Genomic DNA, 72,089 nt, shown 5'->3' with positions numbered 1-72,089 from the left:
GACAGCGCGATACGCAAGACAGTCAGCGGGCGCTTTTGAAGACCCGAAACCCCACACGCCCGGGAGGGACCCCGTCAGGGAGTGCGGCGGCTATGGGCTGCCCTAGGTTGATTCGCTCGCCCCTAGAGCCTCGTGGATCGCTGCCCTCCAACGCGAAGAACGAACGAATAACGAGAAAGAAAGATACAGGGGTAGGGGATAAAGATAGATGAACACAAAAGTGTAATAGATTGATTGGTTCGATTGGTGTTGTTCAATCGGCCATCACCCCCAACATATATAAGAGGAGGCTGGACTTCCCGTACAAGCAAAGGATTCACCTAGGCTTTCCTTACAAAAAAAATTACATCAATTCACGTCCTAGAGTCCTAGTTCTATTCCAACTCGGATTCAGTCTGAATCTGGCCCAACTTCTGTCTTCCTCCTTGCGCGGGCCGCCGAGCTTGCATATGACCTCCGATCAAGACGGCCCAAATATGAAACTTGTGTGCCTCGACGAGGCGAACAATCCTTATGTTGAACACTTTTCCAAATAAGACCATCTTGAATACTCTGTGAAGCCATCTTTAATATCCAGTCGGACTCGGTCATGTAACGGATTGGATTGTCCGAGTCTCGTAGTGAACTTACAGGCCGTATACTATCTCATATGATAATGACTCCAAAACCAAAGTTCACTGTTTTGACGATGCGCACAACTTCGGTGTTGATCACTTTTCCATCCGAGGTCATCTGGATTACCTTTCGGGCACATCTTCAGTTTCACTCGGATCCGAGCTCATCCACTCGGATATTAGAGTTTTTCGTCCGACTGGACCTTTTCACTCGGATGTTAGAGTCTTTCACTCAGAAGACAATCTTTCACTCAGATGACTATAATTTCACTCGAAAGACAATCTTTCACTCGGATGACTATAATTTCACTCGGAAGACAATCTTTCACTCGGATAACTATATTTCGCTCGGAAGGCAATATCTTATTCGAACGTCAAGTTTTCATTCCGATGGTAATCTTTTCACTCGGAATAACTTCATTCGGATGATAATTTCACTCGGATTGCTATATTTTCACTCAGAAGCCAATCTTTTACTCGATCAATAAGTTTTTCACTCGACCTTTTACTCGATCGGTAGGTTTTCACTCGGATGGTAAACTTTTCACTCGGATTTCCCGACTGAAAATACAGCCTGATCTTGATTTGCCTCTGCAGGTTGCATACGACCTCGGATTGAGACAAATTTTATATGAAAAACGATCGGCTCGACGAGGCAAAACTTTTTCGTGTTGAAGGTTTTTCGATTCAAGGCCATCTCGATGGCCGAATTACTCGCGCAACCTATCAGACAAGTTTCTGGCACCTCGCGCCATATTTCCGTTGAGGTCCGGTCTGCAGTGTATTGCCTCTAACTTTTGCATATGAATTCGGATTGAGATGATTTATATATCAAAATCGATTGCCTCGATGAGACGAAGACAATTCCTTAAGAGTGCTCCTTCATCCGAGGTCATCTTGAAGACGTGATTGGCCAAAAACCACTCGAAACATTGAATTATGACACTCGGAGTATAGTTTCGGTCCGTAAGATAAGGTCGAATGAATATAACCGAAACATCAAAGTTGTCCCACTCGGCGACGTGAATCTTTTCATGCTGAAAATCCGTTCACTCGAGACCATCTTCATTGCAATCTATATCTTGCCAAAATCAGGTGTCAACAGGGGCAAACCATAAGCTTTACGAGTATAGTGCCCGTGCCATGGCGGATCTGAAGGTGCAAACCGGACAAAGCTACTTCGCAACCAATGTTTGCTTTCAACTAGCCACTACGATTTGGTACGGACAAGAAAAGTACAGTAAACAAATTATGATCTATTTTCCGGGTGAGATCAATAACTTAAGCACATATGGAAGAGTACCACTTGCGACGCCGTGTAGGCCTATGCTGATACGTTGAGGGTGTTGCGGGTGCGATGGCTGTCGGCGGCGGGGAAGAAGACTTTAGACAACAGATGGCCGGGTCAGGGGATATATCTTGTTGTCGTGGACGAGGCGGTCGTAGGAGCGGCAACGACAAGGTGGACGACGGCGCCGATGAAGCGAGAGGAGGCGATGAAAGGATCCTGGTCCAGCACCGTGGATGAGAGACGTCCATCTCTTGCAGTGGACGACGGGGTAGGGGTAGAAGCTCCGCCAAGGTGGAGGATGGGGTGGCGGACGAAGGAGGCTGGTCGCAGTGCGGAGGTTGTCGTGTCGCCGATGGTGTACGAAAGGGGAAATGGAGGGGGGGATCTCAAACTTTGGGACGCGCTTCTCTGAAATGGGGGAAAGTTATGAATTATCCCCCGTTTAAAATTACGGACATCGCGTCGGTTGGGGATAGGACGGTAATCTCGCATCTCCCAAATATTTGCCGGTAACTATTTCAGGTGAGGAGAGGGTGTTTTGCCGCCCACGGTTGGCGCCCATGGTGTATGAACGGGACTGACATGTAGGGCGGTTGTGTCACGTCTGATGGAAGTTACACATCTGCCCCTATTTAAAATATAAGCCTACATCGATTTCGGACGAGGAGAGTTTGTTTTGCCGCCCGCCGTGTATGAATGGGGAAATGGAGGAAGAGACACATGTCTTTCGGACGAGCTTGAATCAAATGTGTTTTGCCGCCCACGTTTGGCGCCCACCGTGTTTGAATGGGCTCAGAGGCCGTCGTGTCATGTCTGATTGAAGTTACTAGTCTACCCCTATCGACAGTAGTGTAAATCCTGTCGATAAGGATGTCAAGTGTCAGGGGTAGATAGTAATTTCCATCTCGCAAACACTTGCTTCGGGCAGCCCACAAATTATAGTGGGTGTTTAGCCGCTTCGTTCAAAACTTGGGAGAATTAGCATTCACGTTTGCCCTGGGAGCTGGCAAACTAAATTCAAATCCAATTTGTATTCGATTACGAATATCCACAGATAATTATACATTTTGTTATTTATTTCTTGAAAACCACAACAAAGATTTATTCCACCTTTATATATGATTATGATTTAGAAATGCCGTGATCTTCGGATTCAGTAGGTTGGAAACACTCTGAGTCAAACAATTATTTCATCCAATACAATATGCTCACACGAAAAACAGTTCACCTTATGTCAATCATACAAGTACTGAGGACTACCTCGCCTAAAAAATTCGGATCATTACAACACATGGACAACATAGGGGGTCTTGCAACATAATCCATTCAGAGACATGACACAACATGCAAGTACAATAATCTAAGGAAAATTTCAACTGGTATCTAAAGAAGAATCGGGATTATCTTGGGCTTCAGATAGCAGAAACAGCAGGACCTCCTCCGTCTTCAAATGCAACATTCTTACTTCCTCCAATTCTTGGGTTGCTTGCATAATGCGTGCCGCTAATTCCGTAATTTCCAGCCTCAAGATAAAGATTACCTCATTCATGGCAGCCACACCATCTCTTTCTGCCTCTAGTAGAGCCTCAAGCACTATAATATCTGTGCTCAGACTGCTCTCCGACGGTGTTGCCTCTGAACTGCTACCATCTGGTAACATGGATGGCGCACTGCTTCCAGAAATAGATTCTGGGGTTGTACATTGTGTCCTAGTGTGAACGGCATCCTGAAAGGTTTCCGCTGGACATCAGTAAGAGATAGTTATCGTATGATCGAGGCAGTAAGCTTACATGGTAAACGACGGACGAATTACTGCCGAGCATGGCAAACTATATTTAAATGGTTCGAAGCAGCATCAGCCGAAAAGAAATTAAAATGGTAAGATGAAACTTGGGATGTAAGTGGCAAATAAACGAAATCCGCCAGTCCCATCTAGTTAGTTTTTTCTACCTCCCTAGTTCATTCTCCTCAAAAAACAAAAACTCTTTTGAACTATCATACCACTAGTGGACTTTAATCGGGATTAAAACAGACCCAGTTGACATCCCTAGTTGAAAGGGAGTGTACAGCCGCTATATTTAAGTTGCCAAGGCATCTAAGCAGTTGAAATAATTTGAGAAAGCACTTAACAGTGTGGCCTCATATAAACTACAAAGACAGTCTTGTGATGAAGTTGAGAGGAAAAGTTTAGGACTCAAATGAAATAGGCATGCATTTCTTTACGATAATACAACAAGCACTGCTGACATATTGGCCAACTCAGGTATAGCGTAACAACAAATAAGCATTCGAATCAAGCAATACAGCAAAGCAGACAACTGAACTATTTGTAATTCGGTAGGATTACACGTTGAGGGCACAAGCCAAGAAAGCAGCCCACTCGCATTACATTTCACATGTACTAAAACACACTGGCTTACCATATGTTGCTCGGAAGCCTAGCTGCTGTTGCAATGTTCTTTGAAGATATCGTCAGCATCCCGTGGTTGCAAATCTAGTTGTTGTAGTTTATTCTGCACCATCTATTTAGGTAAAATTAATTTTAATCGCATGCACTGGTCCGAATTGATCATCAATGGTTCATCTAAACTAATGAAAGAAGGGTGTGTGCATACACGACAATACTCCCTCCTATTATTTTTACTTTGCGTATAACTTTTTCTCAGTTTTCTCGTATTAGTCTGCGCGTTGCCGATTCCTAGCGCTGGTTTCCTTTTGTGCACCGACCCATCCGCCTTTGCCCTAATTAATTGGCAAATTAGTCCAGAAAATTAAACTAGTGCCCTCCTTGGTATGCGGGTCAAGAGTTATGCGCAGAGTAAATAGAATCGGAGGGAGTATATCTGCTTCCCTATATTTTTATGCTTGTTCGAGGTGCCAGCCCCAAAAGAACAAATATTTTGCTTGATGGGGTTGGCAGCTCCATAATTAATAGAAGCATCAAATTAGTCATGTAACTTGGGAAGATCAAGAACACACAAACAAGTAATGAATAGAGGCTCGGAGTAGTGATGTAATAGCTAGCATCAGAAAATGTAGGGTAAAACGAAGAAAAAGCAGCGGAACCACATGCTAGTTTGCTGATGTGTAATTAAGCATAGAGAACATTAAGCAGTCTGATGGAACCAACAGGTGGCATCAGAACAAAACTAAAGCATATTAACTATATGTGCACTGGTCTGTAATTTAGCACATGTAACATGTTCACTGCCAGAAGTATGGCCCTACAGGTGCAAGCAGAATAACGCGTCTCATGAAAAACTGAATGATGCCCTGAAGAAATTCAAAGGTGCGCTGCTTATGCTAGAAAAGTGAACGTAGGCGCCGGCCGTTGGATAATAGTACCTGATTCTCAGCAGCGTATGGGTATCGTTGTCATACTTGATAGCTAAGGATCGTCGATGGTGCTCGTGTTGCGGTTGAGTTTGGGCCGGCTGTCGCCGTCGCTGAAGCGGCTCTGGTGCTACGGTTGCGGCGCCTGTCGACATACAAGAAAGCTCATCTGTGGTAAATGAACAGTTGCATGATAAAGAGAAAAACCGAAAGGAGTACAAATCGAAATAACCTGATGAGGCTGCGGCGTCGGTAAAGCAGGGCCAGTGGAGTTGAATATGGCGTCCGTGGAGTGGGTTCGGTGCAATGGACGGAGGCTTCGGCGGGCGCGTTGTACAGTGGTTTCGGTGAGGCGGATCTGTTGCGGCGGACGAGGGCTTGTATGAAGGGCCAGCGAAGGGGCGGATGAGGGAGTCAGTGAAGGGCCTATGCTGTGGTGGACGAGGGCGCCGGTTAAGCAGATCTTGTGCGGTGGACCATGATGGCGGTCAAGGAGATCTGGAGCGGTGGACAAGCCAGTCGCTGAAGCGGCTCCAGTGAAGTGGTGAGTTGGCAGTTGGGGGTTCCAAGGTGCGGAAGGTAGATCGGACGGGGTGTGAGGTCCACCACTGGGGCGGAGGACTAGATTTCGGCGGCTTGCCGTGGTTGGGGGGGGGGGGGGGGGGGGGGGAAGGGGGGGGGCTCTGGGGAAGAATGTTGGGGGCGAAGAGGGGAAAACATTGGAGTTACCAAAGCAGCCCTTTTCCGTTCATGTGGCAGGGGTAAAACAGGAATGTCGTAGGGCTAAACTTTTGGGCGCGTGATATTTCAATGTGAGCGGGAAGTTTGAAAGCTTTTGGCGCCTAAAATTATGAGTATTCTGCTCTCGTACGGCCGACTATGATATCATGGCCGACAATTTGTTTGTTTTGCATGCAAAAAAATGTGCAAGTTTTGAAAATCAATGTCTCCAACTCGAAACTTAGATTGTCCATTCAATTCAAATATGGATCATTGAGCTACTACAAGCAAATACCATCATACGGTCCAATTCAAATGAAATTCCAAATGTGTTTATCCTAAATATGATGACAAAAGAAAAAATGTGTATGTGTATGAATAAAGTGGATGATTATAAAGTTTGAACATGCCTGTATGTGTATATCTCTAGGTTTGATATATGAATTTGAAATCACGAAATCCCGGCTTAAAAAATGTACCTCCGTTTAAATGAATTACAAAAGCTAATGATGGAGTCGAATTCCAAAATTCCAATCTTAGGTTTGTAATTCTGGTATGTCAAGGTATATCACGCATGTTCAAAAGTATCGTTATCTCATAGTACAAACTGTGAAACAAATTGACCAACCATGAGTGCACAATATCTCAATTACACTAAAGTCCCTCAAATATAGACACCTCACTCTTTATCTGAAGTCAACCCCCCCACTACACACACACACACACACAGAGAAGTCGTTCTCTCCCCCAAACACCAACACACGAGCACATTAACACCCCTCTCTCTTGTAAAGTCCGGACCCCAACATAGGTCTCTATCACTTTGTCTCTCGGGCATGCACACATCTCTTCCCTCACTCTCTAGGTCTCCCGCTATCTCTCTTACCCAAGCACACGCACTATGTAGAGTGTATATTTCCCATACACACAAAACATCACCCCCAAACGTCTATCTCCCTAGTTATGTGGTTCTCGCGCACTCACCTCACACACCACCCCCACTGCAAACAAGCACACTTTGTCTCCTTGTGCACCACTCTCCTCTTTCTATCTCTCCCACATGCGGACCCGCCCCAGCTCTTTCCGCGTATACATATATGTCGTGACTCTTTGCATAGCTCCCTAATGTATAATCGTTCTCGATTTCGCACATTGTTCTCTACACCATCTATTCTAGATCTCTCATGAAGTCCCTATCACACACACGACGACTTGCTTCCCTTGCGTCTCCGTTCATAGGCCAATTTCGGACAACATCAACATTGTCTCCCTATCTATACGCCATTTATGGACACAAACGACCCCTCTCGCCCCTCTCTCCCCCCCCTCTCTCTCTCTCTTCGTCGCTAGCTCTCTCTTTCTCTCGCTCTCACACCCCTCTCCCACACACACACTCGATGTCTCTTCCAAATAGTCTGCTCCCCCCGCCCACACCCGTGCTATCTCGCTACTACACATGTCACACCACCCCCCTTCCCTTATACTAGGTTTACATCATCAGTGGTCTCTCTACTCCACATACACTCTCTCCCTCTCACACAGAAACGCGTGCACAAACACACACAAACACACACAAACACCCATTTACCTGGATCCTCATCTCTCCTCATGTCCGCATGTGTATCTCACACACTCACTCTCTAATTATGTATATGTGTCTCCACGTTACACAACACAAATCCCCATGTACATGCCTCTCTCTATCCTCCACACACATGGACACAAAGAATCTGTTATCATTGCCTCAGTCTCTAACATATCACACACGCACTCTCTCTCTCTCTCTCTCTCTCTCTCTCGCAAACACGCTCAACAAGGGTTTCCCCGTGAATAACTTACCGTCTATTCATGAACAGTCGTGGCAGTACGACGAACACGAGACGTGAAAAATAATAAATCTACACGTGCTTAGACCACCTAGTATGACTACTAGGACTAGAGCAAGCCAAAAAGCGCGCCGCCGTCAGCCCCTCCTTGTCGGCGACGGGAAAATCTTTGTTTTACACAGTCGAGAAGTCATTGTGCTAAGGCCCCACATGTCGAGGCGTTGAATAGAATGTAGATGCTAGTTTACGGAAGCAAGTATTGATAAAACGTTTGTATCTCCATACTTATATTTCTTCTCTTCCAAAAAACCGAGTTGGTGATGATGGTATGTGTGCCATCTAGCAATATAGACCGTCCGATCTATATCTGACGGATGGAAATTAAACTAAAAGATACCCGCACCCCTCTCCACATTTGCAGACAAGGCCTTCCCTCGTTCATCCTTATCTCCAACAAACCTCATTGTTGAGCAATTAATAAAGGAAGCCTCTGGAACAAAATGGCTGGTGCCCACTACCGGCATCGTCAATCCCCATGCCTCCGCTCAGTCCGACCACCAACCACCACCACACCCCACTCCTCTTCACCTTATCTCATATTTCTCGAGATATCATTAGTTTTTACACATGGGATTACTCCCGCAAGGGTCAATCAGAACAAGTGTTTTATAAAAAAAATGCATCTTGATGTTCCGTGCAATGCACGGATCTTGCTAGTACTCCTACACAAGACTAAGTTGGTGATGCTGGTGTGTCTGCCATCCATCGTTTCTGACCATTAGATCTACATCTAACGATTGTGAGGTAAGTTGTTGCCTTTTCTCACCAACATCCCACTTGTCTACCAATTTGTAGAAAAATCCATAATTAGTATCTTAAAACCAACCACATCCCTCCCCGACCTCACCAAAACAGCCCAAGGAATATATTCTAATTGAAACATAATATATCTCTAGTGACATATGTATATCAAAATTAGAGTGTTTTGTACCAAGTTTGTGAATAAGTATTATTCTAATTGTGATTCGTTGCAACGGACATGAACATTGCTAGTATTTCCAACCATGCATTTCTTTTCCTAGTATTCCATAGTTTCGAGTTTTCCATCAAGATATTAGTCACTCATGGTTGATATTTACTTTCAATCATGTACACATATGCACTATGTAACTAGCCTTGCTTATTGGCTTCCAAAGCTTAACTTTCACTCCTACTTACAATATGTAGAGTATTTAACAAAAAACTACCACTTTCAACCAGCCCTAGGAGGAATCTATTGTACAAAAAATAGCAAAAACATACCCAAAATTTCTTAATCCATGCCAAAAACTACCTAGTACTCCTACCGATTAGGTACGTTTTAACCCATTTATGACAGGGTTGGCCCACATGTCCGTGCTGACGAGGCAGCTTAAACCAACACATTTTGTTTGATCGTTGACACGAGGGACCCACATCTGACCTTCTATCCTGTTATTCCCCCTCAAATCATTATTTTTCCTGAACATTACTTCAAACAGTACTGATGCGTGTTCGTCGGTGGCGCCGGTGATGAGCGAGTTGGCCGCCGCTCTGCCGGATGGGCCGGACGCTGTGCTGGCCTCCGCACGGGTTGGTAGGCTGGCCCGAGCATGACTCACGAGCGAGCAAGCCGCCACGCTGGCCTTCGCTCGAGCCAGATGGCTGGCCTTAGCGCGGCGCGCGCAAGCAAGCCGCCGAGCTGCTGTGCCAATCTAGCTAGCAAACCTTGCAGACAAGCAGCTGGACGGAGCTATCTTGGCTAGCTAGCGGCCGCGAGCGCCGGATGGAGCTGGCATCCGGGCTGCCGCAACATGGGCTCCGCACCGCCGATGGTTTTGACCTCGCCTTCTGCCGACGGCGGTAGATGCGTCCCATGGCCGAGGATGACTAGGTGGACGGGCCGGAGGTAGGAGGTCACTCAAGGATTTTTGTTGGTAAGAGGAGTACAATGGTTGATAAGGTAGTCTTATCTTAAGTCTGCCACGTATGCAAGTGGTAGTAGTTTCTTGGCATTTTAGTGGTTTCCTGCATTATTAGAGCAAGTACAATAGAGCTGAGTCAGCGGGCTATAAGAAATAAACTACTACTACATGTTGGCTATAAGATGGGCTGTAGATGACATGGCACTGGCTTATAGCCAGCAGCTGGCTATACTATTAACCATGCTCTTAGGGGTTTCTTGTAAGGAACAATGTACGTACTACTAGCGACAAAAGGCGATTCTAGGTTGCGTTGTACTCCGACGAGTACTACTAGTGGTCGCGGGACTGCATACCTCGTTTTGTGGGTTCGATCCCGGCCGAACGCACGACGGCCTTTTTTTAAATAGTATACTATCTAGATACATCACAGAAATGGATGTATCTAGAACTAAAATACATCTAGATACATCCATACCTGCGACAAGTAATTCAGAATGGAGGGAGTACTGCACTTCGCTGCGAGCCAATATTTTACACGGGTAGTTTGAGTTTTGAAGTCAAACGGACGTGCGGCCCCACAATCTGGGTGCACTAGAGTCTGGACAACCTAGCCACGTGAACGGGTTTTCCTTCCCAGCATCCCGTGGCTCAGGTGCTCGCCCTAGCCACACCTCGCTTGCAGCTTCCAGCTAGTAGCATATTTAAACTAGCGCCTCCCAATTAAGCCCGAGGAGCCGGAAAAGCCTGGCGGGGCATTGGGAACTGTGCAATATGGCTCTCTACGTAAAGTGCTCTACTACTACTCTGTAGCTTGTGGCGTTGCATGCATGGACTTCACTCCATTATCGGCTCTACTATAAAAGAAATTCCTCTTGACGTGTTTTTTTGAAACGGAGGCAAAAGCTTTGCTTCATCTCATTCATAAAGAAGGAACTACTAGCAAAGTTGGACGAGATTCATTACACCTCCACAAATGGAAGCGAAAAGCCTAGTCTCGCTGTATCAAATAACTCAAATGTTCTGCCCCCGCAGTAACCGTCGCTGATAAACAGGCTGCTAGTGTGTGCGTGAGAGGAGCGGCTGAGTAGGCCAGCTACGTGAGAGGAGCGGCTGAATAGAGCACCGAGAGTACCCACTAGGCCACTACGCAGGTGTACTTCCCCTCCATTGATAGTACATCGATGGTTCTAGAGAACAGTAGTACCCTCCACTTCCAACTGTAACTCCTTGGCCCTGAGATTCAAGAGTTCAAAACTGGTGCACTATACAAGACTAGACTAGAAGTACAATACTCCCTCCTTTCCGGTTTATAGGGCTCATCTCAAAATTTTAGCTTTTCCATTTTATAAGGCTCAGTTTGGTTGTTTCCCATCACATGTTCAGATTCCAAGGTGCATTAAATCATTGCATGCAAGTATTAAGAGAAAATTGACCAATGAATGTAATTTATGCATGCATGCATTGCAATTAATGCATTGGTAAACATACTTTTTTGAGGAAAACAAGAGCATTAATTGGGTGCTTTTTTGAGGAGTAGTTGAGAAAAGTAGTACTACCTCTCTCTCAGTTTACAGGGCGTGCGCGTACCCCTAGGTCGTCAATTTGACCAACCTAATACACGTCATATATTACAAAAAATATACCAATATAAACTTCAGATGTTCTATTTTCAAACAATATAATTTTTGTGTTATATAGTTTATATTAGGGTAATAAAATTGACAACCTAGGTATACGCGTAGGACTTATAAACTGAAACGGAGGTAGTACTAGTAATGCTACAATATGAGTACGTACTCCTCTGTCACATAATGTACGACGTTTTTTGACACTAGTTGGCATGTACAAAAAATGGCAAAAACATACCCAAAATTTCTCAATCCACGCCAAAAACTACTACCTAGTGCCAAAAATTTCTTACTAGTGCTATTATTTACAGTATAATGCAATCCCATAACGTCCCATAATGCTAGTACTAGTACTCCATGGTACCAAAAACAACTACCTAGTGCCAAAAATTTCTTACTAGTGCTATTATTTACTAGTTCTATTATTTAGAGTAGTAAATAATAGCCTCACCCCTTCGCCGAGGAACGATCTACAGTGGGAAGGGACGAGGCCCTGTTGTTACTACGCTCTTATCTCCTCCTCGCCAGTTCCCCTCCCCCCGAAGAGAAGGCAGTTCGTCGCTGCTCCCATGGATTCGCCAGGCGGTTGTCCTCCTCGTCGGGGCTGGGAGACCTTTGACGAGATTCTCTGGGAGAAATCGCACGCCGCTCCGACGTCCTCACCGCCGCAAGACTCGGTGCTTCCTGGACCAAATTTTTCAAGACGCTGCTTAAACAGGCTTGGGAAAAGGCCATGCTTGTTGGTCTTCCATGCGTCCTCGAGGAGAAGGTTCTTCTATGGGACAATTCTTCGAACAGTCCACCGCTCCCTGGCCATGGTTGCACGTTGACTCCGCTAGAGTTGACGACGTTGAGAGGTAGTCAGATTTTGTCCGATGAGCAGGTCAGTAATGGAGTTTGATCATGTAGTACTTAGTTATTCCATTTCCATCCCGTAATTTCTCCGCTGCCCACCGTCTTATATATACGTCCGGGTCGGTGCCAACGAAGATTGGCTTGCATACCTCCGGCCGGATACCACCATGATTTTGCACAAGATCCACAGCAGTGCGGCCGTTCCGGTAGACCCCTTCTCCACCATTGGGATCGGCCTTCCAGACCGGCTGGGCAAGAATACGTATGATGATGCCTACATGAGATTGAAGAAGATAGCAATTGCGGACCCGCCGACAAAGCGACGCGGCTACGACGATTACTATCTCATCGCGGTGTTCGACATAAGGATTGTCATCAATGCAGGAGGCAGTAACGGCAGAGGCTGGCGCATGTTGGCGGCGGCAGATTTGTACCCCTACACGTTCGAAGACACCGTGCGCCATCTAGGCCGCATCTTCGCGGTGACAAGCCAGGGGACTTGTTTCATCTGGTTGACATCCTACGGTACGAGAGATTACAAACGGAATGCACAAACCATCATTTGCATCCCTAATGTTACTCCATTATTTTGCAGGGACCAGTCATCCCCCGATCAAAATAAGATCGCCGATCCTGGATGTGCATTTGCATCCGCGATTTGGTCTAACCTGGAACCTTGTAGCTAACTTTGGCATATTGGGATCAACTATCTTAGCAGTCGTTACCCATGGTACCACTGATGTGCAACATGGTCACATAATCTACCACGATCGGACCGTCACCATCTACCCAGGTATTCCATTTTTTAACCCTCTCGCCTTCTCTTTCATTGTTGTACTAGTAGTATACTTTGTAGTACTAGTAGGAGTACTTTTTACCTTGGAGGACGCGTATAGTTAGCTAGGCCCTTGAAGACTTGAACCAACTAGCTGCCACCATTTTTGTTTTTCCATGTCTTACTATCTCATCCATGTAGCCAAGAGTGGCTATATATAATAAGCCGGTTATTTTACTTCCTCTATTCCGGAGTAGTACTATTTGCTGCACAGTATTACTGACCGCCACATTTGAGCACAACATTATTATGCATGGACCTTGACTATGTACGTCACCATGTGTCCCGATCTGGGATGCCGCGTGTACCAGATGAACGACGCTGAGGTCGACCCCCGTGATGCTACGTAGGTGCCAAGGAACACTCTTGGAGAGTACTCGCTTTTCATCGGGGACAACTACCCCATTGTGAAGCGGATGCCACCTTCCGTGCACGACACAGAAGGCCTGCCATTCATGAAGCATGGTTCTGTCTTCAGTGTGCACCGCCGGATGAACGACATGCTGGGACACGCTATCCCTGATTTATGCCGCTTCAGCTTGGATGAGTCTCCATCGTGTGGAACCGGACTAGAAAGCTGCGACAATGATTCCCGTTGCCCACCGCTATGGATCGTGCCATCCATGAAGAACACCTGGGACTGGAACCTGGAGGAGGACATGTAGCCCATCTATAACGTGTAAGTGGAGTACGGTAATTATGAACGGTAGCGCTGTGAATATATGTAGACTAGTCATGCACAAATTTATCACATGAGTTGGAGATGAACTTGTGTGGCATACTTGCATTTGTCCTTTAGAATTTATTACTAGTAAATGTGTTATGTCTACGTGCAACTTGTGTGGTTGTTGCACGGGCTCCAACACGCTCTTTGAGAAAAAAATGTGGCACAGCTTTGGATATACGTGACGTGGTGACATCATACAATAGCATCGTTTGCTATAGTTGTACTAGTACACTCCTACTAGGACGACAACTCCTATAAAACCTTGCGCTTGGCTCTTTGCCTCTTCGGGAGGTTCAACAGTTCGTACTCGTGTGAACCTTGCACTTGGCTCTTCGCCTCTTCGGAAGGTCCAACAATGATGATACTACAGTACAATATGCTTCTGGCAATCTGACACCGATTGAACTATTGCACGTCCACTGCGAGGGCGAGGGAGAGGGAGAGGGAGAGGGCGCTGTAGTCAAAACCCTCTCCTTGTCCTGCGAACCACCGCGCGCGTGGGCGAGGGAGAGGCGTAGTAAGCACGCTTCTCCTCGTTCGGCGAGTTGACGGGACACATCAAAGAAGTGCTAGTACTACTAGTAGTAGTCCATACTGCATCTTTTCTGATTAATATGGCTTAATTTGAAACGAGAAAAATACACTGGTGGTCAACGTATGTAACAGTACGCTCTTTACGGTCACTATATATAGTTTTGCGGTGATTATGCGATCACTAGCTCATCGTAGAGCACCGTATTGCACCCTACTGACCGGCCACATAGTTGATGTGGCACTTTGTTGACTGGTTAGATTGTCACCTGGTTTCTGGGTCCCACCTGTCAGTTGGCAGAGCAAAGAAATCAGTTAAACAAAACTTTATGCAGGCGCGACACGAGTCCAACCCTTGCGCGCGAATCGCCCTGGCTGTGTATGTGAGTGGATGCACGTGTCCTCCCTCGGTCTTCCAACAAAGAGTGTACTACATGATGTACATCTACACTTCCAATGCATTTAGCCTTTAATCTACTAAATCGATATTGCTTGACTAATGCACCAACTTGTGCTGTAGGTATAGGCTACATGTCTATCCTTAATTACAGCATGCAACGACCTTCATTTAATCTTCTTATCTCAATGGTCGAATGCACACATAAGTCTGCTACTTTTGGGCGTTAATTATGCCCTGGTCAATGTGTAAATCTCTGAATGTACAGTCTTTCACGGACGTAGGGAGTAGGTTGAGCACTTGAGCGTGAGCGTGTGTGTTGCGTCGTGTGCTGTGTGCCGCATGGGTGTGTGAGTGTTGCGTGCGTCCATGTGTACGTGTGAGTGTTGCATGTTGCATGCATGCATGCATCCATGGGGCTTACTCCCTCCCATTGACATGTTCATATTTCAAGCTTCCTCTGTTCCCTCCATATGGTGATACTCCCTCTGTTCCCAAATATAGTACAAAGTTGAGTCATCTATTTTGGAACGGAGGGAGTAGTACGGAGTAAAAGCCTCCCTCTGTTCTCAAATAGGGAGTATTTGTCTTTCTACAGATTTCAACAAGTGACTAGGTACGGAGCAAAATGAGTGAAGTGAGCGTAGAGGCATAGGGATACTGTAGAAAGGAAGTCCTCGTGATCCATTTATTCCCCATCTCGGTCAGAGAGAACTATTCAACTAGTGTTCTCAGTGAAGTGACAATACACGCTGCAATAGATGGGACACGTAATTAATAAGCTGAACCAGCGTGTTGGTGTTACTAAATCAGCCTTACCCAGTACTGCCATCATGTTTGCCAGTAGAGGACGCTTCCGCAAATACTCCTACGCACCTCTGTCCTCCATTAACTGACATATGGGCCCTGTTGTGGTAGACCCACATGTCATCGATGTAACTATTTACACTCCGAAGGACGGTATATCCTGGTAGTAGTACTAGTAGAATTAAGATTGAATGCACTTTCTTCCCCGTCTTCCACTCTTCTTCCTCCTCTCTTCTTCTTCCTCCTCTCTTCCACATCGTCGGCCGCACACCATTTACCCCCGCTCACTGCTCGCCCGCCCGCACCATCTTCCTTGGTAGCTCGCGCGTACCATATCCCCCTGCTCACTGCTTGGCCACACGAGGAGAAGCTTCTTCGCTCGCCCGCCCGAATCTACTTCCCCGATGGCTCGCAGGCACCGAAAACCCCAATGGCAGAACCGACTGACATGCAAAGCCGTGATTGGAATTCCCTCCCCGATATTCTCTTGGACCAGATCTGTAGTCATATGGACCTACTCGGCACCGTCCGTCTGGCTGCATGCTCGGTGTCTTTGTACCGTCTACTCGTCTGCAACCGGCCGGCTCTTTTCAAGACACCCTGCTTGCTGATTCCCGATCCTCGCAGGTGGCCCAGACACTGACTTGATGATCCTATGGAGGTTGCCGTGGTGCCCCTCGACATGCTACCACTACCCATCCACCTGCCGTTCATGCGCGGCCACTACTAGGCGGGCATGAAGGCCAACTGGGTCATCCTCATCCACCAATCTGGTAGTCCATGGCGTCTCGTGGATATCTACACCCAGCGAGAGATCACCCTTCCATCTTTGGATACCGCCGCCATCGAGCCTCGCGGCCCGCCGGACACTCCTGCCTACTATGCACGAGACGCGCCAAGATTTTGGCTCGACCTCTGTTTGCAGAAAGTTGTAATCTGTGAAGTGCCCACACCATCAGAAGACTACATGGATTACAAGCTCATTGCCTTGTTCAATAAGGGATTAGTCTATCTGGAATCCGGTCGCCATACATGGTTATGGCTCATCATCAATCCTGTTGAGGAAACATTTCTGTCTGATGCTATAGTGCACGATGGCATCGTTTATGCGGTCGACGCACAGATTGGCTACCTATACTGGTGGAATCTATCGTCGTGTAATTGTTCTATCTCATATCATCTTTACCTTATGGATACGACTGCCTGTTCATTTGTTACAAATTTAGAATGCATAGCATGTCTATAACCACATCATTGCTATACGTTTCTCTCATTTCCTAGATTTTTATGACCACACATGTTATTGTTAGAGTTGATATGAGAACAATTGGCATCTAATGATTGTCAGAATACATATTATGAGCATAACATCATGATTGCTATATGTTACTCTCGTTTACAAGATTTTTATAACAATTGTCAGAGTAATGGGCCACGGGTAGGCTAACCCGAGTCCCTGAACCTTTCAAGACATTGGGGCAGGCTGCGCCCCTCAAGAGCCCAGGACGAAGAGCCGCCTTCTGAGAAGTCGGTGGCAAGGCAACTGACTGCCCACTCACGACCGAGTCCCGGGGACGACTTCAGGATGAGCCGACTCCTGACTGACGACTTCCAGAGAAGCCGGCCTTGGGGAGTCGGCCCGTGACTCCAACAAACCCCATGCCCTCATCAAGAGGGACGGGATGGGGAGTGGCTACAGTAAAGCCCACTCCCCCCTTTCCAGAGGCAGGCATGGCCACAGTATGTCGTACCCGTGGAGATCTCCGTCCGGCGCGGCACTGTTGCCATGCCGGCCTTGACATCAGCACCAGTGGGCAGAATCCTGCACCCACGACGGCTTGTCTATACGACCCTGGGGCGGCGGGTCCCACTAGTCAGCGGTAGCCCAGAAGACGGCGAGAGCGTCAACAGTCGGACCCGTTGGGAGTCGGCCCCCGAGAGTCAGCCAGCCCCTCCCCCGGGGCCCGCGCGCCATTAACCAGATGTGATCGCCCGCCAGGCGGGAGTGGCAATAGTGATCGCCCGCCAGGCGGCGGGGCTGTTGCCACGACCCCATTACCAAGACCGCGTCATTAGAAGGACGGCTACAGTAATCTGCAGCCGACAAGACCCGCCAGCGGCGGACACGGCCTGTCGGCGCCGTACCGGACTAGTCGGCGGGGCCTGCCAGTTGGCGGGCCCTAGCAATCGGCGGAGAAGACGGAGGCCGGAGTAGCTGACGGCTGGGCCCGTGCCTAGCCGGATTACCATTGTACCCCTGGGGGCAGGCCTATATAAACCCCCCAGGGCGCCCATGCAAAGGGTTCGAATCCATTAGCACTAGATCAGATCATATAGGAAGGAGAAAGCTAGCCTAGCCTTCTCCTACCTCCCGGAAACAGCTCAAGGAGCAACCGTGTACACACTTTGCCATAGTGATCATGCGGAGACCCCGCATAGCAGTAGTAGGGGTATTATCTCCTCGGAGAGCCCCGAAGCTGGGTAAGATTTGCCGGCGTGCATGCCTTCGCCTTATCCTGTTTCTAGGCACCGGCGACGTTCTACTCGCCCCCACCATGATAAGCCATCCCTTGTCATATGTCACACCCAACCCCTGACATTTGGCGCCCATCGTGGGGCTCGGTGCACCGTCGTCCGGAGACCTGTTCTGGACGGGAACCCTTTTCCTCCCTGGCGAGCAGCCAGCCCGGCACGCCAGACAGAGTTTGCGCCGACGCGCTGCACGGTGCTGAGATCGCCTGCGCAGCCAGCTGCCTCGCCGATCTTGTCGGCGAGGTTCGCCTCTATGACGAGCCTGCATCCGACGCAGGCACGGGCGGCCCCGAGAGCGTCCTCACGGGCCTCCTTGACCAACTCCACATCACCAGCGAGCCTGCCGTGGACTTGGAGTCTGTAGGCTCCACCGACCCGATGCTGGTCGACTCTGACACCGCGTCGCTCGACGCGTTCCCCACCAACGTGGTGGTCTACGACAAGCCGCTCCCTCGCGCAGAGAGCGATGGAAGAACTGTCACAGAGGTGCTCATCATCAGTCATGATGAGCATCCCGGCGGAGGAGCGCATGACCCACTTGGCGCGGCATTGCAAGACCTGACTGCGCCCATTCCGGAAGACGCTGATGTGGAAACGTTGGAGGCGCGCTGCCTTCAGCTTGTCAAAGGCGCGAAGAAGCTGGCTAGCATGAGACGCTTGTCAGAAGCCTACCAGCATGAGATGGATCGCGTTGTGGGTGGCTCACCGGCCCCAGTTGGGCCCAGCCGCCTAGGTGCGGTCCAACAGCGCGGCGTGGCCATCGCCAACCTGTTCGGGGCAAATCGCCCTATGTACGCCACGCTTGCGAAGAATATTCGAGCCGCCCAGGCGGCGGAAGACGAGCTAGACAACTTCGAGGGTGAAGAGCGCCGCTTGATGACGGAGCGAGTCCAGCGGCTCCTCGACGCGGCTGCCGCGTAGAATGAGGCCGGCTGCCGCACAGAGGCGCCGCAGGGACAAAACGACGACCCGCCTCCACGCCGAGATCAAGGCGTGACGTCTCGGACACCGACTGGCGGCGCCCGAGGAAGGAAGGACAAGGAGCTGGCTGTCAGCCACAATCGGACTCGCATTACCATAGAGCGCGACCAAGATGGCCGCCCGAGAGCAGTGGAACGACGGGGCGACTGTCCGCCTCCTCCTCCTCGCAAGGAAAGGCGAGTCTCCCCGCTGCCTGTTGACCATCCGACTCTCGGCGACCGCCTTGGTCGCCGAGAGGGAGTCGGAGAAAATGACGCCCTCCACCGGATCGACCGACTACACCGATCCCTGGCGCTGGAAGAAGAAGATGAGTTGGGTCCGCCTAGTTTCGGGCCCCGCATTCGAGACGAGCCCTTTCCCAAAGGGTTCACGCTCCCAAGAGACACGCCCAAGTATACCGGCTCCATGAAGCCGGAGGACTGGCTGGTTGACTACTCCACGGCCGTCAGCATAGCGAACGGCAACAAGCGTGTTGTCGTAAAATACGTTCCGCTCATGCTCCAGGGCACGGCCCGGACATGGTTGAACAGCCTGAAGCCCAGCAGCATCAACAGCTGGGTCGACTTCACCGATGCGTTCGTCCGCAACTTCACAAGCACGTACAAGCGTCCTCCCAAACCTCGCCAGCTCTCCTTGTGCGTGCAAGGCCCCAACGAGTCGACTCGTGACTACCTCACGCGCTGGGCCGAGCTCCGGAACTCTTGTGAGGGCGTGCACGAGGTGCAGGCTATCGAGTACTTCACCGCCGGGTGCAGAGAAGGCACCCTCCTCAAGCACAAGCTCCTCTGCAACGAGCGAGAGACCCTCGACGAGCTGCTGATCATAGCAGACAAGTATGCCACGGCCGACTCCTCCATGAAGGCAGAGATTCAAGTTAGTGCGACTGTCAAAGTGGCCCCTCAAGCTCCTAGAACTCCGGCTGGAGACGCCGGTCGGCGACAACAGCATGACGACCACAAGCGCAAGGCCCCACAGCCGGCTTCCAGCAGCCGGCAGGTGGCGACAATCGAAGACCAGCAGCCGGATGGGCAGCCTCCACCCAAGCGACAGAAAGGCGGCAAGCCCAACTGGTTGCCGGCTTTCTCATACGAGCAGACTCTGGATGGTCCTTGCAAGTTCCATAGCGGCGCGAAGCCATCGAATCACACCACCCGGAAGTGCCACTGGCTCACCAGGATCGCCAAAGGAGACGGCCTCCTGCCTCCCCCGCCTGCTGGGCAGCAGCCTCCGCCTCCGCCCCAGCAGCCGGCTGTCAGGCCAGTTGGTGCAGTACAAGACGAGTACCCCGAAGAGCACGGAGCCTACATGATATTTACTAGCGTGGCTGATGATCGACGCAGCAGGCGGCAGCAGCAACAAGAGGTGAATGCAGTAGCATCAGAGACACCAGAATTCATGCACTGGTCCGAGAAGTCTATCAGCTGGAGCAGAGTTGATCACCCAGAGGTGATGCCAAGTCCGGGCTCCTATGCCTTGGTCCTGGATGCCACCTTTTCCACAGATAGACGAGCTGCTCGCTTCTCGCGAGTTCTGATAGACGGAGGCAGCAGCATCAACATCCTGTACAAGTACACCATGGAGAAGTTAGGAATCAAGCAAAGACAGCTTTAGAACAGCCGGACTATGTTCCACGGCATTGTTCCTGGCCTTTCCTGCTCACCAATTGGCAAGATCCCGATTGACGTCCTCTTTGGAGACAAAGATCACTTCCGCCGAGAGTCAGTTTGGTTTGAGGTGGTGGATCTCGAGAGCCCATACCAAGCACTACTTAGCCGACCCGCCCTGTCCAAGTTCATGGCGGTCCCCCACTACGCCTACCTCAAGATGAAGATGCCTAGTTCCAAGGGGATTCTGGCCGTAGCCGGCGACTACCGGAAGTCGTCTGCCTGTGCGGCTGAGAGTAGTCGGTTGGCCGAGTCCCTGGTGATCGCGGCCGAGAAGTGGCTCCTTGACCGGGTTGTGGCGATGGCCGGCAAGAAGCTAGAGGTGTCGCCTAACCCCAAGGAGTCGGAGGCTGAGGGTTCGTTCAAGCCGGCCAAAGAGACAAAGAAGATACCCTTGGATCCGGTGCACCCAGAGAGGTACGCTGTTGTAGGCGCAAACCTCGACAACAAATAGGAAGGCGAGCTCGTCAATTTCCTCTGTGAGAATCGGTACATCTTTGCATGGTCCCCCAAAGACATGCCAGGTGTACCAACGGAATTCGCCGAGCACAAGTTACATGTCCAATTTGATGCAAAGCCAGTCAGGCAGCCCTTGCGCCGCTTATCAGAAGAAAAGAGAAGAGTTGTCGGAGAAGAGATAGCCCGACTCCTAGCAGCCGGCTTCATTATGGAAGTGTTCTTTCCAGAGTGGCTAGCCAACCCGGTCCTGGTACTGAAGAAGAACAAGCAGTGGCGAATGTGTATTGACTACACAAGCCTCAACAAGGCGTGCCCCAAGGACCCGTTTGCTTTGCAAATAATTGATCAGGTGATAGACTCCACAGCCGGATGCGAGTTGTTGAGTTTCTTGGATGCATATTCGGGATATCACTAGATCAAGCTAAACCCGGCTGATAGACTGAAGACCGCCTTCATCACACCATTTGGAGCCTTCTGCTACCTAACCATGACGTTCGGCTTGAGAAATGCCGACGCCACATTTCAGCGTTGCATGCAGAAGTGCCTCCTCAAGCAACTCGACAGAAACGCCCACGTCTACGTGAAAGATGTGGTGGTGAAGACGAAGAAGCGTGGAACACTGCTGGAAGACCTCAAGGACACCTTTGAGAACCTGCGCCGATTCTAGATCAAGCTCAACCCTGAGAAGTGCGTCTTCGGAGTACCAGCCGGCCAACTCTTTGGTTTCCTGGTCTCTGAACGCGGCATAGAGTGCAACCCTGCAAAGATCAAGGCCATTGAGAGGATGGAGGTACCCAGCCGACCGCTGGACATGCAAAAGTTCACTGGCTGCTTGGCGTCCATCAGCCGATTCATCAGTCGGCTCGGCGAGAAAGCTCTCCCTTATACCAGCTCATGAAGAAGACCACTTTTTTCGAGTGGAACCACAAGGCGGACGAAGCTTTCCTTCAGTTGAAGAAGATGTTGACTACTCCACCCGTTTTGGCGGCTCCGACTCCTAAGGAGCCCATGCTCCTCTACATCGCCGCCACCAGCCGAGTAGTCAGCACAGTCATTGTAGTGGAACGCAAGGAGGAAGGCAAGGCACTACCTGTCCAGAGACCGGTATATTACCTGAGCAAAGTACTGTCGACCTCCAAGCAGAACTACCCCCACTACCAGAAGATGTGCTATGGCGTGCACTTTGCCGCCAATAAGTTGAAACCTTTCTTTCAAGAGCATCCAATCACTATGGTCTGTACGGCCCCACTTGCCGAGATCATCGGAAGCCGAGATGCTTCTGGCCGAGTGGCCAAATGGGCCATAAAGTTGGCTCCCTACACCATCTACTACCAGCCCTGCACCGCCATCAAGTCACAGGCACTGGATGACTTCCTCGTCGACTGGGCCGAGACCCAGTACCTACCACCAGCGCCCGACTCCATGCATTGGCGGATGCATTTCGACGGCTCCAAGATGCGCAACGGCTTGGGAGCCGGCGTTGTCCTCACTTCTCCTAAAGGCGACAAGCTCAAATACGCACTGCAAATCCACTTCGCCGCCTCCAACAACGTCACCGAAAATGAGGTGCTCATTCACGGGCTTCGGTTTGCCAAAGAACTTGGCATTCGCCGGATCCTGTGTTATGGTGACTCGGACTTAGTGGTCTAGCAGTCGTCCGGCGACTGGGACGCCAAAGATGCAAACATGGTGAGTTACCGTTTCCTCGTGCAGCAACTCAGTGGATATTTCGAGGGGTGCGAGTTCCTCCATGTTCCAAGAAACGACAACGACCAAGCAGACGCCCTGGCATGAATCGGCTCTACCCGCCAAGCAATACCATCCAGCGTCACCCTTCAGCGCCTCCTCAAGCCGTCTATCAAGCCTTCACCAGAATCAGACTCCATCTTTGTGCCAGCTCCCCCGAAGAAGTCGGATCCGACTCCAGAGCCCCAGCAGACGGTACGAGGATTTTGGCAGATGGCTCCAAAGCCGCCACAGTCGAAGCCGACCCAGGGACTGCAGAACCCGGCCCGGGGACTGTGGCTACCAGCCTGAAGACTCCAGATCTCGGCCCGAGGGCTGCACCAGTTGGCCCGGGGACTTCATTAATTCAACAAGCAATTGTTGGCTCCAGCCCGCCGCCTACCAGCCCAGCCGCCCTCGTCCAAGTCACAATTCTGGCAGTTGAAGAAATAGCAGCACCCTCATGGGCCCAGCCCATCCCCAAATTCTTGGTGAGCAAAGAGCTGCCGACTGATGAGACATCAGCTCGGCAAGTACAACGCTGAGCGGCCACCTACACCATAGTCAACAGAGAGCTGGTCAGGGCAGCGTCACTGGTGTCTACCAACGCTGCGTAGAGCCAGAGCAAGGCCAAGCAATTCTCAAAGACATCCATCAAGGCGAGTGCGGCCATCATGCGGCTTCAAGAACACTCGTCACCAAAGCTTTTCGACACGGTTTCTTCTGGCCGACTGCCTTAGAAGAGGCCAAAGAATTGGTCCAAAAATGCAAAGGGTGCCAGAAGTTCCGCTCCAAGCCACATCAGCCGGCTTCTGCACTCAAGACCATCCCCATTGCCTGGCCCTTCGCAGTTTGGGGCCTAGACATGGTGGGACCATTCAAGACGGCACGAGGTGGCTTAACTCACTTAGTTGTCGCGGTGGACAAGTTCACCAAGTGGATAGAAGTGAAGCCAATCAAGAAACTGAATAGTCCGACTGCCGTGACTTTCATCTCCGACATCACAATTCGGTACGGCGTACCACACAGCATCATCACCGACAACGACAATTTTTTTGCCAAAGGCGCCTTGGCCCGTTTCTGCGCGACAAAGGGCATCCGACTGGACTTAGCGTCTGTTGCCCATCCGTAGTCAAACGGCCAGGTGGAGCGAGCAAACGGCCTCATCCTGTCCGGCATCAAGCCCCGACTGGTCGAGCCTCTGGAGCGCTCGGCTGGCTGCTGGCTCGATGAGTTGCCAGCTGAGGGAGTCCTGGATTAGGGGGTGTTCGGGTAGCTGGACTATACCTTCAGCCGGACTCCTGGACTATGAAGATACAAGATCGAAGACTTCGTCCCGTGTCCGGAGGGGACTTTCCTTGGCGTGGAAGGCAAGCTTGGCGATGCGGATATTCAAGATCTCCTACCATTGTAACCGACTCTATGTAACCCTAACCCTATCCGGTGTCTATATAAACCGGAGAGTTGTAGTCCGTAGGCAATCAACTCCATATACAACAATCATACCATAGGCTAGCTTCTAGGGTTTAGCCTCCTTGATCTCGTGGTAGATCTACTCTTGTACTACCCATATCATCAATATTAATCAAGCAGGACGTAGGGTTTTACCTCCATCAAGAGGGCCCGAACCTGGGTAAAACATCGTGTTCCCTGCCTCCTGTTACCATGCGGCCTAGACGCACAGTTCGGACCCACTACCCGAGATCCGCCGGTTTTGACACCGACATTGGTGCTTTCATTGAGAGTTCCTCTGTGTCGTCGCCTTTAGGCCCGATGGCTCCTTTGATCATCAACAATGATACGGTCCAGGGTGAGACTTCTCTTCCCAGACAGATCTTCGTCTTCGGCGGCTTCGCTCTGCGGGCCAATTCGCTCGGCCACCGGGAGCAGATCGAAAGCTACGCCCCTGGCCATCAAGTCAGGTTTGGAAGCTTAAACTACACGGCCGACATCCGCGGAGACTTGATCTTCGACGAGTTCGAGCCACGGCCAAGCGCGCCACACTATCTCGAGGGGCATGATCTAGCTCTGCCTTCGGACAGTGTCCTGGAGGCCGCACACGCATCGGTTCCGACCCCTAACTCGGAGCCTATTGCGCCAATCGAGGATGAGCGGTTGGACGTCACCTCGGGGGCTTCGATCTCAAAGGCGATCGAGCCGAACGCTAGCCCTGCGCTGTGCATGATCCGTGACTCCGAGGATCCGGACTCCTTTCCGAACTCTGAACCCCCCGCGCCCCTGCCGATCGAATCCGATTGGGCGCCGATAATGGAGTTCACCACCGCAGACATCTTTCAGCACTCGCCTTTTGGCGATATCCTGAACTCTCTCAAGTATCTCTCTTTGTCAGGAGAGCCCTGGCCGAACTACGGTCAGCGAGGATGGGATACAGACGATGAAGAAATTCAAAGCCCACCCACCACCCACTTGGGTAGCCACTGTCGACAATTTAAATGACGTGCTCAACTTCGACTCCGGAGACATCGACAGCATGGATGACGATGCAGGAGATACCGACGAACCAACGCCCATAGGGCATTGGACAGCCACCTCATCTCACGATGTGTACATGGTGGACACCCCTAAAGGAAGCGACAACGAGGAAAAAGGGGATGGGACGGGAGATCGACTCCCCGAAAAGCAATCAAAGCGTCGGCGTAAACGCCGACCCAAGCCCCGCCTCCACAAAAACCCAGCCATAGAGCAGGACGAGCCGGTAGACGACGAGCAGGCCTTAGAGAAACCGTCCGAACAGGGCAACACGGATAGAGAAACCGAACATCCCTCCTCTGGCGAAAACGGCATTTCGGACGACCTCACGCCGGATAAACCTACAGAGCAGAAGAATCTCCACGAGAGGCTGGTTGCAACTGCACGCAGCCTAAAAAAGCAGAAGCGGAAGCTAAAAACAGTGGAAGATGCACTCCGGATTAGATGGAGCAAAGTAATCAATACCGCAGATAAATACGGCGACAGTCGCCGCACTAAAAGCTATCCGAAAAGAAAGCTACTGCCTAAATTCGACGAAGAGGCCCTAGAGCCCTCGCATGCAAAAAATGAGAAAGCCACACGGTCGGATAGACGACCCCATAAAGCGGCAAGCGGCGCCACACCTCAATCGGCATGTGACCCACTTGCCCAGTCAGGTCCATTTATGGGCCAAGAAAGCAAGCTCTCGTAAGCAACGCTATGAAGCCATCATCAGAATCCGGCACACCCAAATACATGGGCGCCGCACACCCCCTATGTTTCACCGATGAGGTCCTGGACTATGAATTCCTAGAGGGATTCAAACCCATAAACATAGAGGCATATGATGGAACAACAGACCCTGGAGTTTGGATCGAGGATTATATCCTCCACATACACATGGCTAGAGGAGATGATCTCCACGCCATAAAATATTTACCCCTTAAGCTTAAAGGGCTAGCCCGGCATTGGCTTAAAAGCCTTCCCGAAAACACAATTGGAAGCTGGGAAGAGCTCGAGGATGCTTTCCGAGCAAACTTTCAAGGGACCTATGTCCGCCCTCCGGATGCAGACGATCTTAGTCACATAACTCAACAACCCGGAGAATCAGCTCGGCAGTTCTGGAATAGATTCCTCACTAAAAAGAATCAGATAGTCGACTGTCCGGACGCTGAAGCCTTATCAGCTTTCAGGCATAACGTCCGAGATGAATGGCTCGCCAGACACCTCGGCCAAGAAAAGCCAAGAACAATGGCCGCACTAACAAGCCTCATGACCCGCTTTTGTGCAGGGGAGGACAGCTGGTTGGCAAGGTGCAGGCCCAGCGACCCAAGTACATCCGAAACTAGGGATGGAAACGGAAAACCGCGATGCAACAAGGACCGTCGCTGGACTAAGGACAAAAGTCTGAAGAGCACGGCAGTCAATGCCGGATTCAAAGGCTCACGACAAAATCAGGAAAAATCGCCCCCCCAGGGTAACAGGGACGATCCATCCAACTTAAATAAAATCCTGGACATGATATGTCAGATACACAGTACTCCCGGGAAGCCTGCTAACCATACCCATAGAGATTGTTGGGTTTTCAAACAATCCGACAGACTCAATGCCGAACACAAGGGGCTCGACACACCAAGCGAAGACGAGGACAAACCCCAAAAGCAGAGCACCAGGAAACAAAAGAACTTCCCACAAGAAGTAAAAACAGTGAACTCACTTCAAATAACAAAACGTGCGGCCCCCGTAAAGGTACGCACCACACGGCCCATCCCCAAAGGGTCCTGCCACTGGTTGTCAAAACCGATCATCTTCGATCAGCTAGATTATTCTAGAAATATCAAGAATGCAGGCTGGACTGCCTTGATACTCGATCCAATAATTGGCGGACTCCAGTTTTCAAATGTCCTTATGGATGGTGGCAGTGGACTAAACCTAATATATCAGGATACAATCCATCACATGGGGATAAACCCAGCAAGAATCCACCGCAGCAAAACCTCCTTTCAAGGGGTAACACCTGGTCCAGACACCCATTGTATGGGTTTCCTCCGGCTCGAAGTCATATTCGGCTCTGCCGATAACTTCCGCCGCGAAAAGCTGACCTTCCATATCGTCCCGTTCTCAAGTCGCTATCAGGCACTACTGGGATGCGAAGCTTTCGCTCGCTATAACGCAATACCGCATTATGCATTTCTTACGCTTAAGATGCCCGGTCCACGAGGCATCATCTCTTTGAAGGGGAAGCCCTAAAGTGCGCCTCCCCAAGCGGAGGACTGTGCGGCCGCTTTGACAGCCCCACAGCAAAGTGGCCTCACCGGCCAGAAAACTTCGAAATAGGTCATTCAAGACCACGAACACGGATAGACGAGTTCGGTGCAAAATCATCATTGATGCAGGCCTAGTGGCCATATACCCCCGCACTAGGGGCTCCACGCATATACAATACGAGACAATAAAGCTCAATCTTATATATTTTACTTTATACTTTGTTTATTTTAAACTTTTTCGGCATGACCCATTTTCAACTCAGTTCCTCTCTTTTATAGATGAACGTCGTGCGGCGCCCGTCCAGGATACGGCACAACGGAGACACAGGCGCAGACGTGCAGTAGGGACCCGTCCTAAAGGATTCTTTTTAGATTAAGACCCTGCGTAAACCTTTTTTACTGTCTCTTGTTGCTATACATCCCCTGGTTTTTTCTGATATAACCAAGGAGGAGGCTGGCGTCTTGGCATGTGGCCACATCAGAATTTTTGTACATACCTGGACACTAGGGGCTTTTTTAATAAAGAGTGTTGTTTCACCCTCACTCATAAAGACCGAACACCTTTGGGAGTGTTCGGCGTCGCGAGTTTTGGCATTATATGCATCGGCTCCGAATCATGTCTTTGGTCAAATGTTGGGTTGCCCGGCTCCTGAGTTTGGCTACCTTACGTTCCTCTCTATCGGCTAAGGTAGCACCAGGAGAACTACTGCGATTGTGCCCCGGTTCGGCCGGGCGAGCACCTCAGTAGAGAAAGCCGAAAAGTGACTGTCATGATGTAGCGTGACACTGGTCAGCCACTCGATGACCTATCGGAATCTATCGGATTCCTCCGCTTTAACGAAGGGCCGCTTCCCGGTCAGGCACATACGCGCCCCGAACTCGGGCGAGCGCAGTCGCCACCAAGGGGCTACCTAAATAGTCTCACTGTCAAGATCCTATGGCTAAGTGAAAGTGTTAAAGCATTATAGTCTGGTTGCCTGGCCCGCTGCGCTATCACCTCCTTTGTAGGACCAAGACGTTGGGTTAAGTGTGAAAATGTGTCTTCTGCGAGCACCCCCGCACTATGTGCATGGGGGCTGAAGCCAACGACTGCCATCTTTCAGATTTTGTATATATATCTTAAAACGACCGCACAGGAGGTGTTCCCAATACTTGAAGGCACAAGTATAAAAAGGCCACTACAGTTTATCAAAATATTACTTTATAATTACATATGCTATCATAACATAGCATCTTTCGAGCACTGCGTCTCTATTACACGAGCGCCTTCAAGGACTTCCTGAAAATAGTGCTCGGAGGTTACTCGGCTTTTGTCCGAATCTCGGGACGCAACAATGGTGGTCTCCATCTCTGCCCAGTATGTCTTGACACGGGAAGAGCCATCCTTGCGCCCTCTATGCATGCTGACCTCTTCATTGCATTAATACGCGGCACCGCGTCAAGGAAGTGCTGCACCAAGCTGAAATAACTCTTCGGCTCCGATCTCCCCGGCCACAGATGACCCATGACGTACTTCATGGTGAGTCCGGACAACCTATTCAGTTCGGCCCATTGAGCAAAACGATCATCCACTGCCAGCGGACACTCTGGATTGTGAAACTGCGACCAGAAAAGCTTTCCACTTCGCGATCTTTCTGATCTCGAAAGTGTTCGGTCACATCAGCAGCACTCGCTGCCAAATCCAGATAGGTATCCTCCACACTCCACATCCGGTCCAATGGAGCAAACTTTGGATCGCAAAATTTCCTTCGCAGCATAAAGGGCTTTCCAGCCGCAATCTGTTCGGCCTGACGCAGCTCCTCCTTCGCAGCTCTCTTCGCAGAGCGCGTGTCCTTGGCATTGGCAACGGCCTTCTCTAAGTCCGTCTGTTTCGCCTGGTCTTCTTTCTCAAGAAGTCTGCAATGGTCTGCATCACTCTTTAACTTTTCGGCCATCTCGGCCATCTCTTCCTTGCTTCGTCAATGAGCAGCCTGTTCGGCTCTCAGCTCTTTAAGGGCTTTCTTGGTAGCCGCATCACTTTCTCTGGCTTGTTCTCTAGCTTGGGCAAGTTCTGCCCTAAGACTCTCCACGGCGGCCACACCATCTGCGTCAAGCACACACATCGTAAGACACTGGCATAAAACTCTTCTTACCTGATGCCGCCCGAGGAATTACATACCTTGAGCCTCATCAAGCTGCTTGTTGACAAGCGCGATGTCGGCATCTGCCATGTCCAGTTGCCGCTTTAGTTCGGCAAAATCATTAGTTCGTCTCGATTCTGGACACCCTGCCGCCTACATTCAAAGGCGACATCTTAGACCTAGGATTATGATCCTCCGCGTGCCGTCATTTCCTTACGACGCGCAGAGTCTCAGGGGCTACTATCTACACAGGGCGCATCTTATTCATGCGCAACTGACAAAAGTGTACATTATCTAATGTACCTCAAAACCCGTCAGTAAACTTTTGATGGCCTCATACAATCCGCTCTCTGTGGATGAGATCCTTTCAATCACTGTGCCCATCAATGCACGGTGCTCCTCCGAGATAGAAGCTCGCCCCAGTAGAATCTTTAGCTCCTCCGGCCGAGAACCAGACGATGCCGGACTTGTCCCACGACCTCTTTCGAAGCCCGGACGCGGAGAACCTCGGGGGGCCACATAGCTATCTTCCGCCCCTGCCGGATTCGGAGAAACCCTCCGCGACGACACCTCAGGGTCGCCCGCCTTGCTAGGCGGCATCGCAGGGGGAGGCGTCCTGCTCTCCATCATCTCCGGAAGGATATCGCCGGAAGACGAGCTCTGCTGAGAAGGGCTGAGGTCCGAGCTACAAGGTAAAAATTCGGTTAATCTTCTCAGATCTAAATCAAGGATTTCCCTCACCCCTCAAAAGGAAAATCTTTCTCTACTTACGGCTCGCTGGAGGGCTGATCCCCTTGAGGGCGTAGTCCGGCCGAGGAACTCCCCGGCGTCGGACCCTCTGACAAGGATTTTTCCCCCCGCTTCGAGGCCATGGTTTTCGGGTCGTCAGAGGCGGCTCTCTTCTTCCCCTTAGGAGAGGAATTGTCGGTTCCTCCCTTCGGATCAGCCTCCTTCGAGGAGTCCATAGTTTCCTTGTCCTCCCCCTTGCTTCCCTCCAAAGGCATTATCTCCAGCATCCTGACCAGCACGGGATCCGGCCTGGTTTCGGGAAGGGGAGCTGGACACCTGATCAGCTTTGCCTTCTCTATCCACTCCTGTTTAAAAGGACGGCTCTTTTAGGGGCAAGTTTATGACAATTATACGGATAGAAGGTCCGGGCACAAGGTTGCTTACTTGAGTATCCGGGTGATTGCAGCTTAGGCCTGCGTCCTCGGTTAAATCCGGACACATCTCTCGTGATCCGAAGAACAGTTTATACATCTCCGCGGGCAGTGCGCCCATGAAATTCTGGAGAGCTCGCGGTCCCTCTGGATTAAACTCCCACAGGCGAAGGGAGCGACGTTTGCCGGGCAATATTCGGCGAATCAGCATGACCTGCGTCACCTTGACCAGGCTGAGGTCTCCTTCCAAGAGATCCTTAATGCGGCCCTGTAACAAGGGCACATCTTTGGGCAAACCCCAATCTAACCCTCTGTTGACCCATGACGCTAGCCGTGGTGGGGGACCCGAGCGAAAGGCAGGAGGCGCCACCCACTTGGTGCTCCGGGGAGCGGTGATATAAAATCACTCTCGTTGCCACAAGCCTAGCTCCTCTTGAAAAGAGCCCTCGGGCCATGGAGCATCAGCATTTTTGCTTATAACAGCGCCTCTGCACTCTGCATGCCGCCCCTTGATCATCTTCGGCTCCACTTTGAAGGTCTTGAGCCATAATCCGAAGTGAGGGGTAACACGGAGGAACGCTTCGCATACAACGATAAACGAGGAGATATGGAGGATGGACTCCGGAGCTAAGTCGTGAAATTCCAGCCCGTAATAAAACAGCAGTCCCCTCACAAAGGGATCCATCGGGAAGCCTAACCCCCAAAGGAAGTGAGACATGAACACTACGCTCTCACCGGGCTGGGGACTGGGGATAGCCTGCCTTTGAGCAGGCAACCTGTGCGAAATTTTGGCGGTCAAGAACTTAGCCTCTCTCAACTTTAGCACGTCCTCCTCCGTGACGGAGGAGGGCATCCATCGGCCTTGAAGGTCGGAACTGGACATTGTCGAAGGTCTGAGGCGCCCGGAATCTGGAGCCTAGGGTGTTGGAACTCGAGGCGATAGGCGAACTCGCTTTGGGATTGGAGAAAAGGAGCAAGGCCCTGGTCTCTTTATAAGAGGTTGAATACCAGGAGCCCTCCCCGTAACCGTTTGGGACTCGCCTTTAATCGAGAAAACATGCTAACGGGCACGGTTGGGTTACCCACGTCCGTATTGATGAGAATCCCGTGAAAGGGGGGCACACGATCTCTGCTTTGACAAGACGTGCCAAGGAAACTGCCTCGCAAAACACGCTGAGGTGGAAAAGTGAAATCGATTCAAGTAAAGGACTTGGCTGAGGTGTGATGACGCACTGCGGAATACGTCAGCAGATTTGATTTGCGTTAATATTATTCTCTCTATGGCAATACGTGGAAGCTTATTTTTGCAGAGCCGGACACTACTCTTGGTGTTTACAATCTTCTATGAAGGACTTGGTGGAGGAACCCGCCATGCAATGCCGAAACAATTTGTGCGCCGGACTCGTCGTCATTGAAGCCTGGTTCAGGGGCTACTAAGGGAGTCCTGGATTAGGGGGTGTTCGGGTAGCCGGACTATACCTTCAGCCAGACTCCTGGACTATGAAGATACAAGATCGAAGACTTCGTCCCGTGTCCGGAGGGGACTTTCCTTGGCGTGGAAGGCAAGCTTGGCAATGCGGATATTCAAGATCTCCTACCATTGTAACCGACTCTATGTAACCCTAACCCTATCCGGTGTCTATATAAACCGGAGGGTTGTAGTCCGTAGGCAATCAACTCCATATACAACAATTATACCATAGGCTAGCTTCTAGGGTTTAGCCTCCTTGATCTCGTGGTAGATCTACTCTTGTACTACCCATATCATCAATATTAATCAAACATGACGTAGGGTTTTACCTCCATCAAGAGGGCCCGAACCTGGGTAAAACATCGTGTTCCCTGCCTCCTGTTACCATGCGGCCTAGACGCACAGTTCGGGACCCACTACTCGAGATCCGCCGGTTTTGACACCGACACCAGCCGTCCTCTAGAGTCTGCGCACGACTCCAAACAAGTCAACCGGCTTCACGCCTTTCTTCCTCGTCTACGGTGCTGAAGCCATCATCCCAACAGACATAGAGTTCGACTCCCCATGAGTCACCATGTACACCGAGGAGGAAGCAGAAGAAGCACGTCAAGACGGTGTCGATCTGCTGGAAGAGGGCCGACTGTTGGCACCCAGTCGGTCTAGCATCTACGAGCAGAGCCTGCGCCGATACAACAACAGGAAGGCCAGGCCGAGATCTTTCCAAGAGTGCGACATTGTGCTCCGACTGATCCAGCGAACAGCCGGCCAGCACAAGCTGTCGGAGCCTTGGGAAGGCCCTTTCATCATCAGCAAAGTGTTGGGCAACAACTCCTACTACCTGATTGACGCTCAGAAGCCCCGAGCACGCAAGAGGGACGACTCCGGCAAAGAGACAGAGTGGCCATGGAATGCAAATCTCCTCCGAAGATTTTACAGTTGATGCGGTATGTACCATGCTACCTTTTGTATTAAAGTACCAAGACTTCGGGCCCCTCGAGACGAGCTCGGGGACTGCCCTCTTTTATCTATATGATAAGAATTATGCCTATGAGTATGTTACTCTTTGTTATGCCGCTTGGCACCGGGTTCGAATAGTCGGCCCGGGGACTTGCCGCCTTGCGCTATGAAATGCTTCCTGCAGCCGGACAAGTAGTGTGTGGCGCCTACCATCTCCTGTCAGAAGCCGCAGCTCACAGAGCGACTGTCCGGTGGGCAGGAGTAAGGTAGAATGGGCGTACACATGAAAAATGGCGAAGGACTCAAAGCATAAAACATAGTTTAAGACGGCTTCCAGCCTTTTTTCACAAACCAACTATTGAGCGGTCAGCTCGCCGCCTTCTATTCAACTCGCTAAAAAACTCTAAAATGGCTAAGTACTTGCCTTCCCAAAAGTAGCCAAGCATTTGATCCAGCGGCAGTCCGCAGAGCGGCTGTCCGACTGGCAAGACGGCAACTAAGGGAAGGCGGCATGGGGAAAAGCCAAAGGAGCAATGAGAAAGAAAAGATAGAATTGGGATAAATATTTACATAACATAGGCCCTTGGCCGAATCTTCGAGCAGAAGTTCAAAATACACCCCGCGGGTGGAATTGTGCGAATTAACAAGTTCTTCAGAGACTACTAAAGTAGATAAAACAAAGATAAGGCGGTAGCCTAAGATGCGGCAGACGGATTCGGAGGGTCAGAGGAGACGACAGTGTCAGGCGTTGGGGCAGCCGGCTGGGTAGTCTCGGCTTGATCGCCTCCGGCGGCAGTCGGCTCGGTCGCACGCGGCTCGTTGCTGGAGGCGCGGTCGAGCTGTGGCTGGCCGTCCGCTCCATCTTCTCGTGCCTCCGCCTCGCCTCCGTCCTCCGCCTTGCCTTCCTCCTCGACGCTGGAGCCGATCACCTCCGCCATGTCCTCGCCGTAGTCTGGGTTCTTCCCAAACCACTCTGGCGGTACCTCCTCGCCGTCTTCAGCCTGCTCGGGGACGAAGATGCTGGTGTCGGTGTACTCGGCGATCGCCGCGGCGCGCTTGACGAGGGCATCTTCCACAGCTGCCAGCTCCGGCGGGGCCTCTAACCGGAGTGTGGCTAGCCGGTCTAGGTCCATCCCCGGATACCACGCCTTGACGAATTCCAAGGCTCGGCGCGCTCCAGCCCAGGCCGAGGAACCTTTCGAGGCCTCAAGACGGCCAGCCGCGACCTCCATCTAGTCGGCAGTCTGGCTGGGAGTGCGCGGAGCCTGCATGTCAGGCCACAGGGCAGCGATTGCCTGGGCGCCGACACTTGAAGCCGGCGCAGCATCCGGTGAGCCGGCCAAAGGCGAGCCTCGATGCTCAGGAGCTGCTCGTCAAGGGTTCGGGGGGCGTCGGTGGCGATCTCTGCGCCTTCCGGCCTCCGCCCTTCACGGTCAACCTCGATGGCTTGGTTAGCGGCCTGTGAGTGGCCAGGGAAGAAGTCTGCCAAGACGAAAAGAATGAAGAAGCAAGTGAAAAATCAGGAGTCGGCTCGACCTATAGTCGGCAGCTCGAAGAAAGAAAGTAAAGAAACTCACCATCAACGATGTTCTCAATCTCGTGGAACCTGGAGGCCAGCAATGCCTCCTTGTCAGACCAGGAGGAGCGCTCGCTTGCGAACTCGGCCAGGAGGGCGGTCTCCGCTTCTTCCGCCTCCTTCTGCGTCTTCTTAAGAAGCTCCTGCCGCTCTGCCAATTATGCGGCCAGCGGATCGCGCTCTACGGCGAGCTTGCCGCACTCCTCCCCCTTGGCACGCAATGCGGAGTTGGTCTCGCTCAGCTGCTGTTGAAGAGTGGCGTTGGCCTCTGAAGAGAAAGAAGAAAGAAGGCATTAAGTCATCAACAAAGAAGGTCGCCGGGGAGATCCGGCCCGACTGCTCAGCAGTCGGCCCGAATCTCGGGGACTACAGCCCGCGGGTGCGCCAGCGCGCCCCCGCAAAGAAGAAAAAGGACTCACTCCAGCTCTCCGATAAGTCGGCGGTCCGCTTGCCCAGCTCTTCAACATTGCGGTTGAAGGCGGTGACACGGAGGTTGTGATAATCCTGCGACAAGTATTTCAGACAAAAGTTAGTACCCGGAACTCACCAATTGGAGTTCCGGGCCGCTTGCTCAGCAGCTGGCCCGAAACTTGAGGACTACACCTAGTGGGTGCGCTGGCGCGCCCCCACAGAGAGGAACAAGAAAACAAGGACAAAATAGAAAGCATACCCGGACGGCTGCCCGCGACGCCAGGTACGCCTTGGTGCAGTTCTGGATGGCGTCGCCCTCAGCTCGTAGCTTTGTCTGGACGTCCAGAAGCGCCTGGTTTAGCAGGCCCGTGCCGCCTCCTCGCACCCACCCAATGGGCGCGGCGCTCGTCACTTTGGCGTCTGGGATCGCCGAGCTGGCGGTGCCGGTCTCCAAGGGGCGTGGCGCCGAAGTCGCCTTCTCAAGACGGCGGCGTGTTGGCGAGCCGACTTGAAGGAGTAGCCTCGCCACGGCCTCGTCTTCAGTCGGCGGAACCGGCGGGTCCGCCGGCTGTTTGCCTTGCGCGCTCCCAGACGGCGGCGGAGGTGGCGGCGGAAAGATCACGTCCGGCATGGAGGTGTCGCCGCCTTCCCTCTTCATGATGGGGTTCTCGCCGCCGGCTTCCCCAGTCTACCCCGTGAACTCCGGAGGCGGCGGCACAGAGTTCAGCGGGGTGACGAACACCACCGATTGGCGGTGTGCGGCCTCCTCAGCCTGCCGCCTCGCCACGACAGCGGCTTCGGCCTCCGCCAGCTTCTTGTTGGTGGAGGCCTCCGCCTTCTCGGCCTCCACCTTCTCCAGGCGGGCTGCCTCTTCCTCGTTGCGCTTCTCCTGCGCGTTCCGCTCCGTCGCCTCCCGGAGGTTGGCGGCGGGGTCAATCCGCCGAGTGGTGGCGGACGTCTCCGCCGACCCCATGACGGAGGCGGCGACAACCCTCTCAAGAGTGAGGGGAGCCCTGAAGCGAGGGAAGCAAGTAAAAGACTCAGACAAAAGCCACAAAGAAGGAATAAAAGCGTTAAGATCGAATACTCACGCGGAGACCAGTGGCGGCTTCTTTACTTCCTTGCGGAAGCGGATGGCCTTCGCGGCCGCCTCGTCCCGCTTGGTTGCCGCGGCCGAACTCTTAGGCTTCTTCGGCCGACTGCCGAACAAGGTCGGCACGGCCCTGCGCTTCTTCCCGCCGCCTGGAGCGCCCAGCGCGGCAGAAGAGCCCACGCCGGGATGGCCGACTCCTGTCCGGTGGCGGGGGGCGACCTCCTCCTCATCATCAGGCCAGTCGTCTAGACTGGCCCCGAGCCGTGGGCCGCCTCCTTGCTCGGCATCGTCTTCCAAAGCCGCCGCCCCCAGATTAGGGTCGTCGATGTCGCTCTCCGCCCGGTCGGCGAGGAACTCGAGGGCCGGCCCCACGGTGCCGACTGATGGATGGAGGAGGGGATTCTGACCAAAGCCGACTGGTCAGGTCGGACAAGACAAACTCGGCAAGAAAGAAGACAATTCAAAGAAAGAAGGAAAAAGGCAACTCACTGTGGGCGGGGGGTTGGCGCGAGAGTACGGCTCCTTGCCGAACCGCCAATCCTCTAGGAGCTTGCTGTCCGAGAGGTAGTTCACCATGTAGGCCACCTCCTCATGAGGCATGTCCTTGGTGCACATCCGACTCGGGTCACGGTGCCCGCTCATTTGGCATATCATGTGGGGGCGACCTTGGAGCGGGAGAACTCGGCGCGCCACGAAGGCGGCCAACAGATCCGGACCAGTCAGGCCCTCCGACTGCGTCAGCACTCGGAGTCGCGTGACGGTGCCGGCTCCCGCGAGCGTCAGTGACTTGGCCCGATACGACCAGTTGGGCAGCCTCCAAGCCGGTGGGTCGGCTGCGAAAGCCGGCAGATTGACCCAATCGCCCTTCGCGAAGACTCTCTTCACGTAGAAGTATGATCGCTGCCACATCTTCACCGACTTTATCAGCTTGATGGTGGGGAAGGGGTTGTCGGCCCCCGACCTCAGCACGGCGATGAATGCGCTGCACTGAGCCGGCACGCCTGCGGCCTGGGTGCCGAGCTTAGAGTAGAAGAACTCCCCCCAGAGATCGATGGTGGGGAGGACTCCGAGGAAGCCATCGCACAGGGCAACGAAGGCGGACAGCAGCACCACCGTGTTGGGCGTGAGGTAGTGCGGCTGGAGGCCGTAGAACTCCAGAAAGGAGCGGAAGAAGCTGCTCGCCGGCAGCCCCAGGCCACGCAGGCAGTGCGAGCGGAAGATAACCCGCTCGCCCTCCTCCGGCACCGGAGAGATCTCCCCCTTGGCGCAAGGCGTACCCGCACGTAATCCTCGCCGGGGAGTCGACGAGTCTTGCGGAGGAACTCGATGTGGTCGTCCTGGACCTCTGAGCCATCCCAGGTGCCGGAATGCATCGAGGGAGGCGCGACAACGGAGGAAGAGCTCATCGTGAGAGGATCGCCGCAGCGTTTGGCAAAGCTTGGGCGCGCGGTGGTGCGAGAAAGAAGAAGAAGAAGAGCAAGGAGTAGCGTGGAGGAGGGTCGCGCGTGCTCTGCCGCGCCCCCTCCTCCCCCTACTGATAGCCTCATGGGCTGCGAAGCCGAGGGGGCGGTCGTGGGATTTACTGCGCCCACGACCCCACGACCCCACGACCCCCACGTTTCCACGACAAAGCTACTGCGCCCAGTAACTTCATGGGAATCCCAACCGTCCGCTCGGTGCCGAGGCACGATAATGGCGGGCCCCGCCTGTGGGCCTGTCCCGTCACGCGCGTGGGCAGGCAGACTGGACCGGCCGCGTGTTGCCACGTGACGGGCCCGGAATGGGCAGCGGCCTGGAAGCTTAGCTAGCACGCCACCTGGATCCCGCCGCGGCGTCCGAAATATTGTACAAGTCAGAGTTGAGTGAGTCCGACTCCTTCTAGTCGGCCCGGCAGAAGTCGAGAAAGATCCATGTCTCGGGCACCCAGAAAGAGAAACTGCTGAGGCTCCTCGGCCGATCGTCCGTGGCGCCTCATCAGCTTCGGGGACTACTGTCGGAGTAATGGGCCACGGGTAGGCTAAGCCGAGTCCCCGAACCTTTCAAGACATTGGGGCACGCTGCGTCCCTCAAGACCCCAGGATGAAGAGCCGCCTTCTGAGAAGTCGGCGGCAAGGCAACTGACTGTCCACTCACGGCCGAGTCCCGGGGACGACTTCAGGATGAGCCGACTCCTGACTGACGACTTCCAGAGAAGCCGGCCTTGGGGAGTCGGCCCGTGACTCCAACAAACCCCATGCCCTCATCAAGAGGGACGGGACGGGGAGTGGCTACAGTAAAGCCCACTCCCCCCCTTTCCAGAGGCGGGCATGGCCACAGTATGCCGTACTCGCGGAGATCTCTGTCCAGCGCGGCACTGTTGCCATGCCGGCCTTGAGATTAGCACCAGTGGGCAGAATCCTGCACCCACGACGGCTTGTCTGTACGACCCTGGGGCGGTGGGTCCCACCAGTCAGCGTGAGCCCAGAAGACGGCGAGAGCGTCACTAGTCGGACCCGTTGGGAGTCGGCCCCCGAGAGTCGGCCAGCCCCTCCCCGGGGCCCGTGCGCCATTAACCAGATGTGACGGGGAGTGGCAATAGTGATCGCCCGCCAGGCGGCGGGTCTGTTGCCACGACCCCATGACCAAGACCGCGTCATTAGAAGCAAAGTATAGTAATCTGCAGCCGGCAAGACCCGCCAGCGGCGGACACGGCCTGTCGGCGCCGTACCGGACCAGTCGGCGGGGCCCGCCAGTTGGCAGGCCCCGGCAGTCGGCGGAGAACACGGAGGCTGGAGAATATGACGGCTGGGCCCGTGCCCAGCCGGATTACCATTGTACCCCTGGGGGGTAGGCCTATATAAACCCCCCAGGGCACCCATGCAAAGGGTTCGAATCCATTAGCACTAGACCAGATCATATAGGAAGGAGAAAGCTAGCCTAGCCTTCTCCTACCTCCAGGAAACAGCTCAAGGAGTAACCGTGTACACACTTTGCCATAGTGATCATGCGGAGACCCCGCAGAGCAGCAGTAGGGGTATTATCTCCCCGGAGAGCCCCAAAGCTGGGTAAGATTCGCCGGCGTGCATGCCTTCGCCTTATCCCGTTTCCAGGCACAGGCGACGTTCTACTCGCCCCCAGCATGATAAGCCATCCCTTGGCATATGTCGCGCCCAACCTCCGACAACAACGCATGTTATTGCTTAGAGTTGATATGAGAACAGTAGTAGTAAGTGCTATGGTAGAATATGAGTAGGCGCTGTCATAGCTGTTTTCCTCTCATTGTTACATGATGTTTGAACCATGACATATTGCTAGAATATGAAAGCCATTGGCTTATTTTTTTTAACTTGGAGTATGATTATGACCACGGCATTGCAATTCTCTGTCTATGATATGTGTCACTGTTATAATAATCCTAATTGCACACATACTCTGAACATGATTTTTATTTTTGTCCTTTTGGTCTCCAATTTGAATTGTTGCAGCAGACGCAAATGCGCCGGCCTTCATGATTCCAGGACCTGGAATCATACCAGCCGATGGGTGGTGGTTTATCGCTCGTTCAGCTGACGACGGTCATTCGATGCTCATTCGCACGTACCAAATTGGCCAAACCATTACATCAAACCACATGCAGTACAATGCGTGGGGCGTTTGTGACATTGATGGCTATGGCTGCTTCGTGTTCGAGAAAGATCCTCACTCCGTTGGGCCAGGCGTATTCAACTGGAGGCGGGTTTATAGCCTCGGAAACCACTCCTTGTTCCTCGGGCTCAATTATCTGATCATCCAACCAATCATCGATCATATCACCGGCGATGATTACTGTGCTATACAACTTCCATTCGTGAGGGGGGGGCTGCGTTTACACATCATACCATGGGTTTCATGAACCACCATATCCAGAGATTCATCGACATAGCTTGTTGCCAGATAACCTTCAGTGTGTGAAAGGCATCAAGCTTCCATGCGATGGATGGCTTTTGCAAACCCGACATGCGGCGATGTGGTTCATGCCAACAGCAAATATGCACAACTTGATTCGTGTTGATATCTAGACTGAGCCATGTATTCTGCTGCTGTAGCACGACCCTCTTTTGTTGGATATTATGTACTATTGTTAGTTCGAAGCACTCCTCTGGTTTGAAGGATAGATACCTTCCTGGGATCAAGTGCATCCTAACTCACCTGCGTAGGATGTACTGATAATGATGATGGAGATGCTGTGCAGAAGCCATATATATATACATATATCAGTTAGGCTTCAAGTGCCTACTTGTTAGTTAAACCTATGTATAAATTGTGACACTAAATATGACTAGTAAGTAGTACAGTAGCAGTACTAGTATATGTTGGTCAAATTATTCATCATGTCCACACATTGAATTGACGTGACAACACGCTGCGCGTGAGGTGACACAAGAATCCCGGTGGCGTGTTCGGGTATTCTGGAATTACCGATGCAAGTCGAAGAAGGATTGGCCCAACTTGAGAAACTTGAGGCCAAAGTGAGTGCTGACAGCGCGAGATTTCAGTCTCTCATCGATTTGTGCATACCAACCATCGACAGTGAGCACGGCATATGTTACACCCAACCCGAGAAACTTCCAGGTAAGACACCGATCGACCGTCTACTTGCACAAACAAATTCCTTTGTTTATAGCTCTATTTTTCTTTTTACGTGCAGACCTGGTGAAGCAATTACAATTTGACAGTTAATAAAAAGTGAAACAAGTGATTGCAACATGCCAAAGATGTTATGAAAATGCCAACTAGGTACACTAAAACTTGTATTCCACAATACTGCAGGTATCACACTGAGTGGCCTAAGGAAGCATTTCTTCCAGCGCAATTCCAGGGCGTTCAAAAGGGGCGTGTGGACGCATCGCAAGATACAGTCGGAGTGCGGCATGCACGCGATGTGGTAGAAGACCGGTAATACCTTGCCAGTGATGGTCAACGGCCGGCAGACGGGCAACAAAAAAGGTTCTGGTGCTGCACACCAACAAGAACTTCGACCAGCAGAGGACCAACTGGGTGATGCACCAGTACCACCTCGGGGACCTGGAGCAAGAGAAGGAGCGGGAGCTGGTCCTCTGCAAGATTTTCTACCAGACGAACACTAGGGCCAGGAGTAAAAAGATTATAAGTTAGTTTGGTATTGGTAGTTGTACTACCTTGTCGTCCGCAAGTTGGTATTGTTGTTAACGATCTTTTGGTATGAACTTGCATTTGCTTCCAACCATCATGCCGAGGGTCGACGTGGATATAAAGCTGAATCATTTTTTTCGAAACAAATTTTCAGGCACCTGAGTTTTATTTGATGGGTAGCATAAGCACCCACCGTTCGAATTCCCAGTTCTCCAATTTTTTCGAAACAAGTGCATGCACTTATTATCACAATAAAAAACAATATCCGTGCTGCATCCCAGTTATCAGTCTGTACTTGAAGAATTCTCTCGTTTATTGAGCACGTATATTGTTTTTTCAGGTCGAGCAAGTTTCAACTGGGCTGTAGATTGCCAGGGTTGTTTTGTTTTTAACAGGCCCAGCCCATGACGACAACGGGGCACAAAGATCCAGCAGGTATCTACTGGCCTCTGGCCCGCTAGCGCTAGTTATATTTTGTCTTACAACATCCGAAGACAGTTTTTTTACTGAATCAAACACACAGCCCAGTTCTATTTTCCTCTTGAAATGCATGTCCTACATCCGTTTTCTAAGCTCTACCTATAGTTTTACTAGTTCGTATACACGTATCATTATATTGAAAACACATAAAATTCCCTTTTCATATTTACATCCTTATTTTTGTTGTTTTTTCCCACCCAGCGCTGATTTTTTTACCACGGGTTTTCCCTTAAACCAACTAAATTTGTCCCACGTCTTATTTGCTTACATAAACAAAACGATTTTTTGGCAAATCAATAAGTTCTTAAAAAATGTTTATCATTTCGGGATTACAACAGTTCGGACTCCACCGAAATATGCAAAATAAGGTTGGACTTTTTGACCATGGTCCTAGGCAGAAAATGGGTTGTAATAAATTACTTAAGAATTAGCAAATGGGCTGTAAATTATAAAAAATAGCAAATGGGCTTTATGTTGTCTGCCACAGATTTGGAGGCTGACTTGTGGGCCTACTAAGTTCATGCATACACAAGGTTTCTCAAAAAAGAAACTTAGTCAACAATCGACTCTACCAGTGTCAATCTAACGGCAATCGTGCTTCTTCAGTCTCTGATCCTCCTGCCCCAGCCGCCCAAACTAGCGCTGTCGGAACCGCCTGCTCCCGCCTCCCGTGGCCGGTAGTGCTGCCGGGAAGGCCTCACGGCCCCATCATACTCGCATCCCTGGCCTGTCTATCCCTCTACTCACCCACACCTCCTGTTATTTTTCGGCGACGGTAGCCAAACCAGTCAACCCTCGTACTCTCCACCGCGTGGGCAGCCACTGCCGTGTCTTCCCCGGCTCCGTGTCGTTCCCTTCGTATGCCTCGCCGTAGTCCACCGCCCTGGTGCTCTCGGCGCTGCATGGTCAACGATGTCCGTCCAACGGCCGAAGTGCTTCTTCAACCTCTGGTCTTCTTGCCCCAGCCGCCCAAAGCAGCGCCGGTCGTGCTGCATTCTCCCACCTCCCGTGGCCGGTTGTGCTGCCGCGGAGGCCTCACCGCCCCTACTATTCCCACCGTTGGCCAGGCCCTGCGGCGACGACAGCCTCACACCGCAGCCGAACCAGTGAACCCTCGTACTCCTCTCCGCGTGGGCTTCCACTGCCGCGTCGTCCCCTTCCTAGGCCTCGCCGTCATCCACCGCCTTGGTGCTCTCCGCGCGGCGTGGTCAACGTGGTCAAGGAACGACTTCCATCAGAAGAGTACTGTACGTGGAGAGGCTGACAGCTGGGTCCACGGCCACACCCCAGTTTTTTTTGTGATTTGCCAAGCAAGTCGCTTTGTCAGGCCTGTTGGGTTGCAAATCTTCCAAGACGAGGAGAGATTTCATTCGGCTGGCCAAGAAAATGGCCCATCAGTAATGAGAAATGGGCTGTACATTTTTAAACCACATCAAACCGGCAATTAGTTTCAAATATCTTTTTTTTTCATTTCGAGATTTTAAATTACATTAATTTTTATGCGTGGAGAATTTGTTGGATTTTATATTGATATACATTTATTTTTAAAATCAGTTTGAATGTGAGTCGAAATTTCGGGATTAAAAACAGTTCGGACCGCACTGAAATATGCAAAATTTTGTATAATTTTTTAACCGTGGCCACAATATGGGCTGTAATGCTAACAAAAAGAATACGGGCTCCAAAAAAACCTTAATAATTAGCAAATGGGCTGTAAATTATTAGAAATAATGGCAAATGGGTTGTATGTTGTTTCCCACAGATTTGAGGCTTTCCTAAAAAAAGGTTGACGCACAAGCAGTGACTGTTGGATGGCAATCCAACGGCCGTCGTGCTTCTTCAATCTCTGCTCTTCCTGCTCCAGCCGCTCAAACAGGCGCCGGCGGGACTGCCTGCTCCCTCCTCCCCGCGGTCGGCTCTGCTGCCGCGCAGGCCTCACCGCCCCACTGTACTCCCATCGCTGGCCTAGCCATCCCTCTACTAACCCACACTTGCTGTTATTCTCCGGCGATGGCAGACGAACCAGTAAACCCTCGTACAGTCGTACTCCCCTCCGCGTGGGAAACAACTGCCGAGTCTTCCCTGCATCCGTGTCGTTCCCTTCCTAGGCCTTGCCGTCGTCCACCGCCCTGGTGCTCTCGGCGCGGCCTGGTCAACGTGGTCAACGACCGACATGCATCTGAAGTGGACTTTAGGTGGAGAGGCCGACAGCTGGGTCCACGGCCGCACGCAAGGAAATGCCTCCTTATTACGCACAAAATAATGATTCCTCCACCTAACATCTGGGACCCACCAAAAGGGCCTCTGTATTTCGCAAAAAAAACGTTACCGCCGCTAACAGCTCGGACCCACCAGCTATATCTTCGCACGCAAGGAAGTGCCTCCTTATTATGCACAAAAAAAAGAATACTTACCCTGTTAGCTAGGACCCAGTATAGTGGTAGGCTGACCTGTGGGCCTACTAATTTGATGGGGACGGAGGGCTTTGTCAACTTAGTCAATATGCATGATTCTGGCTCCAGTGACCGTACGATGTCCATCCAACGGCCGTAGTGCTTCTTCAACCTCTGGTCTTCTTGCTCCAGCCGCCCAAACCTGCGCCGGTCGTGCCTCGTGCTCCTGCCTCCCGTGGCCGGCTGCGATGCAGCGGAGGCCTCACCGCCCCTACTACTCCCACCGCTGGCCAGGCCATCCCTCTACTCACCCACACCCCCTGTTATTCTGCGTCAATGGCAGCCTCACACCGCAGCCGAACCAGTGAACCCTCGTACTCCTCTCCTCACGGGCTTCCACTGCTGCGTCTTCCCCGGCTCCATGTCGTCACCTTCCTAGGCCTCACCGCCGTCCAGACCACCGCCCTGGTGCTCTAGGCGTGGCGTGGTCAACGTGGTCAACGACTGAATTTCATCGGAAGAGTACTGTACGTGGACAGGCTGACAGCTGGGTCCAGGAGGCCGCAAGGAAGTGCCTCCTTATTACGTGCAAAATAAATATTCCTCCACCTTATAGTAGGGACCCACCGGACATACCACCTTATTTCGTGAAAAAACGTTTCCCCCCTGACTGCTCGGACCCACCGGACGGGCCAGCGTATTTCGCGAAAAAAACGTTCCCCCCGCTGTCAGCTCGGACCCACCGGAAGTGCCTCCTTATTACACACAAAAAATGAATACTTCCCCTGGTAGTCGAGACCCACCATGGTGGGAGGCTGACTTGTGGGCCTACTAAGTTGACTGGGACGGGGGCCTTTGTCAACTTTAGTCAATATGAACGGTTCTAGCTCCACTGACCGTACGATATCCATCCAACGGCCATAGTGCTTCTTCAACCTCTGGTCTTCTTGCTCCAGCCGCCCAAAGCAGTGCCGGTCGTGTCGCATGCTCCTGCCTCCCGTGGCCGGCTGTGCTGCCGCGGAGGCCTCACCGCCCCCTACTATTCCCTCCGCTGGCCAGGCCCTGCGGCGACGGCAGCCTCACACCGCAGCCGAACCAGTGAACCCTCGTACTCCTCTCCGTGCCCGCGCGGGCTTCCACTGCCGCGTCTTCCCTGGCTCCCCGCCGTCCCCTTCCTAGTCCTCGTCGTCGTCCACCGCCCTGGTGCTCTCGGCGCGGCGTGGTCAACGTGGTCAAGGAACGACTTCCATTGGACGTGGACTGTACGTGGAGAGGCTGACAGTTGGGTCCACGGCGGCAGCAAGGAAGTGCCTCCTTATTACGCGGAAAATAATGATTCCTCCACCTGACAGCAGGGACCCATCGGACGGGCCACTGTATTTCGCAAAAAAACGTTTCCCCCTGACTGCTGGGACCCACCAGCTACACCTTCGCACACAAGGAAGTGCATCCGGGCAAAAAAAAAACGATTCGCCCCCTAACTGCTGGGACCCACCAGCTACATCTTCGCACACAAGGAAGTGCATCCGGGCAAAAAAAAGAAAACCAAAACGATTCGCCCCCCTGACTGTTGGGACGCACCGGCCCCCCGACTACTGGGACCCACCAGCTACATCTTCGCACGCAAGGAAGTGCGTTCGGGCAAAAAAAAATGATTCGCCCCCTAACTGTTGGGACCCACCTGCTACATCTTCGCAGGCAAGGAAGTGCCTGACAGTCGGGACCCACCTGGTCGAAGCGTATGTAGCGTTGTCATTCTGGTCGCGAACATGTACGTACATACTGGTCAATGTAGAGGCACGCACGTGTCGTAGTAGAGGCGCGCACGTAGCATGTACACGTACGTACAGCGGCCAGGGTGCAAGAAAGAAAATACAGCCATGTATGTGTACATACGGGCGGGGTCTCGAACGCCTACTCGCACATACGTACGGTGAGGGCTCGTGTACATGGCTGGGTCATAACGGAGAAACAACGTCGTTGTTGTGTTCATGGGTCGGAATGGAATGCGTGGTCGTGTTCATTGGGAGGGCTTGGACGGAAGAGGCGATGGAAACGAGGCCTGGTGTACCGCACAACGGAGGAAACGGACCTCCTACGGTCGAAACGGGGGTCCTGTTGATCGGGAGGGGTGTGGCGTACCGCAAAACGGAGGAAACGGACCTCCTATGGTCGAAACGGGGGTCCTGTTGATCGGGAGGGGTGTGGCGTACCGCAAAACGGAGGAAACGGACTTGTGTTGGAGCGCTACGGTCGAAACGGGGGTCCTGTTCATCGGGAGGGGTGTGGCGTACCGCAAAACGGGACTCCACGGGATACTGTTCATCTCCACTGTCGACCCCCTCCAGCCTCCACGAGCTACTGTTCATCCACTGTCAACCTCCTCCAGCCTCCACGGGCTCCTGTTCATCCAGCCTCCACCGCGCGCTACTCCACCGGCTACTGTTCAACCACCCCTCCACCGTCTACTTTTTATCCAGCCCTCCACACCACGGGGTCCTGTTCAACCACCCCTCCACGGGCACCCCTCCACCGTCTACCGTTCATCCTGCCCTCCACACCACGGGGTCCTGTTCATCCACCCCTCCACGGGCACCCCTCCACCGTCTACTGTTGATCCAGCCCTCCACCACACCACGGGGTCCTGTTCATCCACAGGCAACGCCACCGCTCACTGTTCATCCAAACCCCCCCGCAATGCTCACTGTACATCCCATCGATCGGTTTCAATTAGCAGCAGTAGCCAAGGAATCGCTCGATCGGGTTCAGTTAACACCATCGATCGATCGCTCGGGTTCAGTAACGCATAGCCTGTAGTGCAATCGCTCGGGTTCAGTTAGAGCCCAACGCCTCGCTCGGGTTCAGTTAGAGCCAATGCCTCGCACACACGCGCGTACGTTAACGAGAGAAACGCGCGTCGCTCGGCCCCCGACCTCCCACCGTAATCGAGAACTCCCCGAAATCCCCCCTCGCTTCTACCACGGTTTTTTCCGTCATGGACGGCCCAAAGAATGTCATGCAGCTGCGTCTCCGGCCCGCCTAGGACGAAAAGCCCATTTTCTGTCATGATTTTTTGTCATAGAAGTAGGAGCCCACCACATCTATGATGATACCGGGTTTTGTCACAATTATCATCATAGAAGTGTCATATGTATGACAGAAAAAAATTTCGTTCGGCCCAAAATGTCATGGATGTGTCTTTTTTTTCTAGTGGGTATACCTTTTGCTGGAGTGCGAGTCCTGTGTGGTGGGGCTAGTGGTGTGGCCAGTGAAGTATGGGTACAGTCTGCTGGAGTCGGTCCTATGTTTTGTGTCACTAGTTGTATAGCCAATATAAGTGGGGTGCTGTCTGATTTCTCCGGCACCACCACATTTTTCAAGGACTTTGCTGGTGCTCCTTCAGGTTCGGCAATCACCCTCTTCCTTTTTGATGTCTGATGCACAAGAACAACATTTGAGTGGAAAAACATGGTATGATGATAGATGGAATATGTATTCATAATGGATGGGCATGGCATCTCGACATATATGATGAGTAAACTAAGAGGATGGCGGTTCAGCAAAGTAGAAGAAATGAAAGACAACATATGCAAGATACCCGCAATCAATAAAACATTGCCAAATTAGAACATGCACCTTGATGGGTGAACAGTACAGGCCATCTGCCTTTGACTCCTCGAGGTTAGAATAGTCATTAGGATCATATTCTGAACAAGAATCAACAGGTGGGGAGCGTATGAGTTTCATTGCATCCAGAATGGCACTCGATGCCTTGGTGCCAGTTTTGTAAGTCATTGCAGTGTTTAGCTTCAAGAGTGGACTACTGCTAGTGCGACACAAAGCAGCTACACAGATCATAGTGTAGATATAACGGGAAAACCTTAAGCATCAGAGTAAAATCAGCAAAGTGGAACTTGCTGGAATGTATGTGCTAGTATTGCCGGTACGGCTAGAAAGGCTTCAGATACCAGCTCTCTTCAAGTGAAGGTGTGGTACTATTAATATCAGTGTAACTCTCAAAGTCGACACAGCTCCCCGCATTTCCTTGCTATTCTTATAGGATTCAAGTGGGCAGGCCTCTACAAATCCTATTCCTATGTTTACAAGATCCTACGAATCAAAGAGGCTCAAAGTGTCCATCACAACCGACCGTATAGACCTCTACACTGCAAATGTCCCTGCTCATCTTTAGTACAAGGAACATACTATACTGCTATCATACTCCCTCCGTTCCAAAATATAAGTCTTGGTAGAGATTTCCACTATGGATCACATACAGATGTATCCAGATACATTTTAGAGTGTAGATTCACTCATTTTGCTCCATATGTAGTCCATGGTGGAATCTATACAAAGACTTGTATTTAGGAACGGAGAGAGTACATGTTAAAGAAGAACGGAAGAGGAACATGGTAAAGAAGAAGAAGCAGATTTTGGATAATAAAATGTTGGTTGCGCAGTGCCCACACATGATGAACCAGAGCGCATTAAGAATGCAACTCCCAGCTGTCTCTCGACCATTTCAGGCAGTTGGATGAAGATCCTACGTCTCCTAACCCTTCTTCTTCCTCGTCTCTGATTCTTCCCATACAGAACACCGCACGGGCCTCCGACCGGACCACCGGCCCCCACCGCCTGTGTTCCTCCGCCACCCCCACCCCCACCCCTGCCCCAACCCCCACCCGCGTCAAGTTTTCTTTGTTCGACGAGGCCCCACAACCACCCAAGCCCCTTCGATTGCACCGGCGAACTCCGGAAAGCTCTGAAAAATCGACTGACCCAATTTTGAAATTTAGTCTACTGTGATTTAACAAGTGTGGAATATAAAAGGGGAAAACCATAAGCAATGGGAGTATAGTGTTGAGCGTGCCATGGCGGATCTAAAGGTGCAAACCGGACAAAGGCAACTTCGCAACCAAGACAAGAAATCAGAGTAAAGCAGTGGCGATCTATTTTCTTGCTGCGATAAATAAGTTGAGCAGATACGAAAGAGTGCCGCCTCTGGTGCGGCGCCGTGTACGCATCTGCTGATAATTTGACGGTGCTGCGGTAGCGATGGCTACCGGCGGCGTGGAAGCAGATCTAGGAGGGTAGACGGTGGCGGCGGGGCGCGGTGGACGAGACGATCGTAGGAGCGGCGCCGACAAGGTGGACGACGGCGGGGATGAAGCGAGAAGACGGGATGCAAGGATCCCGGTCCGAAGCCGTGGATGAGAGAGGTCGATCTCTTGTAATGGACAGCGGCGTCGGGGTATCAGCTCCGGCATGGTGGAGGAGGACGGCGGTGGATGGAGTGGAGGACGGCAGCAGACGGAGGAGGGTGGGGTGGAGAGGGTGTTTTGGCGCCCACAGAGTACAAATGGGGAAAAGGGAGGTAGAGAGGAAGGGGGAACCATGTATTCGGGGCACGCTTGTCTCAAATGCGAGGAAATTTACAAACTTAGCCCCCGTTTCAAATTTCTACTACATCACAGCAACATTAGTCGGTTGGGGATAGGACGGTAATCTCGCATACACCGAATATTTGCCGACGAGTGTTTGTTTTTGGCGCCCACCATGTATGAATATGAATCGGGGGGGGAGTCGATTTCGGCCGAGGACACACTATGTTTTGGCACCCACCATGTATGGATCCGAGTGAGAGGCGGTTATGTCACATTTGGGTGAAATTACAAACCTACCCCTATGGAAACCTATAGAAATCCAGTAGATAGGCTTTGCGTGGCAGGGATAGGCAGTAGTGATTTCCATCTTGTAGATTTTGGTTTCGGGCGGTTACTGTAACTTTCCCCGCTTCATTCAAATTTTGCAGAGTGCACGTTTACCGTGCCAACTCAATTCGAATCTCGTTTGTATTCTATTTTTTTCGGGCGGGATCCATTTTCAATTGGAATTACATTATATGTACATCATTTTATTATATATATACTTTCAAAAGCACAACAAAGAATTCTGCTCCTTTATATGTATAATATGATTTACAAATACAACGATCTCGAAACCTTAAGGTTGAATTCGATTTTTTTTAACCAAATTATGTTCTACTAAAATGTATGGATCAGTAATATCTACATATTAAATAATATAGATGTGCGTGAATTCATATGAGTATGCATGTTTGATAGATCAATTTTGGTTCGAGTATGGATTACATGTATCATCATCTCGAATTAAAATATTTGAATCCCTTTTTTGTTCACTCCTTTCATGCCCAACTCTCTCGCATGCATGCTCCTTCAGGTAGCTATCACTCTCTTTTCTCCAGCTCACCCGCACGCTCACTTCATGTTTCTCCTATCCTCGCAAACATGGTCTCTCGACGTCTCCCTTGAGAAGTGTCACACTCTCCCTATCATTATACATTACACAGTTTTCATTATCTCTCACGTCTCTACTGTTCTCTGGTATCACTCGGTACCTAATCTTTCTTTTTCACCGCCACACACAGTCTCCACTCGTCTTTCACTTTGTCTTTCTCTCTATGGGACTCTCTCACACACCCTAGATGTCTCTACATATGACTCATACCACTAAAATTACTCTCTCTCTCTCTCTCTGTCCTATAGACACAACATTTGTTGCGGTCCCCTTTTCGTCTCCATCCCAGACTGACATTATTCATTTGTTTACCAATCAGACAACCCCGACTACCGTCTCCTCTCTCTCTCACAGACACACACACAACTCCTGCTTCCACTCCCCTTCCCGACTACCGTCTCTCTCTCACACACACAAAACTCTCGCTTTCGCACCCCGACTTGTATTTCTCTCACAAACATTTATTGATTAGCTAGCCTCTAGATAGGTTTATACACCCGCACACTCGTGCTTCCACCATCGCATACATGTCTCTCTCCCGCTCCTTGTATCTATGTAGATTTTTCTTCCCTTCTTGAGACACGCCCTCTCGATCGTGCACACACTATCGCCTCATTTTAAGCTAATACCTATCGCACACACACTCCTTGTGTCTTTGTCACACATGCACTCCGTCCTCCTCCACTCTCCCTCTCTCTCACACACACATGGGCTTTTTGCAACAACTAGCAAGATGCCCATGCGTTGCACGGAACATCAAGATGCATTTGTATGAGTAGTTTATCTTGTGGGGGAAAAGGATGAACGAGGGAAGGCCTTATTTGCAAATGTGGAGAGGGGTGTGGGTATCTTTTTGCAAAATTGCCATAGTTTCATTCCTATCCGTCAGATATAGATCGGACGGCCTATATTGCAGGATGGCAGGCACACGATCATCACCGACAATGCTTTTTATAAGAGTAGGGATAAAAAAATAGAGTTGGTGATGATGGTGGGCCTGCCATCCTGCAATGTAGGTCGTCCGATTTATATCTGACGGATAGGAAAGAAAATATGGCAATTTACCCGCACTCTTCACCACATTTGCAGATAAGGCCTTCCCTCGTTCATCCTTTTCTCTCACAAGATCTTGATGTTCCGTGCAACGCACGGGCATCTTGCTAGTAAGAGTAGAAATTAGACATATACCACTTCTCGAATCTTGAAACCAACAACATTCCTCCCTTATCTCATCAAAACCGCCAAAGGAATATATTTTGAGTGAAACATAACATATTTTTAGTGATATACGTATTTCAAAACTTGACTTTTTTCTATCAAATCAATGAATATGTATTAATCTATTTGATTGTGTGGCAACGCATTGGCACATTGCTAGTAGTTATTATAATTTTTTGGACACCAGACAAACGATGGAGTACATATACGAAGAGAATAGGCGCACACACGCAGTCGGCCTCTCGCTGTCTCGCACACATGAGTGTTACGTAAAGGCGACGTTAACAAATAAACCCTAAAACCCTAGGTGCACGATTGCTGCATTCGCGGGTACCGGGTACGTGGTGGAGCACCTTTGTAGGAATAGTCAGCCCGCGTGATAATTTGATCCGTAGGAGTTGATGGTCGGGACCACAGGTGAACGACTTGGAGCGCGGTGGCTCGCCAGTTGCCACAGATCGAGTAGCCACGTTCAAAATATCATTTTTTAGCGCGGTTAAGAGTTCCGATTTTCAATGGCGCGTTATAGGTAGTAAGTAGTTTTTAGAACGATTGGTATGGAGCGAAAATGGAATTCATAGTACTACGTACCTCCTTGGCGTATGGTTGTATGGTTTTTTTGTGATGGAGGTTGTATGGGTTTATGTTGCGAGATGTTGAACCTCGTAGTTCTAGGGCAAATACTATGGTTTAGATTTAGATGCTAGTTTTCAGTAATGGAAATCGAAAGGGGAAACCCTTCTTTGATTAAAAAAACTACTACCTCCATTCTCGTTTACTAGTCCCCATCATACTTTGGGTCAAAGTTTTTCCACGAATTTTACTTGTAAAATGTGAATGTAAACGAGATGCATGCATGAACACTAGTTACTCTAACCCCCCTCTCTTCTTTAATTCTTTGCCACATCAGCATGTTTGCTATTCCCATGTGCATGATACCAGCTAAGATACCACCATTATGGCCAGCCTTAATCATCGCATGCAATAATTTAGTGCACCTTGAAATATGAACATGTGTGGGGCGTGTATGTTTTTAATGACTTGAGACTATACCTAGCCCGGCATGCAAGATGACTTATTATGCACCGTTCCCCATACCTGCAGGAAGCCCGTTCGTCTGCAAATCTTTTCCTCTCCATGTGTGGAAACAATATGCCTGCCAAACTCTCCTTCTCCCTCCGGCGGTCCCACCACTCCACCCCGTGTGAAAAAATCTGCATGCATGACTCTCCTCCCACCACGCTCGTCCAATCCGTTGTGACCAGCAATATTTCCACCCCTTCGCTCCCCCGTAATTTACTCCAAAAAATATGCCCACGTAGCTGTTACTTAACTGCAGGTGCATTGGGTCACTGACATATGGGCCCAACAGGGGTCTGGCCCACATGCCAGTGATGCAACTGGACCTGCAGTTAAGTCATTATAGCTCAGTCCATATCTTACGTAGGTGTGCCATTGCTCGCTATAAATATTGCGCCTCCCACGACATCGCTACCTCCTCCCCTCACGTTCACGTTCATCGCTATCTCCTGCCCCTCCCTCTCACGTCGACCACCATGGCATTGCCCCTCCCAAGCCCTAGGAGCCCCTCACTGCACCGCGCGGATGGTCATGTGTCGCCGTTCCGTTCCTCGCCGCCACTAGTCAAGGAGGACGCGTCGGTGTTCCGCTCCTCGCCGCTACGCGACGCGTCGCCGTTCCGTTCCTCGCCGCCACTAGTCAAGGAGGACGCGTCGGTGTCCCGCTCCTCGCCGCGACGCGACACGTCGTCATCCCGTTCCTCGCCGCCACTAGTCGAGGAGGACGCGTCGGTGTTCCGCTCCTCGCCGCGACGCGTAGAGGTGGACGCGTTGGCATTCCCAATCTCGCCAGCACGCGCGCCGGAGGACGCGCCGGCTCCCCGCTACGAGGAGAACGTCGTGCCGCCCGCCGAGCCCCCCAGCCTTGAGGAGCTTTGGAAAGAAATGGATGTCGCCTTGTGGGAGGCTTTGCCTCCAGCAGAGCGCGCCAAAATAGAGGCGGAGAAGAAGGCCAAGGAAGATAAGCACATCGCAGAACAAGCTGCCTGGGAGGCCTATGTCGCGTCCGAGAGAGTCAGGCGATTGTCTCTTTGGCAGAAGGCTCGTGCGAGGGCCGTGAGGGCGGCGGAGGACGCCCGTGCCGACCCCCTGAGTGCAGTCGGGCCCAAGCGCCTCATCTACGCTTGGAGGTACATGGACCGGGTGCACGCTTCCAGCGAGGAGGAGTACCTGTTGGCGCTGGATCACCACACCGGTGAGATCGCGCTCGCCCGCCGACAAGCCGCCAATCAGCACCTTGCGAGTTGCGAGGCTAAGGAAGAGGCATTGTGTCGGCGCGCTGGGAAACAGCCGCGCACCAGGGCACTCGTGGCGCGCCGCAAGCGCTCCTGCGAGCGCCGTGGCTTTTAGGAGGAGTATAGTCTTTGTTTACTAAGGCGATCTCATTAGTTTGGGGACGCAAATGATAAATCCTGAACGTTCAGGAATTTTTAGCATCCTTAATTAAGTATGTAAAAGGGAAAGTTTGGAAACCTTGTGTATTCATACGCATTTTACAAGTACGTGCATATAACAGAAACTTTACTATATACTATCACACTACACGTCTCTCTCGATATATGCTTGCAGACTGTGCTACTCCCTCCGTCCAGGTCAATAAGTCATCTTTGGTTGTGCACCGTGACCAAGGAGGGAAGACTTATACACCTAGACTGAGGGAGTACTACTATTACTTATGTACGTGCAAATGCACGTTTTAACATTACGATGCGGTTTTTGTAAAAGTAGAAAAACAACACTAGTCAAGCTTGTGAAACAATTCAATGCAAAAAAATGAAAAAATTCTCGTTTGATTGTTTACTTTTAGCTTCCTTCTCTGTGGTTATTTCTTTGGCGTACTTTGTACGGAGTATCTCACTAGTTGGAAAGGCATGCAAATTCCCAAACCGCTTCCTAGACCCTGTATCGAATTTTTTGCCTAACAAGTTGTGTTGTGTAATTGGAATTCCAACTTGAGTACTACTACTAGTAGGAGTACCAGGGGCCAGTTCTTTTAGGCTTGTAGATTAGTAATCCCATAACTACTACCTCCATCCTGGTTTATGAAGGAAATATGCCCTAGAGGCAATAATAAAGTTATTATTTATATCCTTATTTCATGATAAATGTTTATTATTCATGCTAGAATTGTATTAACCAGAAACATAATACATGTGTGAATACATAGACAAACAGAGTGTCACTAGTATGCCTCTACTTGACTAGCTTGTATAATCAAAGATGGTTAAGTTTCCTAGCCATAAATATGAGTTGTCATCTGATTAACGGGGTCACATCATTAGAGAATGATGTGATTTACTTGACCCATTCCGTTAGCATAGCACTTGATCGTTTAGTATGTTGCTATTGCTTTCTTCATGACTTATACATGTTCCTATGACTATGAGATTATGCAACTCCTGATTATCGGAGGAACACTTTGTGTGCTACCAAACGTCACAACGTAACTGGGTGATTATAAAGGTGCTCTACAGGTGTCTCCGAAGGTACTTGTTGGGTTAGCGTATTTCGAGATTAGGATTTGTCACTCCGATTGTCGCAGAGGTATCTTCGTGCCCTCTCGGTAATGCACATCACATAATCCTTGCAAGCACTACAACTAATGAGTTAGTTGCGGGATGATGTATTATGGAACGAGTAAAGAGACTTGCCGGTAACGAGATTGAACTAGGTATTGAGATACCGACGATCGAATCTCGGGCAAGTAACATACCGATGCCAAAGGGAACAACGTACGTTGTTATGCGGTCTGACCGATAAAGATCTTCATAGAATATATAGGAGCCAATATGAGCATCCAAGTTCCGCTATTGGTTATCGACCGGAGACGTGTCTCGGTCATGTCTACATAGTTCTCGAACCCGTAGGGTCTGCACGCTTAACGTTACAATGACAGTCATATTATGAGTTTATATGTTTTGATGTACCGAAGGTTGTTCGGAGTCTCGGATGCAATCACGGACATGATGAGGAGTCTTGAAATGGTCGATACATGAAGATTGATATATTGGAAGCCTATGTTTGGATATCAGAAGTGTTCCGGGTAAAATCAGGATTTTACCGGAGTACCGGGAGGTTACCGGAACCCCCCGGGAATCAGATGGGCCTTAGTGGGCCTAGGTGGAAGAGAGGAGAGGAGGCAAGGGCTGGCCGCGCGCCCCTCCCCCTAGTCCGAATAGGACAAGGAAAGGGGGGCGGCGCCCCCCTTCCTTCCTTCTCCTCCACTCCTTCCCCCTCAAGTCCTAATCCAACTAGGAAAGGGGGGAGTCCTACTCCCAGTGGGAGTAGGACTCCTCCTGGCGTGCCCTCTCCATTGTCTGGCCACACCGCCCCCTTGCTCCTTTGTATACGGGGGCAGGGGCACCCTAGAGACACAACAATTGATCATTGATCTCTTAGCCGTGTGCGGTGCACCCCTCCACCATAGTCCACCTCGATAATATTGTAGCGGTGCTTAGGCGAAGCCCTGCATCGGTAGAACATCAACATCGTCACCACGTCGTCGTGCTGACGAAACTCTCCCTCAACACTCGGCCGGATCAGAGTTCGAGGGACGTCATCGGGCTGAACGTGTGCTGAACTCGGAGGTGTCGTACGTTCGGTACTTGATCGGTCGGATCGTGAAGATGGACGACTACATCAACCGCGTTGTGCTAACGCTTCCGCTTTCGGTCTACGAGGGTACGTGGACAACACTCTCCCCTCTTGTTGCTATGCATCACCATGATCTTGCGTGTGCGTAGGAATTTTTTTGAAATTACTACGTTACCCAATAGTGGTATCAGAGCCAAGTTACATGCGTTGATGTAATATGCACGAGTAGAACACAAGTGAGTTGTGGGCGATATAAGTCATACTACTTACTAGCATGTCACACTTTGGTTCGGCGTTATTGTTGGATGAAGCGGCCCGGACCGACATTACGCGTACGCTTACGCAAGACTGGTTCTACCGACGTGCTTTGCACACAGGTGGCTGGCGGGTGTCAGTTTCTCCAACTTTAGTTGAACCGAGTGTGGCTACGCCCGGTCCTTGCGAAGGTTAAAACAACACCAACTTGACAAACTATCGTTGTGGTTTTGATGCGTAGGTAAGAACGGTTCTTGCTCAGCCCGTAGCAGCCACATAAAACTTGCAACAACAAAGTAGAGGACGTCTAACTTGTTTCTGCAGGGCATGTTGTGATGTGATATGGTCAAGACGTGATGAGATATAAGTTGTTGTATAAGATGATCATGTTTTGTTGAAGTTATCGGCAACTGGCAGAAGCCTTATATATGGTTGTTTCTTTAATGCATAAGATGCAAGAGCCAAATAATTGCTTTACTTTATCGCTATGCGATAGCAATAGTTGCAAGAGCAATAGTTGGCGAGACGACCATGTGATGACACATTGATATAGATCAAGATGATGGAGATCATGGTGTCATGCCGGTAACGACGGAAATCATGACGATGCTTTGGAGATGGAGATCAAAGGCACAAGATGATGATGGCCATATCATGTCACATATTTTGATTACATGTGATGTTTATCTTTTATACATCTTATTTTGCTTAGTTCGATGGTAGCATTATAAGATGATCTCTCACTAAATTTCAAGATAAAAGTGTTCTCCCTGAGTATGCACCATTGCCAAAGTTCGTCGTGCCCAGACACCACATGATGATCGGGTGTGATAAGCTTTACGTCCATCTACAATGGGTGCAAGCCAGTTATGCACACGCAGAATACTCAGGTTAAACTTGACGAGCCTAGCATATGCAGATATGGCCTCAAAACACTGAGACCGAAAGGTCGAGCGTGAATCATATAGTAGATATGATCAACATAGTGATGTTCACCATTGAAAGCTACTCCATTTCACGTGATGATCGGTTATGGTTTAGTTGATTTGGATCACGTGATCACTTAGATGACTAGAGGGATGTCTATCTAAGTGGGAGTTCTTAAGTAATATGATTAATTGAACTTTAATTTATCATGAACTTAGTCCTGGTAGTATTAGCATATCTATGTTGTAGATCAATTGCTCGCGTTTAGCTCCCCTGTTTTATTTTTTGGTATGTTCCTAGAGAAAACTAAGTTGAAAGATGTTAGTAGCAATGATACGGATTGGATCCGTGATCTGAGGATTATCCTCATTGCTGCACAGAAGAATTATGTCCTTGATGCACCGCTAGGTGACAGACCTATTGCAGGAGCAGATGCAGACGTTATGAATGTTTGGCTAGCTCAATATGATGACTACTTGATAGTTTAGTGCACCATGCTTAACGGCTTAGAATCGGGACTTCAAAAATGTTTTGAACGTCATGGACCATATGAGATGTTCCAGGAGTTGAAGTTAAAATTTCAAGCAAATACCCGAGTTGAGAGATATGAAATCTCCAACAAGTTCTATAGCTAAAAGATGGAGGAGAATAGCTCAAGCAGTGAGCATGTGCTCAAATTGTGTGGGTACTACAATCGCTTGAATCAAGTGGGAGTTAATCTTCCATATAAAATAGTGATTGACAGAATTCTCTAGTCACCATCACCAAGTTAGTAGAACTTTGTGATGAACTATAATATGCAAGGGATAACGGAAACGATTCCCAAGCTCTTCGTGATGCTGAAATCGACGGAGGTAGAAATCAAGAAAGAGCATCAAGTGTTGATGGTTAACAAGATCACTAGTTTCAAAAAAAAGGGCAAAGGGATAGAAGGGGAACTTCAAGAAGAACAGCAAGCAAGTTGCTGCTCAAGTAAAGAATCCCAAGTCTGGACCTATGCCTGAGATTAAGTGCTTCTACTGCAAAGGGAATGGACACTAGAAGAGGAAACTCCCCAAGTATTTGGCGGATAAGAAGGATGGCAAAGTGAACTAGCTATATTTGATATACATGTTATTGATGTGTACTTTACTAGTGTTTATAGCAACCCCTCGGTATTTGATACTAGTTCAGTTGCTAAGAATAGTAACTTGAAACGGGAGTTACAGAATGAACAGAGACTAGTTAAGGGTGAAGTGATGATGTGTGATGGAAGTAGTTCCAAGAATGATATGATCATCATCGCACACTCCCTATACTTTCGGGATTAGTGTTAAACCTAAATAAATGTTATTGGTGTTTGCGTTAAGCAAGAATATGATTTGATCATGTTTATTGCAATACGGTTATTCATTTATGTTAGAGAATAATTGTTATTCTGTTTACATGAATAAAACCTTCTATGGTTATACACCCAACGAAAATGGTTTGTTGGATCTCGATCGTAGTGATACACATATTCATAATATTGAAGCCAAAAAGATGCAAAGTTAATAATGATAGTGCAACTTATTTGTGGCACTGCCGTTTAGGTCATATTGGTGTAAAGCGCATGAAGAAACTCCATGCTGATGGAATTTTGGAATCACTTGATGCTTGCGAACCATGCCTTATGGGCAAGATGACTAAAGACTCTGTTCTATGGAACAATGGAGCGAGCAACTGACTTATTGGAAATAATACATACTGATGTATGCGATCCGATAAGTGTTGAGGCTCACGGCAGGTATCGTTATTTTCTGACCTTGACAGATGATTTGAGCAGATATGGGTATATCTAGTTAATGAAACATAAGTCTGAAACATTTCAAAAGTTCAAAGAATTTCAGAGTGAAGTTGAAAATCATCGTAACAAGAAAATAAAGTTTCTACGATCTGATCGTGGAGGAGAATATTTGAGTTACGAGTTTGGTCTACATTTGAAACAATGCGGAATAGTTTCGCAACTCACGCCACCTGGAACACCACAGCGTAACGGTGTGTCCGAACGTCATAACACTACTTTATTTAATATAGTGCAATCTATGATGTCTCTTACCAATTTACCACTATCGTTTTGGGGTTATGCATTAGAGACAGCTGCATTCACATTAAAAGGGCACCATCTAAATCCATTGAGACAACACCGTATGAACTGTGGTTTAGCAAGAAACCTAAGCTGTCATTTCTTAAATTTTGAGGTTGCAATGCTTAAGTGAAAAAGTTTCAAACTGATAAGCTCAAACCCAAATCGGGGAAGTGCGTCTTCATAGGATACCCAAAAGAAAATGTTGGGTACACCTTCTATCACAGATCTGAAGGCAAGATATTCATTGCTGAGAATGGATCCTTTCTAGAGAAGGAGTTTCTCTCGAAAGAAGTGAGTGGGAGGAAAGTAGAACTTGATGAGGTAACTGTACCTGCTCCCTTATTGGAAAGTTGTTCATCACAGAAATCTGTTCCTGTGACTACTACACCAATTAGTGAGGAAGCTAATGATGATGATCATGTAACTTCAGATCAAGTTACTACCGAACCTCGTAGGTAAACCAGAGTGAGATCCGCACCAGAGTGGTACGGTAATCCTGTTCTGGAGGTCATGTTACTTGACCATGACGAACCTACGAACTATGAGGAAGCGATGATGAGCCCAGATTCCGCAAAATGTCTTGAGGCGATGAAATCTGAGATGGGATCCATGTATGAGAACAAAGTATGGACTTTGGTTGACTTGCCCGTTGATCGGCAAGCAATTGAGAATAAATGGATCTTCAAGAAGAAGACTGACGCTGACGGTAATGTTACTGTCTACAAAGCTCGACTTGTTGCGAAAGGTTTTCTACAAGTTCAAGGTGTTGACTACGATGAGAATTTCTCACTCGTATCTATGCTTAAGTCTGTCTGAATCATGTTAGCAATTGCCGCATTTTATGAAATCTGGCAAATGGATAAACAAAACTACATTCCCTAATGGATTTATTAAAGAAGAGTTGTATATGATGCAACAAGAAAGTTTTTTCAATCCTAAAGGTGCTAACAAAATATGCAAGCTCCAGCGATCCATCTATGGACTGGTGCAAGAATCTCGGAGTTGGAATATACGCTTTGATAAGTTGATGAAAGCATATAGTTTTATACAGACTTGCGGTGAAGCCTGTATTTACAAGAAAGTGAGTGGGAGCACTACAGCATTTCTGATAAGTATATGTATGACATATTGTGGATCGGAGATAATGTAGAATTATTCTGCAAAGCATAAAGGAATGTTTAAAAGGAATTTTTCAAAGAAAGATCTCGGTGAGGCTGCTTACATATTGAGCATCAAGATCTATAGAGATAGATCAAGATGCTTGATAATTTTTTCAATGAGTAGATACCTTGACAAGATTTTGAAGTAGTTCAAAATGGAATATTCAAGAAGGAGTTCTTGCGTGTGTTACAAGGTGTGAAGTTGAGTAAGACTCAAAACCCGACCACGGCAAAAGATAGAGAGAGAATGAAAGGCATTCCCTATGCCTCAGCCATAGGTTCTATAAAGTATGCCATGCTGTGTACCAGACCTATCGTATACCCTGCCCTGAGTTTGGCAAAGGAGTACAATTGTGATCTAGGAGTAGATCACTGGACATTGGTCAAAATTATCCTTAGTGGAATAAGGATATGTTTCTCGATTATGGAGGTGACAAAAGGTTCGTCGTAAAGGGTTACGTCGATGCAAGTTTTGACACTGATCCAGATGACTCAAAGTCTCAATCTGGATACATATTGAAAGTGGGAGCAATTAGCTAGAGTAGCTCCGTGCAGAGCATTGTTGACATAGAAATTTGCAAAATACATACGGATTTGAATGTGGCAGACCCGTTGACTCAACTTCCCTCACAAGCAAAACATGATCACACCTTAGTACTCTTTGGGTATTAATCACATAGCAATGTGAACTAGATTATTGACTCTAGTAAACCCTTTGGGTGTTGGTCACATGACGATGTGAACTATGGGTGTTAATCACATGGTGATGTGAACTATTGATGTTAAATCACATGGCGATGTGAACTAGATTATTGACTCTAGTGCAAGTGGGAGACTGAAGGAAATATGCCCTAGAGGCAATAAAAAAGTTATTATTTATATCCTTATTTCATGATAATGTTTATTATTCGTGCTAGAATTGTATTAACCAGAAACATAATACATGTGTGAATACATAGACAAACAGACTGTCACTAGTATGCCTCTACTTGACTAGCTCGTTGAATCAAAGATGGTTAAGTTTCCTAGCCATAGACATGAGTTGTCATTTGATTAACGGGGTCACATCATTAGAGAATGATATGATTGACTTGACCCATTCCGTTAGCATAGCACTTGATCGTTTAGTATGTTGCTATTGCTTTCTTCATGACTTATACATGTTCCTATGACTATGAGATTATGCAACTCCCGTTTACCGGAGGAACACTTTGTGTGCTATCAAACTTCACAACGTAACTGGGTGATTATAAAGGTCCTCTACAGGTGTCTCCGAAGGTACTTGTTGGGTTAGCATATTTCGAGATTAGGATTTGTCACTCCGATTGTCGCAGAGGTATCTCTGTGCCCTCTCGGTAATGCACATCACTTAAGCCTTGCAAGCACTGCAACTAATGAGTTAGTTGCGGGATGATGTATTACGGAACGAGTAAAGAGACTTGCCGGTAACGAGATTGAACTAGGTATTGAGATACCGACGATCGAATCTCGGGCAAGTAACATACCGATTACAAAGGGAACAACGTATGTTGTTATGCGGTCTGACCGATAAAGATCTTCGTAGAGTATGTAGGAGCCAATATGAGCATCCAGGTTCCGCTATTGGTTATTGACCAGAGATGTGTCTCGGTCATGTCTACATAGTTATCAAACCCGTAGGGTCCGCACGCTTAACGTTACGATGACAGTTATATTATGAGTTTATATGTTTTGATGTACTGAAGGTTGTTCGGAGTCCCGGATGTGATCATGAACACGACGAGGAGTCTCGAAATGGTCGAGACATGAAGATTGATATATTGTAAGCCTATGTTTGGATATCAAAAGTGTTCCGGGTAAAATTGGGATTTTACCAGAGTACCGGGAGGTTACCGGAACCCCCCGGGAATCAAATGGGCCTTAGTGGGCCTAGGTGGAAGAGAGGAGAGGAGGAAAGGGCTGGCCGCGCGCCCCTCCCCCCTAGTCCGAATAGGACAAGGACGCACCCCTTCCTTCCTTCTCCTCCACTCCTTCCCCCTCAAGTCCTAGTCCAACTAGGAAAGGGGGGAGTCCTACTCCCAGTGGGAGTAGGACTCCTCCTGGCGCGCCCTCTCCCTTCGCCGGACACACCGCCCCCTTGCTCCTTTGTATACGGGGCAGGGGGCACCCTAGAGACACAACAATTGAGCATTGATCTCTTAGCCGTGTGCGGTGCACCCCTCCACCATAGTCCACCTCGATAATACTGTAGCGGTGCTTAGGCGAAGCCCTGCGTCGGTAGAACATCAACATCATCACCACGTTGTCGTGCTGACGAAACTCTCCCTCAACACTCGGCTGGATCGGAGTTCGAGGGACATCATCGGGCTGAACGTGTGCTGAACTCGGAGGTGCCGTACGTTCAGTACTTGATCGGTCGGATCATGAAGACGTACGACTACATCAACCGTGTTGTGCTAACGCTTCCGCTTTCAGTCTACGAGGGTACGTGGATAACACTCTCCCCTCTCGTTGCTATGCATCACCATGATCTTGTGTGTGCGTAGGAATTTTTTTGAATTACTACGTTCCCCAACAGTTTATTGGTCCCCATTGTAATCTGTGTTAAATTTTGATCATAAATTTAACTAATGAAATGTTAGTGCATGTCACATGCACTACTCCATCCGTCTAGGTGAGTAAGTCATCTTAGAGCAAGGCTAATAGTAAAGCCTGCTGCCGGCTCTATAGTAGAGCCATGTCACCTGTAGCATGTATTTCAAAAAGTTCATACAGTAGAATGGTTGTAGTGTTGGCTATACATTTAATGCATGCATGCTGTGCTAGGCAAAGGGACGTGACAAGATTGGCTGGGGGGAGCTGAACACCGGCCGTAGCGCTCGCATGGGCTGCATGCAGGCTCCTTTTCCTCGTTGCTTGTGCTATCACCCGGCGACTCGCGAAGCGCCCGCTTGGTCCTTTATTCTCACTTATCTCTCCTCCAGCTATGATTTTGCTGATGTGGAAGATGCTATAGCCTGCACTAGTCTCTAGTCTCTATTGCACTTATCTCTCCTCCTTTATTCTCACTAGTCTCTATTGTACTTTCTCTTAGGCTGTGCACCGTGACCAAGGAGAAGGAGAAAACGAGAAACGTTAATGTTTATTTGCTAATTAATAGTATTGTATGCAATGAACTAACCACTTCATGTCGTGTTTGATATCTCAAGTCATTAAAAGCATGCACACTTGATGACCCGCAAGTGTTGGGTATCTATCATAGTCCTTTCGATAAGTAAGAGTGTCAAACCCAACGAGGAGCAGAAGGAAATGATAAGCGGTTTTCAGCAAGGTATTCTCTACAAGTACTGAAATAAGTGGTAACAGATAGTTTTGTGATAGGATAAATCGTAACGAGCAACAAGTAACAAAAGTAAATAAAGTGCAGCAAGGTGGCCCAATCCTTTTGTAGAAAAGGACAAGCCGGAACAAACTCTTATAATAGGAAAAGCGCTCCCGAGGACACATGGGAATATCGTCAAGCTAGTTTTCATCGCGTTCATATGATTCGCGTTCGATACTTTGATAATTTGATATGTGGGTGGACCGGTGCTTGGGTGCTGTTCTTACTTGAACAAGCATCCCACTTATGATTAACCTCTATCGCAAGCATCCGCAACTACAACAAAAGTATTAAGGTAAACCTAACCATAGCATGAAACATATGGATCCAAATCAGCCCCTTACGAAGCAACGCATAAACTAGGATTTAAGCTTCTGTCACTCTAGCAACCCATCATCTACTTATTACTTCCCAATGCCTTCCTCTAGGACCAAATAATGGTGAAGTGTTATGTAGTCGACGTTCACATAACACCACTAGAGGCTAGACAACATACATCTTATCAAAATATCAAACGAATACCAAATTCACATGACTACTCATAGCAAGACTTCTCCCTTGTCCTCGGGAACGAACGTAATTTACTCACAAAGCATATTCATGTTCATAATCAGAGGGGTAATAATATGCATATAGGATCTGAACATATGATCTTTCACCAAATAAACCAACTAGCATCAACTACAAGGAGTAATCAACACTACTAGCAACCTACTAGCACCAATCCCGGACTTTGAGACAAGAATTGGATACAAGAGATGAACTAGGGTTTGGAGATGAGATGGTGCTGGTGAAGATGTTGATGGAGATTTCCCTCTCCCGACGAGAGGAGCGTTGGTGATGACGATGGTGATGATTTCCCCCTCCCGGAGGGAAGTATCCCCGGCAGAACAGCTCTGCCGGAGCTCTAGATTGGATCCGCCAAGGTTCCGCCTCGTGGCGGCGGAGTCTCGTCCCGAAAAGTTCCTTCCTATTTTTTTCTCATCGAAAGACTTCATATAGGAGAAGATGGGCGTCGGAGAGCCACCAGGGGGCCCACGAGGTAGGGGCGCGCCCTAGGGGGGGCGCCCCCCACCCTCGTGAGCAGGGTGTGGGCCCCTGGCCTTCATCTTTGGCGAGGATTTTTATTTATTTGTTTTAAGATGTTCCGTGCAATTTCAGGACTTTTGGAGTTGCGCAGAATAGGTCTCTAATAATTGCTCCTTTTCCAGCCCAGAATTCCAGCTGCCGGCATTCTCCCTCCTTATGTAAACCTTGTAAAATAAGAGAGAATAGCCTTAAGTATTGTGACATAAAGTGAAATAACAGTCCATAATTCAATAAATATCGATATAAAAGCATGATGCAAAATGGACGTATCAACACTCTTTATCTCTTATTGGTTGATATGTCAAGAAACAAGAAATGAGGTAGAAGTTAATGCACCGCGCCTAAGTGTTTTGGGATTATTTGGTTTTCGTAAGATGACTTTCACACCTAGACGGAGGGATTACAATGGTGAGGAATAAACCAGTTAAGTCTTTGGTCAAAATTTAGCACAAATTACAATGGTGAGGAATAAACCAGGACGGAGTAGCAGTTTAGAATCCCAAATAAATGAGTGAGGCGCCTTATTGTTACTCTCCACTATGACTAGTCTTGTGGGAAAAGCTGGGGAAGTCGCCAAAAGAACTGGCCCTAGGAGTAGTAGCTAGGGATCGAGTGTGCGAGATGAACCGGAGAAAGTAAATGCAGAGAGATGAAATGCAAAAAAGACGGAGGGATGTGATGGTTGCTTGTCTGTTTATTTTACCAGGCCACTTATTACTGGGAGTGGTTGGGTTTTGTGATATGATGGCTTTACTGCCGCGCCACGAGCGGGGTGAGAGGTGAGACTCCCGTGCAGCGTCGCCCTCTACACTTCTACTACAACGGTCATGGTTTATTAGTCCCCCATTGAATTTGACTGAAGATTTAACTGACAAAATTTTAGTGCATGTCAACAAAAACTATATCGTTGGATTCGTATTTGAACATAGTTTTGAATGATATAATTTTAGGTGACATGCATCAGCATTTATCGTACTATATATAATGTTAGTTCAATTTTTGGTCGTACTAATATATGGTAGTAAGGTGCCCGTGCGTTGCACCGAAGAGTGAAATGCATTGATCGGGGAGTTGTTTATTTTGACAAAGGATGTGGGGGTCATCTCATGTGTAACGGGTATCGATAGGTTTCCTCGGATATTATTTCATCTCTAGAGCTCACAAACATCCGGGTGAAATAGATAAAAAGGTATCTTTTGCAAACAAAAGCGTTCAACTGTTCAACCTGCATCCAAAACTTGTGAAGAAATAACACTTATTGTGCTTTGCAAGAAATGATCTTTTCTACACTATCTATACTACTACTACTACTATATAGTATACGAGTCCTGGATTGCACCTAGAGCATCAATCCTAGCCCCTCATCTCCTAAATCTAACGGCTGATATTGGAGGGATTCGCAGTGAAGAGTGCCTGCAGCTGAATCTACTTGGTTCTGGAACCATCGCTGCACCGTGTCATACCTTCCTGAAAAGAAGACCTATGCCTCCTCTACTATGCTGCAATTGTCAGGTTGTGATGAGTAAAAAAATAGTTGGTTGTGAGCCGATGTGAGATGGTCTGGAGGAGAAACTAAAGTTGAAGTAAACAATTTGTGGGTTCCACCACGTACTTTTTTTATATTCTTCGAAAAAATTTGGATGACCGCAGGCAGTCGTTGCATTTTGTACTACCAATTAGTAAATTTCTAAACTCTATTTTGCGTGCATCAACAATATTTTTTTGCTCGGAATTCATTTTTCAAAGTATTTTTTTGGTGGAACCACACCATACTGTTAAGACGTGCATTGCACATGCATACACACTAGTAAGAATTAGTTTTTGAGTATCGATTGTTATACATGTTGGCTATAGATGACATGGCACTTTCTTATAGTCAACAGTTGGCTATACTATTAAGTAATATTAACCATGCCCTTATACACCTAGACGGAGGGATTAAATCAGGATGACTTGCAAGCAGGCAGAGGAGATGTAAGAAATGGTTCATCGTAAGTCTTTCACCAGTACTGTAATAAAAAATCATACATGGAAGATTCTAGACTAAACCATAAATGGATACACTTTTATTCATGCACGATACTGAGCAAGATCCTGCATGGAAGTCTCCACATGCTTAGACAGCAGATTACATTGAGCGAAGCCTAATGATCAACATTTAACTTGATAATGCGTATGTCCAGGTGAACCTCCTTGGAGTCCCCGTGCACCGCGTCGGCGGGTAAAGGATGCCATGGGTTTTCCAAGTCTACATTGGCGGGATAGTCCCAGCTCCCCAGAGTCCAAGTCCGTTCGATGAGGCCGGTGTCGCCGCACACGCGACCCGGAGGGGTAGTAACACTGACCACACACCCGTACAGAGACGGGGCGGTGGCCTGCGCGGGCCTCGCCGGTGCCCACGATCAAGAGAAGACGCTGCCGTCCTCCTCCGAGACTAGCAGGCGGCGGTGATGCTCCAGCGACTCCGGCATGGTGAACGGGTAGCACGTCTCGTACTTGATGTTCTCCGCCAAGGGCCAGCAGTGACCGCTGCACGCATCCGTGAGGTGATGCACCATGTCCGCCGGCGAGCCACAAAACGGCATCGGGCACTCATAGCAGTGGACGAAGGGCTCCTTGGAGGCATCAACCGGGCCGTCCATGAAACGGGAGTGGCTGTAGGGGACGTTGCGCCAGTTGAATATATGAGCAAGTTACTACGAGATTTAATCCGAATAAGCACAGACTAAATCGTGACTGCTATAACATAGATGAAACTAATCATGTGGATTAGCATAGTAGTAGGATACAGAGTAGAAACATGAATTCTACCACGAATTCGAACAGGAAGGACAGAAACACATACGGTGCAACGGGAGCAGCACCGTTGGCGTTGAGGTTGTCACCCATGTCCAAACACCACGTAGACATGGGCCATGTTTGGATACTCTAACTCAGTTAGTGGTTAGAGTTAGATTCTAACCTTGAACTAGCTCTAAACTAACTCTAACCAAAAAGATGTTTGGATGGCAGGGTTAGATGGAGCGCAGATACGGCGAGGCGCCTTCATGGGCGGTGCGAGAGGGAGGGAGGAAGAGGACGAGACACCTTCATGGTCTTTGAGCACGGTTCGTAGTCGTTCCACGCTCGGGCATTGAAGTTTGTAACTATTTTAGATTAGAATATACTACTCCTCCGGTGCTAGTAGTAGAGCAGAGTCCTACTCTACTACTCTACTACTCTACTCAAGCAAGTTAGGGCATAGCACTGTAGGGAGTACCAGTACTGTGATCACTCAAGCAAGTTGTCTGGCATCGACATGACCCTACGCTGCTGGTATGTGTCTCGTAAGTCAAGCGGCGTGTTGTAGTCATCATCACCTGTCCACTTCCCGCAGCACATATTCGCTTCTCCATCTTTGTCCGCACATAATCTCGTCCAATCTTCCATTCCCGCTAAGGCGCCTCCCCCCTTGTCTGAAACCCAAGCACTAACAATGGCAGAACTGAGCAGCGTCCGCCGAAAGAGTGGCTGGAATTCGCTCCCCATAGAGGTAATCAAGCTCATTGTTTCGCGTGTGGACAATCTCAGTACCATGCAAGGATCATGACGGCAGCGCGGTTTCGTTCATCAGGCAAAACTGTGTGTACACAGCGTACCATGCGTCTCTGCATGCACCATACCCTGATATGTGCCGCCACGCTCTGCAGCCCAAAATAGGAGAGAGGGTCGCAAGTATCAGACTTCGACCTGCTGGCTGGAGTTTCCCCCGTCAGTCACCCATCTGGTTCAAGTCGTCAGCCAATCTCCACAGCTTAATAAATAGTAACGTCTAACTGAGCCAGTTAGTTAGATGAGTACACTTGGTGTAGTAGGATCTTTATTTAGTTTGATGCATACACTTGTTCTTTTTTGGTAGCCCTTTTGTAATGATGACTGATGTTTGGTTTGGAAGAGAGAGATGCGTCTTCACTCTTCTGGCCTGCTTACTGCTTCTGTTGCACCCCCAGCCCTGGTTGTTGCTGCTGATGTTTTCAATGTACAATAAGTAGTATATTTCATCTGTTGGTTGAATAAATGTGTTGTTAGAACGACAAACACAATGTTTTGGAAGTCGTTGCACGGTTCGATCCTTTAGTGCCCCGTACCGTACGTAGCGCATACTATTTTTCGAACGGAACACATTTTCCACTTGTTGATAACATGCAGCCCACTGATGAAGGCCCAATAGAGAATCCCATAATTAACTGGAAGGGAGGCTCTCACATGAATCCGGCCTAGGTACATGCTCATGGTCCCCTCAACATAAATAAGTAAATAAATAAATAAAGCTAAATGCTCATGCACCAGTTCTTTGGGAAAATAGGTAGCCCAGTATTTCTTTTTGAAGAATACCCAAGCTAGGCCTATTTGTTTTCTCCGAATGACTGGGCTGCAAATCTTTCAAGACGAGGATGCATTCCGGCTTGGCTTAAGAGTATGGTCAATGTCTGTTAAAAGTAATATCAAAAGGGGTTGAAAATTCCAAAAAAATTACAGCAAATGGGATATAAGTTTCTTTTTTTGTTTTTGTTCTTCACTGATATCTTATACGTATTTCATTGGATTTAACATGACATAGTACTAATTTATTTTTAATTTTGTTTTAGTATGGCTATTAATTTTTGGATTAAGAATATTTCGTTCCCCAACAAAAAATTGCGAATTTTCAAAATTTCCCACATATTTAGTTAATTTTTTAACCCTGGTACTGACCAGAAAATGGCCAGCAAATTTTAAAAATGGAAAATGGGATGCAATAAATTCCATACGAATTAGAAAATGAGTAAAAATTATAAAAATAATAGCAAATGGGTTGTACACACCATAGATTTCAAGGTTGACTTGTTTACGCAAGGCTTTATCAGTGAAAACACGATTCTAGCAGCAGTGACTGTCGGATGTCCATCCAATGGCCGACGTGCTTCTTCAATCTCTGATCTTCCTGCTCCAGCCGCCTAAACTAGCGCCGGCGGGACTGCTTGCTCCCTCCTCTTGTGGCCCGCTGTGATGCCGCGCAGGCTTCCCCGGCCCACCCTACTCCCTCCACTGGCCTAGCCGCACGCAATCAACTGCCTCCTTATTACGCGAAAAAATATTCATCCCACTGACATCTGGGGCGCACCGGTTGGGAGGCTGACCTATGGGCCTACTAAGTTGACGCGTACGCAGGGCTTGTCAACTTAGTCAACAAACGATTCTAGCAGCAATAACCGTTGGATTTGAATCGAACGGTCCTACTGCTTCTTCAATCGCTGCTCTTCTTGCACCAGCCGCCCAAACCAGCGCCGGGGAGACAGCCTGCTCCTGCCTCCAGTGGCCGGCTGTGCTGCCGTTGAGGCCTCATCGCTCCCTACTACTCCCACCGCTAGCCAGGCCCTGCAGCGACGGCAGCCTCACACCGCAGCCGAACTAGTGAACCCTCATACTCCTCTCCGTGTGGGCATCCACTGCCGCGTCTTCCCCGGCTCCGCGTCGTCCCCTTCCTAAGCCTCGCTGTCGTCCACCGCCTTGGTGCTCTCGGCACGGCGTGGTCAACGTGGTCAACGACATTCCATCGGAAGTGTACTATATGTGGAGAGGCTGACAACTGGGTCCACGGCCACAGCCCAGTTTTTTTGTGATTTGCCATGTAAGTCGCTTTGTCACGCATGTTGGGCTGCAAATATTTCAAGACGAGGAGAGCTTTCATTCGGCTAGCCGAGAAAATGGCCCATCCGTAATGAGAAATGGGATGTACATTTTTAAAACACATCAAACCGGCAATTAGTTTCAAATATCTTTTTTTCATTTCGAGTTTTTAAATTACATTAATTTTTATGCGTGGAGAATTTGTTGGATTTTATATTGATATACATTTATTTTTAAAATCAGTTCGAATGTGAGTCGAAATTTCGGGATTAAAAACAGTTTGGACCGCGCCAAAATATGCAAAATTTCGTATAATTTTTTAACCATGGCCATAATATGGGCTGTAATGCTAACAAAAAGATATGGGCTCCAAAAAAACCTTAATAATTAGCAAATGGGCTGTAAATTATTAGAAATAATGGTAGATGGGTTGTATGCTATTTTCCACATATTTGAGGCTTTCCTAAAAAAAGGTTGACGCACAAGCAGTGACTGTTGGATGGCCATCCAACGACCGCCGTGCTTCTTCAATCTCTACTCTTCCTGCTCCAGCCTCTCAAACAAGCGCCGGCGGGACTGCCTGCTCCCTCCTCCCTGCGGCCGGCTCTACTGCCGCGCAGGCCTCACTGCCCCACCGTACTCCCATCGCTGGCCTAGCCATCCCTCTACTCACCCACACCTGCTGTTATTCTCCGGCGACGGCAGACGAACCAGTAAACCCTCGTACAGTCGTACTCCCCTCCGCGTGGGAAACAACTGTCGAGTCTTCCCTGCCTCCATGTCGTTCCCTTCCTAGGCCTTGCCATCGTCCACCGCCCTGGTGCTCTCGGCGCGGCCTGGTCAATGTGGTCAAAGACCGACATGCATCTGAAGTGGACTGTACGTGGAGAGGGCGACAGCTGGGTCCACAGCCACACGCAAGGAAATGCCTCCTTAT

This window comes from Triticum urartu, chromosome 6, assembly GCF_003073215.2.
Source record: "Triticum urartu cultivar G1812 chromosome 6, Tu2.1, whole genome shotgun sequence".
NCBI classification, from domain to species: Eukaryota; Viridiplantae; Streptophyta; class Magnoliopsida; order Poales; family Poaceae; genus Triticum; species Triticum urartu.
Note: the sequence above shows the minus strand (reverse complement) of the source record.